At 42.2% G+C, this 60,344-nt stretch overlaps 2 protein-coding genes across 13 annotated transcripts; one reads left to right on the top strand and one right to left on the bottom strand.

Moving 5' to 3' along the window:
- Nucleotides 1-1,244: 1,244 nt before the first annotated feature.
- LOC119566782 (DPY30 domain-containing protein 1) lies at nucleotides 1,245-17,840 on the bottom strand. Of its 9 annotated transcripts, XR_006292185.1 has the most exons (5): nucleotides 17,693-17,805; nucleotides 12,023-12,205; nucleotides 11,787-11,909; nucleotides 6,962-7,070; nucleotides 1,245-2,381 (listed from the first exon to the last, which is right to left on the bottom strand). XR_006292185.1 is itself a non-coding variant. In XM_043551193.1 (4 exons), exons 2-4 carry the CDS (start codon nucleotides 12,167-12,169, stop codon nucleotides 6,963-6,965), a joined length of 378 nt encoding a protein of 125 aa, XP_043407128.1. In that variant the 5' UTR covers nucleotides 12,170-12,205; nucleotides 17,731-17,840; the 3' UTR covers nucleotide 6,962. The 9 variants fall into 9 exon arrangements, 3 of the variants coding, with proteins under 3 accessions (XP_043407128.1, XP_037760084.1, XP_037760085.1); XR_005226117.2 differs by lacking the exon at nucleotides 11,787-11,909; XR_006292187.1 differs by lacking the exon at nucleotides 12,023-12,205 and having other exon boundaries at nucleotides 17,693-17,752.
- Nucleotides 17,832-39,506, top strand: LOC102939158 (DPY30 domain-containing protein 1). 4 transcript variants are annotated; one of them, XM_037904153.2, is made up of 7 exons: nucleotides 17,835-17,972; nucleotides 19,397-19,526; nucleotides 23,044-23,199; nucleotides 23,313-23,435; nucleotides 32,810-32,908; nucleotides 33,976-34,077; nucleotides 38,272-39,506. In XM_037904153.2, the coding sequence occupies exons 3-7, from the start codon at nucleotides 23,053-23,055 to the stop codon at nucleotides 38,335-38,337; spliced, it is 537 nt and encodes a 178-aa protein (XP_037760081.1). In that variant the 5' UTR covers nucleotides 17,835-17,972; nucleotides 19,397-19,526; nucleotides 23,044-23,052; the 3' UTR covers nucleotides 38,338-39,506. The 4 variants fall into 4 exon arrangements, with proteins under 4 accessions (XP_037760080.1, XP_037760083.1, XP_037760081.1 ...); XM_037904152.2 differs by lacking the exon at nucleotides 19,397-19,526 and having other exon boundaries at nucleotides 17,832-17,972; XM_043551192.1 differs by lacking the exon at nucleotides 33,976-34,077.
- Nucleotides 39,507-60,344: the final 20,838 nt, after the last annotated feature.

The following is a 60,344-nucleotide window of genomic DNA, read 5'->3' as shown; positions in this document are numbered from 1 at the left end:
CCTGAAAGTGAGAACAGGCATTCGCATGGCACTTTTGTAGCTGGCATTGCAAGGTATTTACGTGCCAGATATGCTAAACGTTCATATGCCCCTTCATGCGTTGGCCACCATTCCAGAGGACATGCTTCCATGCTGATGATGCTTGTTAAAAAAACAATGCATTAATTAAATTTGTGACTGAACTCTTTGGGGGAGAATGGTTTATCTCCTCTTCTGTTTTACCCGCATTCTGCCATATATTTCGTGTTATAGCGGTCTCTGATGATGATCAAGCACATGTTCTTTTTAAGAATTCTTTCACAGATTTGACAAAATGCAAAGAAGGTGCCAATGTGAGATTTCAAAGGATAGCTACAGCACTCGACCCAAAGTTTAAGAAATGAAAGTGCCGTCCAAAATCTGAAAGGGATGAGGTGTGGAGCATGCTTTCAGAAGTCTTAAAAGAGCAACACTCTGATGCAGAAACTACAGAACCTGAACCACCAGAAAATAAAATCAACCTTCTGCTGGTGGCATCTGACTCAGATGATGAAAATGAACATGCATCGGTCTGCTCTCCTTTGGATCGTTATTCAGCAGAACCTGTAATCAGTATGGACCAGTGGTGGGCAACCTGCGGCCCGCATGCAGCCCATCAGGGCAAGCCGCTGACAGACCGCCAGACCATTTGTTTACATTTGCATGTCCGCCCGCAGCTCCCAGTGGCTGTGGTTTGCCGTTCCCGGCCAATGGGAGCTGCGGGAAGAGGCGGGAGCTTGGTGACGCTGTCGTGACCCCCATGTAACGACTTTGTGACCCCCTGAGGGGTCATGACCTGCCGTTTGAGAATCCCTGTGCTATCATGTGTTGTAGTTTTATGTAATATGAAGGTGGAAAGGACACAAGTTTTTCCTCTTATTTCCATGATTCTAACATTAGGGGTGGACGGGGTGTGTCCTGCCACTTACTACCTTAACTGTCATTGTATTTAGGTTTTGTTTGCTAATTGTAGATTTAGGGCTTGCTTCACAGAATTCCAGCTGACTTCAGTGGAAGTTACATGCAAATGAGGGCTGTAAAATAGATTAATGGTGAATGCCTTTCTAGAGAAGCACGATCAGCTATAAATTATCCTTTTCTTCCTCTCCTCTCCCTTACCCCATCTGGAATTTCTTACAATGTGAAAAGCCTATTTGGAGACTGTGACTGAGGCTCTTCCATTCCATCTCTCTAGTCTAAAGTCATGTGCATAAGTGTGTTATGAAACTTTTAAATGGTACATTTTTATTGAGGAAAAACTCCAACAACTTTTGATCCGAATTATTTTGATGGCCTCCTGAATACATACAAGAAAACATGATTTTTGACACTTCCCTCATTCAAATTGGATCCAAAGTATGCATAATCATAAAAAACCTATAGACAACTGAACATACAGGATAAAATAGCTTTTAATAACCTAGATTTTAAAATATGATTGGCATAGGAGCTGTGCTAAAACCTTATTAAAAACTTCAAAGCAGTTTAAACAAATTCTAAATTTAGCAGGTGCACAGTAGCAATTATTCAGAAGATATTTTATGCAATTATTTAACTAGAAATCCAGGATACTGTTTCACAGGCAAAATGTAAAGATGCTAGTTTCATTTGCTTTGTGACTGAGATTTAGTAAAGTCTACCACTTTAAGAACTGTTCTAAAGGATGCACTATTTCCAAAATTAGCAATTACAGATACAGTAATCAAATTGGATCCATTAAATATGAGTACAAAATTAGTAGTGTCATTATATTTGCCAGGACATATTTTTAAAAATCAATATAATAGGTGGTGTAGAATGCAAGGATGCAAGAGGTACAGAAAGTTTAAAGAAAAAACTGCTCCAAAGTCTTTTATCGTGCACTGCTTTATTTTACTTTCCCATGCAAATACAGACACCAGTCTGCACACACATATTACATATCAGGATCAGGGCCTTAGTATCTGTGGACCATCATGAACAGAAAGGAAGACTCTTTCCTACTTATTTCCAGAGTACTGTACACAAGAGGAAGATAATTTAGTCAATTCATATACCTTATTTTTTGTCTTTATATTAATTTCAGTTCTTCACTGGATTCATACTTGTCATGTGAAACTACTATGTCTTTGGTTTTCATGTCTTATTCATTCCTAGGTTTGCTGTGTTCTACCAGACATCTCAGAAAGCTTTATGGGATCTTTGCTTGCAGTGTTCTCATTTGAGGCTTCCTCATGAGATGTCCTGTTAGTGATTCATTCAGCTCATTCTCATTCATGTACTGAGTCGTCTTCCCTGTCAGGTTTGTCCCTTGATGGTTCCTGGTTTGTTTCCACAGCTTTACCATCTGCCAAAATGTCCACAACCTTCTCCTTACTTTCTTTCTGTGTATGAAAAGAATGAATTTTTGTGTACAAACAAAAACAAATACACTTTTGGCAAAATAATCAAATCGCATTATTATCTGTTTTGTAATATTTATTTCCACAAATAAAGAATGATGTATAATATCAAAAAGGCAGGATTGCTGTTTATTCATTGATTCTCCTTTTTCAGTGATTTTTAGCAGTCCTATTTAGTTACTTAACTCTTGATAATGCTTATATTTAACTTTGTAACAATTATTTGTTTATTTCCTCAGTCCATTGTGTCTTTATTTTTTCTTTCATATTACATGCATCAAGAAATCTATTACCTACAGCCAGGCGTTCAGATACCTGTGAGGAGTAAGTCCAGAATATATACCTTAACACATTTAAACCTGCCATCACCAAACAAAGATCACATTATGGAACAGGCCACCAAAATACCCCAAGAAAACATGCTTCAATACAGAAATAAAACCCCCTCTGACCACACATCTAGTTGTCACCTGTCAAACCACACTGGAATCCATACTGGGGTAACATCAAACAGCTACAACCCATACTTGATGGGGACCCCATCCTGAAAGAAATCTTTTCTGAGCCTCCACTTCTGGCTTCCAAACAACCGCCAACCTCTTCAAGCTTATCAGGAGCTAGCTCCCCAGAGACAAGAACACACCAACTCAAAGTGGCACCAGACCCTGCCAGCACAACAGATGCAAAACCTGAGGACATATCTCCACTGCTACAATGGTCAACACCCGACACAACACGCCTTTAAAGATCCATGGATTCTACATATGCCTATCACAACATGGAAACCTCATCCAGCGCACAAAATGCCCCAATAGCACTATGTGAGTGAAACCAGAAAAACACTACGCTCTCAAATGAACTCACAAAGGAAAATTATAAGAAAAAACATCCTATCACCTGTGTGTAAACACTTTTCACAAAGCGATCACTCTCTTTCTGACCTATCAGTCCTCATCCTCAAAGGAAACCTGCACAACACTTTCAAAAGATAAGGCAGGAAGCTTAAATTCATAACTCTGCGAGACACTAAAAATCATGGTCTGAATAGAGACACTGGATCTATGGCTTATTACGACAATCTGTAACCCATTAAACCCCTCTTTTTATCCTATGACTGCAGAGGTGTTAATGGGCCACTCTAGAATGATCCCTTACATTGTGTGCTAACTACTTACGATAAACTATCTATTCCACCGTGCAATTGTGCTGTGACTCTGGCCTGGTTTACATTATAGAGTTAGGTCAACCTATCTCTGTAAGCATCTACATTAAAATGTAGCTCCCACCGATGTAACTCACCTACTACACTGACTTAACTCCACCTCCCTAACAGACATAACGCTTAGGTCGACATAGGTCAATCCTGTGTCAGAGTAGACACTGTGTTGCTTACATCAACTGTTGCTGCCTTTCAGAAGCTGTCCCACAGTGCCCCACGCTGACAGTTAAATAGGTACAAGGGCTTCTGGTGAGAATGCGCACCGCTGTAAGAAGGAGTGTAGTGTGGACACGCAAAAGCAATTTAATTATGGCAGTGGCTGTACATCGACCTAACTTAGGTTGACTTAATTTTGTAGTGTAGACTTGCCCACTGAGAGTACCTTTGCCAGGCCATGTCTACACTACACACTTATATTGGTATAACTACGTCGCTCTGGGGGGTGAAAAATCCACATTCCTGAGCAATGTAGTTATACCGACCTGTCCCCTGTTGTACACAGCAGTGTGTCGGCAGGAGGGCTTCTCCCATCAACATAGCCATCTCCTCTTGTGGAAATGGATTAACTATGCTGACTCACTCTCCTGTCAGCATAGGAGCATCTTCATTTAGTAATAAACACTGCAGCTGCGCCAATGCAGTGTTTTAAATGTACACCTGCCCCCAGACCTGAAGAAGACTTCTCTGTGGCTCAAAAGCATGTCTCTCTCACCAACTATTGGTCCAATAAAAGATATTACCTCACACACCTTGTCTTTCTTTCATATTAGGTACGTTGAGTCAGATAAATGATGTTTGGAAATCAATAAACGTAAATCACTCATTTACAGTATTAAATATCAGCTATTCCATTTTCCAGTTAGCAAGAGAAATAATTACCTCATGAATTCAACACTGTGAAGACAAAGAAAGTTGAGATAGCCAGACAGCTTTGTTTAGCCATGTTTTTAAAATGTGGACAGGACATCTGACATTTCTGAATTTTAGCAAATCAAGTCCCCCTCTACCTAATAGTTTATAACTTCACCCACTGATCTCTCTTCAATATCCAATGACAAGTGATTTCACCCACTAGCCATATACCCGTTTCCCAGGGCACCAATATTACCACCCTTTTGCCTTCATCTTCTAGGCTTTTATCTAATACTACAACTTTCTTATTGTTTCATAACAAATATAACAAGAAATTTGTTATTCTCAGCACTTTAAACTTTTTAAAATAAAGTTTTCATTCATGTGCTGAAATTAAAACTTTATGCATTTACGATTTAAACATAACATATATGTTATGCTCCTGTAAATATTTCAGAGTGAGACAGCAAAGAAAAAGAAAAACCCATAGAATAACTAGGTCGCTTTTGTTTTCAGAGAGGAGGAAAAGAATGAATTTTGCACAATTCTCTTTTAAGTCCAAGATTTTCTCCACTTATTTTCATTGTAACTATCCATCTCCCTTTAAAGATGGAAACAGGAAATGCTTCTGATGTCAGCAGGCTAATGGGACTCAAACAGCTTCTCTGACTACATAGGAGTAGGAACTTCTTGTGACAGTGAATTGCAGAGGTTAACATTAAGCTAGAACAGTTTATTGCTTTTTAAAAACACACCAAGCATCTTATTTGCTTCCTTAATTTCTGATACACTCTGGAGAGGTATCTTCATGACCCCAACAGGTAAATTTTGTTGCACAAGGAACTCTAGTTCACAGCCAATCAGTGTACATGAGTTTATTCTGTCAGTATGCAGTATATTTACCCAGTTTCTTTTCTATTCATATAATATTGTCCACTCAATCACAAACCATGACTATTCTTCATTTGGCAATATAGAATTTGATTTTAAACCCATGTTTTCCCACTCTTGTATAGCTGTGTGCTTTTTGAATGCATATTCCCTTTTTTTGGATGAAGGTGTACCGATTCTATTTAAGGTCAGGTTTTCCCTCCCCTAACTTCTTCCCACCACCAACTAGAGACATGTATCTGTGAGTGTAGATACCACCCATGGCAGTGACTTAAGAGATTAGTCCACGGTCCCAGGTGTTGATGATTTTTGCCATATGTTTCATGCTAGGGTGTCTGCTTCAAACTACAATTTTGTTACGCTCATAAGGTATCGCTCCTGTTTAAAAAGGCATATCATCAGCCCTCCACCTGCAACAGAACTATTGATGTTCACAAAGAGCCTGCACTGCAGTGACAAGGTTCAGGTGTGTGTATGAATGTGAGCTAGGAAATTAATAGATAAGGACAGGGGTGGTCAATTTGAGCCTGAGAAGGAGCTAGAATTTACCAATGTACATTGCCAAAGAGCCACAGTAATAAGTCAGCAGCCCCAATTCCGCTCCCAGCCCCCCGCTCCCAGTGCCTCCCACCCACTGGCAGCCCCACCAATCAGCACCGCCTCCTCCCTCCCCGCACCTCCTGATCAGCTGTTTCGTGGCATGCAGGAGGCTCTTTGGCAGGGAGGAGCGAGAGCACGGCTGGCTCAGGGGAGGGGACGGGAAGGGGTGGAGTGGGCGCAGGGCCTGTGGCAGAGCCAGGGGTTGAGCAGTGAGCACCCCCTGGCACATTGGAAAGTTGGCGCCTGTAGCTCCAGCCCCAGAGTCAGTGCCTAGACAAGGAGCCGCATATTAACTTCTGAAGAGCCGCATGTGGCTCCGGAGCCACAGGTTGGCCACCCCAGATAAGGAAATAGACTACCTTACTTTGGAAATTTCTAGCTTTAATCAGGCTACAGCACAACATTACTTAAAAAGACACTCAGACATTTGGCTGCAAAACTTAAATTACCTTTGTGATTTTTTTTGTTAAATACATGGCTTTTACTCAAGTTTAGCTGGGTTTTCTTACATTAAAATTCTTCCAGGAACATTTTCATTCTTTAAACTGGCTCATAATGTAAGTCCCATAAATAACAAAACTATGATACATTCTATTCCTTAACTAAACTGAAAAAAGCAGCACATTTCCAGCATGTTGTTTCCCAGGCAGATTAAAAGTTGACTGTCTTTTTACTTGTTTGTAGCCATACATTTTCTTGTTTTATAGAAAAACATTTTTATGGACAAATCATGTTATATCTAAAACACAAAATTATCTACATAAAAAAGAGGTTGCTGAAGTCATTCTTATATTTGATTAAAGATTGGTGCTTGTCTAGTGGTGTATGGTGTATGTCAACCCACTTTTTCAAAGTGTGTTATGTAATCATGGACTACAGCAGGCAGAGTACTAAGGAACATTAACTGTAGTACCTATGAATGGAGTCAGTAAGACTGTTGAGAACATGTGGTGAGAAAAACTGTTTAGACATTATTTGTATTGTTAGGTGTAATACTTACTCTAAATAACAGTCTCATCAACCTCTACAACCGTTGCCAAATTAGGGGTTCCAGACTTGTTGATCAGTTCTGCTGTCATCTTTCTTGGATACTGTTCAATAATGATCTTCTATGATAAAAGTTACATTTGATTCAAACAAACAAAAAGAGAAACAGACAGACTACATGCCTCATCTCTTTCCCAATAAGCCAATGAGGTTTTGCCATTGACTGCAGTGGGAGCAGGATTAGCCCTATACAGAATATTTTTCTAAATTCTTTAACAGTAAGGATATGTCTCCATTACAAACCTAAGTCAACCTATATTAGGTTGACTTACAGCCACCACAGTAATTACTGTGGTGATGCATGTCCACACCACTCTCCTTGGGTCAGTGGTGCATATCCTCACCAGGGGGAGGCTGGGTGGGCCGGGGAAGAGGAGCTCAGTCTTCTCACCTTGGCTCACAGATGGGAGTGGAGTCTGAAGCTGGCTTCCCTTCTCGCCCCGGCTCCCAGCAGGGAGCAGGAGGGGGTAGCTGGGATCTAGCTGCCTGGCTTTCTTGTCAATTTCATGGCAGGAGCCGCAAAATTGACAAGACAGCTGATGTGAGGGACACTGTCTACACAGATGCTGTGTCACTCTAACTACACCACCATAAGCCTTACGCCTCTCGTGGAGGTGGAGTTATTATGTCGGTGTAGTAGGACACTTACACTGGAGGAAGGCTGTAGTGTAGACACTGACATAATTAGGTCGACATAAGGCTCCCTTCTGTCGACCTAACTGTGTAGTGTAGACCAGCCCTTAGTGCTGAGAACTTCAAACTAGCAGGCTAAGTATGACATTCAGCACATTATCTCCCAGTAGCTCACACTTCTTTTCTTCATTTCTGCAATGTCCAACTTCACTTATGTTGCTGGTTGTGAGATGCCACGCAAGTCATGGAGAGCCAGCCCCTGGAGTCTCATCTGCATTGGGGAATTTCCTGCCATTGCTAACTCTGGTTCAACTCCACCAATGGTCATGACTTTGGAAGCCTCTGATGGGATGCACAAACCCCACACTGGGCTCAAAGGGGGTTAAAGGACAATATTGGGCCCAGGTAGCCCCATTCCTCCAGACCAGCATGTCCTGGCTGGGGAGGAAGCTTAAAAGGGAGCAACCCAACTTAGATTGGGGAGGAAGTCAGACTTTTCCTGGGGGCTCCTGAACAAGGGTGTTGAAGTCTCCCGGGGAGGAAGGGGACGGAGCCTCGTTGGGGTTGAAGGTCTTTTTTTCCCTTTTGTTATCTTATATTGTACTTGGAACGATGGGGAGAGACAGATGGTAGGAAGTGACCCAGCTGGTAACTCCGAGGGCCAGACACTGACTGGCTCTCATAGGGCCCTGAGTCAGAGCCTGGTGGAATTGGAGGACCTGGGCTCCCTTATCAAGTGCCCCTGCTGCAGGAGTGTATAAGCCTCATTCCCCACCGCCTTCACTCCCTGTAAAAAGAGGGCAAGGACACTGAAACCCTGAGGCAAAGCTAAGCCCATACACACAGGTAAGGAACTGGACTGACACCCCAAGGCTCCCTTTCTCCTCCTTCTCTCTCTCTCTTGGTCCCTCTCCCCAGTCGATTCACAGGATGAGTAGGAACAATGGAAGCAGTCGTTACATGGAACAAGGGATCCTGGTCTAAGGAGTTTGGCCAGTAAGACTTTTGAGAACATGTGGTGAGAAAAACTTTGCTTTGAATTTAACGTGGCTTGTAAGTTAGGCAATAGTTGTGTTTTATCTGTATTTTTCTTGTAACTCCATTTGAGATAACAAGATTAGTGCATATCAGTTCTATTAATAAAATGACAGACTTTATATAGGAGCTTGTTTTGTCCAGGATAGGGCTGGGCAGTACAAGACCCTACCTTTCTGGGGAAAAATCTGGGAGTGGGAGTATACTGGGGTCACCCTGCAGTATAATTCAGGTTGGTAAGAACCTGAGTGTGACTGGCATGCTGCAAGTGCACACAAAGATAGCTCAGGTTTCAGAGTAGCAGTGAGCTGTAGCTCACGGAAGCTTATGCTCAAATAAATTTGTTAGTCTCTAAGGTGCCACAAGTCCTCCTTTTCTTTTTTAGAGATAGCTCAGAGTAACTTACATGCTAGAGGGTGTTCGTGAGCAGTCTTGATTGGAAGCCATAGCAGCAATGCACTGTAAAGGGCACCCCAGGTTAGAGGGCAGGGGTGACACATCTACTCATTAGTTTAGATTGTATCCCAGTTATCTCACACCCACTAGACCACCTGGCCCTCAGCAGACCCTATCACACTGCCCTAAAGCAGGGTTTCTCAACCCGTGGATCAGGACCTAAAATTGGGTCACCAGAATGTTTCAAAGGGTAGTGTGGCAGTTCCTGTGGCTCCTGTCCCATGAGGCTGGCTGGGCTTGTCTCTCTGCTGCAGGCACTGCAACCTCTGGGGTCCCAGTGCAACTCAGGCTTGGCCCAGCTGTCATGATGACGGGAGTCTGGGTAGGTCAAATTTGAGTGAGTGGCACTGCAAACCCATGGGCCAGTTCACAACTCACACAAATTTGGTCTAGTCAGGTGGGCGAAGCCAAACCAGAGCAGTGCTACAATCCTGGACGTTGCAATGGCCAGAGCCAAAAGTCAAGCCTAGCCAGCCCCACAGCACAGGAGCTGCAGGAGCTGCCACTGTGGGGTGAGTGCCGGCAGGACCACTCTACCCCGCCTCAAGGGGGCAGAACCCAACCAAAACTACCCCAGAGCCTCCACCCCCAGACTATTTCCTAGGTTGTGACAGGCCATAAACCAGGGGTCTCAAACACGCAGCGGCCGCGGAGTTATTTCCTGCGGCCCACTATAGGTGCGAACTCCCTGGGTGCTCCAGGGCTGGAGCACCCAGGGGGAAAAATTAGTGGATGCTCTGCACCCACCGGCAGCCAAGCTCCCCCCCCACCTCCTCCCTCCCCCCAGTGCACTGCATCCCTGCTCCTCTGCCTACCTCCCAGCACTTCCTGCTGCCAAACAACTGTTTGGCGGCACTTAGAACTTTCCAGGAGGGATGAGGGAGGAGTGGGGATGCCGCGCTCAGGGGAGGAGGCGGAGAAGAGGCGGGGCTGGGGCAGGGATTTGGGGAAAAGGTTGGAATAGGGGCAGGGAGGGGACGGAGTAGGGGTAGGAACTTTGGGGAAGGGGTTGGAATAGGGGTGGGGAAGGGTGGGAAGAGGTGGGTCAGGGGCGAGGCCTCATGGAAGGGGTGGAGTGGGGGCGGGGCCAGGGTAGAGGGGGCGACATTTATGCTATCATTATAACAGGAGAAGGTGCTTGTTTGACAGCAGAGTTGGGTGAACTATTCAGTCATTATAGCCTTCTTCCTCTTCGTGAATTGTCTGCAAACATACTAAGATTTTTATTAATTGAACTTAAATTTATTCATTGGCTTAACTTCAGCATGTTAAATAAGATACGTTCAAATTCAGGTACTTTATTGTACATACTTAAATAGAAATCCTATAGGCTATAAAGGTCTTCCAGTTGTTGCTTTATGATGTGTTTTTTTTTAAATACTGACCATATATAAAATCCTGAGATTCAGGATTTTAAAAAAAGATTCAGGAGTTTAAAAAAAGTTAATACATTGACTTTTAATAGCATGCTATATTACTCTTCATTTTTTCATTTTTGACTATACTTTTGTATTGTTGTATGAAAAGGTTTCAGTGATGTGGCCGTCTGGCCAATGTACTAGTCCTCACGTGGCCCTCATGGTTATCTGAGTTTGAGATCCCAGCCATAAACAGTTACAAACGGGTCCTTAGCCCAAAAAAGGTTGAGAAGCACTGCCCTAGAGAAGACTAACCAAAGGCTGCTGCCAGCAATTAAAGCAGTTTTGGTTAGACCTCTTAAGTCATATTTGTAACATTTGGAGGCCAGAAGGGACCATTAGATCGTCTAGTCTGACCTCCTGTGTATCACTGGCCATTAAATTTCACCCAGTTGTTCCTGTATTGAACCCAGTAACTTGTGTTTGACTACAGCATACCTTCCAGAAAGGCATCCAATCTTGATCTGAAGACATCAAGAAATGGAAAATCCATTATCTCCCTGTAGTTTGTTGCAGTGGTTAATCATCTTCATTGTTAAAAATGTGTGCCTAATTTTTCATTTGGGTTCAGTTTCCAGCCACTGGTTCTTGTTACGCCTGTCTCCACTAGATCAAAGAGCCCTTTAGTACCCTTCTCCCTGCGAAGGTGCTTACATACTGTAATCAAGAGACCTGAAGAAGAGCTCTGTGTAAGCTCGAAAGCTTGTCTCTCTCACCAACAGAAGATGGTCTAATAATAGATATTACTTCACTCACTTTGTCTCTCTAATACCGTCACCAAGTCACCGCTCAGGCTATGTCTACACTACAGACCTTACAGCGGTACAGCTGTACTGCTGTGGCTGTGCCGCTATAAGGCCTCTCATGTAGCCCCTCTATGCTGTTCACATCAGTGCTTTTGTTGGTGAAATTTATGTTGGTCAGGGGTGTGTTTTTTTCATAAATTGTTGGATTATAATCTAAATTTCCCTTTTAGCCAGGTAATTGGAGACACTGTGAGAATTCCTTTTCTTTTATCTGTAATATGGGGATACAAATGATTTACCTATCTATTCTAATTACAGGCATATTGTGAGGATTAATTTTTTAATGTAAAAAACCCATTTTAGATTAAAACTATTGCATTATTAGATTAAAATATAAAATAGTTTTATTAAGATTCAATTTTCAAAAGCATGTAAAGATAATAAGATTTCAGTTTTAAAATGTAGTACACAAGATTAAATTCTGCCAGACCTGATAATGTGCTTCAGTTTTCTGCTTGATCAGGAGCTCTTCTGCTTTCAGTTTTTGTACCACTTCCAGTTCTATCAGGGCCTTTGCGTGATCTTTTATCAGCTGGGCCCTCTCTACCTTCCTCTAGCATTGCAGAAAAATTATGACATTGACCAATGACAAAATATGGAAACTAAAATCAGCCATGTTGGGATTAAATGTCAAAAAAGATTTTTTTAAAATGGAAGGAAATTCACCTCTTCTTCTTTATTTAAATTTTTCTTGTATTTGTAAAGCCAGTATGCCAGATAATTAATTGGGTCTGCTGGCCGATGCTCTGCCACCTCTGCAAGTCCTTCAGTTAAGCATTTTCCTATGCATTTCTTGAGGTACTCTGTATCCATTCTTATCTTCTACCAAGCGCTGCACCAGTATATTAACTGAAATGTTTCAGACATTATTGAGTGAGAACATGTGCACTAACAAAAGGTTTCATAAAAAGAAAAGGAGGACTTGTGGCACCTTAGAGATATTGGTGGTCATGCAAATCTCTTTACATTGCCTTGGTGATACAGCTCAACCTTGACATGGGGAACGATTTCTGGTAGTAAAGGAGTAATTCAGCCTTAATGGCCAATACATTCTTGGATGTCACAGCTAAGAAAGGTGGCAACTGAGCTGTTGGTTTTGTGAGATGAACACCACTATACTGATACCAGCAACTCATTTCACATAACCTGCTGAAAAGACATCTGCTGGTAACCACTTTTGGTTACTACCAGCTTGGTTCTCTAGAAGTGAAAGTCCCTGTATTGCACTTCTAATTAAATTCCGTATCAATCTTGGTAAAATATTACTCCTTAAATATTGTTTTATTCCCACTGGATCTGCAGTATAGCCCTAACTAGCACAATCTGCATGGCACTGAACCAAACGCAACAGTCTTAGTTTTCGTTTTTCACAAACAGTACAAAATGTCAGATTTATAAAGAAGCTTCCAGGCTAATCTAGACAGCCTAAGTGGCTTTTACAGAAGAAAGTATAAATGATAAGAAACTGACAGTGCAGTGAAAATTATGGGAGTAAGTACTAAGGCTATGTCTACACTATGGACCTTACAGCAGCACAGCTGTACCACTGCAGCTGCGCCACCATAAGGTCTCCCGGATAGCCGCTCTATGCCAGCGGAAGAGAGCTCTCCCGCCAGCATAATTAAAGCACTCCCAACAAGCCTTGGCAGTGGTGCTGTCCACACCAGCTCTTTTGCTGGTGAAACTTATGTGTTTTTTCACACCCTTGACCAACAAAAGTTTTGCTGATAAAAGTGCTAATGTAGGCAAAGTCTAACAGTATGTCTATGTTTAAACGCTACAGCGGCACATCTCTGTGATGCTTCAGTGTAAACCCTACCTCCACCAATGGGGAGGAGTTTTTCCATTGGTGTAGATAATCCACATCCATGAGAGGTTGTAGCTAGGTTGATGGAATGAGTCTTCCATTGACCTAATGCTGTCTACATCAGGCATTAGGTTGGCATAGCTACGTTTCTCAGGGGTGTGGACTTTTCACACCGTTGAGAGACTTAGCTATAGTGATGTAAATTCCTAGCGTAGACTGAGCTTCAGACTGAGTCTTTACTCCAGGGGAATTCTGCGCTACTGTGTGTGCGAATAATTAATGAGCTGTGCATATTTTTATTTTTTTTGCGCAGAAAAAAGCTTCCACCGAATGTTGCTGCAGTTCCAGCTTTTGCCCACTAGAGGGTGCTGTGCAAGAACAGTAGCAGCAGCTCCCAGCTAGCTAGGGAAGAGAAACAGCCTCGCCTTCTTTGCAGTGCCTGTCAGGCCAGGTCAGGACACAGGAGACAGACAGAATGGGGGGGGGGGGGGGCAGACAAGTTTTCATAAGGGCTAGTGGGGGAGGACAGACTGGGGCATTGTGCTGAATGGGAGCGGAGGCATAGGGCCACAGGGGGGAGGAAGGTGCAGGGCCATATTGTGATGGGGAAGGGGGTGTAGAGCTACAAGAGGCAGGGGAGTGGCTGGGTGGGGGCCCAGCAGGGGTGAAATTAAGCTGGTACGGGCCAGTACGGCGTACTGGTAAAAAGTAGCCGCCGGTACTGGCCCGTACCCAGCTGACTTTAAAGCGCTGCCGCGGCAGTGCTTTAACATTGGCACCCCTGCCGAGTCCCTGCTGGCAGGGCCGCCGACGGGGGGAGCGCAAAAGGGGCAGCGATGTTAAAGCGCTGCTGCGGCAAAGGACCCTGCTTAAAGCGCTGCCATGGCAGCGCTTTAACGTCGTTGCCATGGCAGCGCTTTAACGTCGTTGCCCTTCCCCCCTCCCCCCCACTCCAGCCGGAGCCCTGGGACCTTAAAACCACGGCAGGAGCCCTGGGCGGCACAGGCCAGGCAGCGTGGATGGGCTGGCTGGGGGACTTTGACCCCCCAGCCCTGCCCCTTCTGTCTGAAGTGCTGGCTCCCATACCGGTAAGTCCTGTCTTTTACTTTCACCCCTGGGGCACAGAGACACATGGGGAAAGAGGGAGAGGGTACAGAGCCACATAGGGACGGGGGTGGGATGGTGCAGGGCCACATTGGAATGGGGGGAGAGGGTGTCTGAGTGCGGGTGGAGGGACTCATGTGGACTGGGAGTGCAGGAACACATTGGGACAAGGGCAGAAGTGCCTGACTGAATGGGAGATGCTAGGGGTCAACCAGGGTCTGGAGGGGGGTAGCTCCCTAACAATCCGTCCCGTCCCACAAAAAACCTATTCCATACTTTTCCTACCCATACCCTCATTTCCCACCCATTCCCACAACCCTCCAAGTTCACACCCAGGCTCCTTCCCAGCAATTCACTTCCCTCTCCCTCAGCTCCTCCATTACCCCTGACTCCCCCCAAGCTTTTGCTTTTGAAGGGTGCAGGAAATATTGTTCTGTATTGTAGTTTAAATGAATTATTACTCAGAGATCTGTATTAGTACACCTAGTAAGGAATCTATTTGTCAAAAAACATTTCCTGAATCTTTTTTCATGTCTGTATTGTTACAGACATACCTGCTGACAGATATTTTGAAATAAATAACCTAAAATAATTGAAACTGGTGTGATTATATGGTGTTATTTTGACAAATAAAATATGCAGAATTTTAAAACACTGTGCACAGACTTTTTAATTTTTTGTTGTAGAATTCCACCAGGAGTAAGTCTTGTACACCGGAGTCTGCTTGAGTGGGAGCACCCTCCTGTCCAGGTTATTGGGGTTATTCTATCCTCTCCAGGAACAGACGACAGCTCTCCAACACCACTTTCTACAAGCCATTACCCTCTGATCCCACTGAGAGTTACCAAAAGAAACTACAGCATTTGCTCAAGAAACTCCCTGAAAAAGCACAAGATCAAATCCGCACAGACACACCCCTGGAACCCCGACCTGGGATATTCTATCTACTCATCTCAGGCATTGGCACCCTGACAGCAGGATTGTCTGGCTATGTAGACTCCCTCCTCAGGCCCTACGCTACCAGCACTCCCAGCTACCTTCGAGACACCACTGACTTCCCGAGGAAACTACAATCCATCGGTGATCTTCCTGATAACACCATCCTGGCCACTATGGATGTAGAAGCCCTCTACACCAACATTCCACACAAAGATGGACTACAAGCCGTCAAGAACACTATCCCCGATAATGTCACGGCTAACCTGGTGGCTGAACTTTGTGACTTTGTCCTTACCCATAACTATTTTACATTTGGGGACAATGTATACCTTCAGATCAGCGGCACTGCTATGGGTACCTGCATGGCCCCACAGTATGCCAACATTTTTATGGCTGACTTAGAACAACGCTTCCTCAGCTCCCGTCCACTAACGCCCCTACTCTACTTGCGCTATATTGATGACATCTTCATCATCTGGACCCATGGAAAGAAGCCCTTGAGGAATTCCACCACGATTTCAACAATTTCCATCCCACCATCAACCTCAGCCTGGTCCAGTCCACACAAGAGATCCACTTCCTGGACACTACAGTGCTAATAAACGATGGTCACATAAACACCACCTTATACCGGAAACCTACTGACCGCTATTCCTACCTACATGCCTCCAGCTTTCACCGTGACCACACCACACGATCCATCGTCTACAGCCAAGCTCTGTGATACAACCGCATTTGCTCCAACCCCTCAGACAGAGACAAACACCTACAAGATCTCTATCAAGCATTCTTACAACTACAATACCCACCTGCGGAAGTGAAGAAACAGATTGATAGAACCAGAAGAGTCCCCAGAAGTCACCTACTACAGGACAGGCCTAATAAAGAAAATAACAGAACGCCACTAGCCGTCACCTTCAGCCCCCAACTAAAACTCCTCCAACGCATTATTAAGGATCTACAACCTATCCTGAAGGATGACCCAACACTCTCACAAATCTTGGGAGACAGGCCAGTCCTTGCCTACAGACAGCCTCCCAACCTGAAGCAAATACTCACCAGCAACCACATACCACACAACAGAACCACTAACCCAGGAACCTATCCTTGCAACAAAGCCCGTTGCCAACTGTGCCCACATATTTATTCAGGGGACACCATCACAGGGCCTAATAACATCAGCCACACTATCAGAGGCTCGTTCACCTGCACATCCACCGATGTGATATATGCCATCATGTGCCAGCAATGCCCCTCTGCCATGTACATTGGTCAAACTGGACAGTCTCTACGTAAAAGAATAAATGGACACAAATCAGATGTCAAGAATTATAACATTCATAAACCAGTCGGAGAACACTTCAATCTCTCTGGTCACGTGATTACAGACATGAAAGTTGCGATATTACAACAAAAAAACTTCAAATCCAGACTCCAGTGAGAAACTGTTGAATTGGAATTCATTTGCAAATTGGATACAATTAACTTAGGCTTGAATAGAGACTGGGAGTGGCTAAGTCATTATGCAAGGTAACCTATTTCCCCTTGTTCCCCCCCTCTCCCCCGACGTTCTTGTTAAACCCTGGATTTGTGCTGGAAATGGCCCACTTTGATTATCATACACATTGTAAGGAGAGTGGTCACTTTAGATAAGCTATTACCAGCAGGAGAGTGGGTTTGTGTGTGTGTGTTGGGGGGAGGGGGGGTGTGAGAAAACCTGGATTTGTGCTGGAAATGGCCCAACTTGATTATCATACACATTGTAAGGAGAGTGATCACTTTAGATAAGCTATTACCAGCAGGAGAGTGGGGTGGGAGGTGGTATTTTTTCATGGGTTGTGTGTGTATAAAAAGATCTTCTACACTTTCCACAGTATGCATCTGATAAAGTGAGCTGTAGCTCACAAAAGCTTATGCTCAAATAAATTGGTTAGTCTCTAAGGTGCCACAAGAACTCCTTTTCTTTTTAGGAACAGACCAGGGGCTCTTTACCTTCCCCATGGGTAGCTACCGCAATGAGCAGCCAGGGAGGTGGCACACTGCTGGTATTACACGAGTGAGAGTAGCAGAGGTTTCTCTTGTGTAAAGATCAGTCACTCACCCCCAGGTGTAGGGGACGGGACAGTCCTTTGACCGCAGGGTGACAGGCTCCCGAGCCGGGCTGCACGCTGGAGCCCCAATATCACTCCCGCCCCCGGCTGCGTGCCCGGGGCTGACCTCACCAGATGCCCGCTGCGATGCCGCCGCCGCCGCCCAGGGGTGGGCGGAGCGCGGCCGCGTCCCGCAGAGCCGGGCACTACTCCCCGCATCCCCCTGCGCGCCGGGGCCGCAGTCTTCGCCGCGAGGGGCAGGACCCTGCGCCCCCGGTCCGGCCCACACGCCGGGATCCCACCGTGTCCGGCTCTCCAAGGCGAACTGCCCCCAGGCCAAGCCGATGTTCTGCCAATGCCCAGCCCCGAGGGGGTTAACCCCGCCACCGTACTCACGTGACAACCCCCGGCACCAGCCCCACCACCAATCCTACCGCCTGGGTCACCGGGCGGCTGCCTAGCGACGGGACGCTCCCGAGCCCGCCCCTCCCACTCCGCGCGCGCTGGGGGGTGCGCTCTGCGGCTGCGCGCCTCTCGAAGCGTCGGAGTAACGGCCGGCGCCCCTTTCCCACGCTGGACGCTCGTTCGCCCCCCCAGACCCGTATACTCATCACGCGCGCCGCGGTCGTGGAGGTTCGCTGGCGCGCGCTCTATTGCCGGTTGGCGAACGCACCCGGTAGGGCTCCCAGGACGCAGCAGGGGGTCGTGCCCCCCGCCGGGGAAGCAGGGTGGGGACATGGGCTCGGGCCTTGTCTTCCCCGGCGGACAAATCGGCTTCGCCCTCGTGAAGGGGGCCCGGAGGGTCGTGTGCGCGGGGGAGCGGCCAGGGGCCCTGGGCGGGTGGCTCTGCCCTGCCGATGGGCCTCCTGCGCGTCTGCGGGGCCTTCTCAGCAAACTCCTGTTCCCCAAACCGCCTCCAGTCCGGTCATAGCAACAATGCACCAGCCGCAGTCACTGGTCACCTCTCTCACAGCAGCCTCCCCCCACCCTCATGCTGGTTCATAACAAATCAGATCAACCAGCGGTTTCCAACCCTATGTCCTTTGTAGACCCCTAAAACATTTCAAATAGAGGAGTGGACCCCTTTGGAAATTTTAGGCATAGTCTGTGGACACCTCTTTCCTTCCCTGCCCCTCCGTCCCCCGCGGGGTCCACAGATTGAAAACCATTGATCTAAACCCAGGGTGCCCAAGCTGGACAGTTCTACATCTGTTGAAAATCAAAACACAAATACACACAACCATAGTTTTGCTTGCATTTGCATCTTCCTGGAAAGAGTTGTTTTTTGTCTCCATTCACTAGTATTAAAAACTGACAGATGATCATTTTTACCTTCCTTCTTTGTTTATAGGAAGAGAACAATCCTAAATTACCTTTTAACACACCACAGATTGCACTGTGAACACTCTTGGCCTGAATAAAACGTTCACAAGGTCTTTTACGTTGTTATGATGCTTAAGTATTTGTAAGGCAGCTATTATCCTTGTATCTACGTAATAAATATTCTTTACACTTGATATTTTTTTGCTTTCCAATTTGACCCTCAATTTCAACTGGATCTAAAGGGCCAGGGCTTACTAAAAGATTTAGAAAAACCTGATATTTTGCAGATGGTAGCAAAAAGCTAAATGTATTTTGAGTTCTAAAATGAAAGTGTGTTCAAACTATTATTTTTTTCTGCGACCTTTTATTCCTTCCAAAGCGTTGGGAATCATATACTAAACAGATGGTGATTTCAGAACTGTACCTACAATAAGCAATATTTGGTCAATGTTCACACACAAATTCCAAAACAAGGATTATGATCGTTATAGTCATATCATTATTATATTGTATAACAGTATTGTAATAGTAGTAATATATCTTATCCTGATCATACAAAACTTATATACATGCTTAAAACTTAGCTTAGTTAGTTCAAACTAGAATATTTAAATATATAAAAATAAGAAAGCTGACATGAGGCTGTAGGAAAACAAAAACTGTGCATTCTGAGTCAATATATTTTTAATCTCATGAGTGGCATAGATGAGACATATGCCCATAAATGAAGCCCTTTATGCTGTACTTGTCTCATACCTAACTGTTCTTTTGTTGAAGAAATGGTTTAAACAAGAAAATCAAGCATCCTAAAACCAAAGTGTACAAACCATGCCAAGAATTTAAATATATTTGAAGAGTGGGTTGCAGAATCCTTTGAGGTGAGAGGAAAGTATAGAATTTTCAGGAGGTAAGTGTGTTCAGATGTGCATTCTGTGGAGGTACATTGTGACAAAACACTGATATATGCCAGTGTGTCAGAAAGTAAGATCTGAACTTAACAGGGACCATACCTAAGGGGCGTCTGTGCAAGAGACCAGAAGGAAGGAATAGTCTGTGATGTTTCTCATCTCACTTGTGTCAAGAAACAAGTTCTCCTTCCTGCATTTGTGTGACTTGCCTTTAGATAAGGTCCGTTTTCTTCTTCTTAAATGGATCATACACAGAAATTATTTAAATTCTAAGTCGCTTCTAGAATCCACATTGAATTCAGTGAAGTGTGTATTTAGGGACAGAAAATAGCTAATTGGGACTATTTGAGAAGAACTAATAGAATTTAGCACTATAAGGAAAACTGTAGTGATCATGTACTATTGTAACTGGAGATCAGTGAATATTTCCTACAGTTAAACCATGTTAAGCAACTGCTGCTTCATGGAAATTACATTTTGAAACAAATGGAGCAGAATTATACTCTGTGTTTTGGATACATACAGGCAGGTGTAAGAGAGGTGTTTACCTAATAGGAGTGGTCCCTTCTACAGCTTCCCTGTATATATTTTAATAAATTCTCTCTGAACTGGTGAGTTATGTATATCTAATTGTGCATCACCGTCTGAAGTTCTATAAAACTAATCGACAATGAGCCATGTTTAAGAGAGTTTGTTGTTTCCTTAAATGTAATTTAGTTAGAAAGATTGTTAAAAATGTTCAAAACAACTGAAATGATAATAAAAACATAAGAATGGCCATACTGAGTCAGACCAAAGGTCCATCCAGTCCAGTATCCTGTCTGCCGACAGTGGCCAATGCCAGGTGCCCCAGAGGGAGTGAACCTAACAGGTAATGATCAAGTGATCTCTCTCCTGCCATCCATCTCCACCCTCTGACAAACAGAGGCTAGGGACACCATTCCTTACTCATTCTGGCTAATAGCCATTAATGGATTTAACCTCCATGAATTCATCTAGTTCTCTTTTAAACCCTGCTATAGTCCTAGCCTTCACAACCTACTCAGGCAAGGAGTTCCACAGGGTGACAGTGCGCTGTGTGAAGAAGAATTTCCTTTTATTTGTTTTAAACCTGCTGCCCATTAATTTCATTTGGTGGCCCCTAGTTCTTATATTATGGGAACAAGAAAATAACTTTTCCTTATTCACTTTCTCCACACCACTCACGATTTTATATACCTCTACCATATCCTCCCTTAGTCTCCTCTTTTCCAAGCTGAAAAGTCCTAGCCTCTTTAATCTCTCCTCATATGGGACCTGTTCCAAACCCCTAATCATCTTAGTTGCCCTTCTCTGAACCTTTTCTAATGCCAGTATATCGTTTTTGAGATGAAGAGACCACATCTGTACGCAGTATTCAAGATGTGGGCGTACCATAGATTTATATAAGGGCAATAAGATATTTTCCGTCTTATTCTCTATCCCGTTTTTAATGATTCTGAACATCCCGTTTGCTTTTTTGACTGCTGCTGCACACTGGTTGGAGGTGTTCAGAGAACTATCCACAATGACTCCAAGATCTCTTTCCTGATTAGTTGTAGCTAAATTAGCCCCCATCATATTGTATGTATAGTTGGGTTTATTTTTCCCAATGTGCATTACTTTATATTTATCCACATTAAATTTCATTTGCCATTTTGTTGCCCAATCACTTAGTTTTGTGAGATCTTTTTGAAATACTTCACAGTCTGCTTTGGTCTTAACTATCTTGAGCAGTTTAGTATCATCTACAAACTTTGCCACCTCACTGTTTTCCCCTTTCTGGAGATCATTTATGAATAAGTTGAATAGGACTGGTCCTAGGACTGACCCTTGGGGAACACCACTAGGTTCCCCTCTCCATTCTGAAAATTTACCGTTTATTCCTACTCTTTGTTCCGTGTCTTTTAACCAGTTCTCAGTCCATGAAAGGATCTTCCCTTGTATCCAATGACAACTTAATTTACATAAGAGCCTTTTGTGAGGGACCTTGTCAAAGGCTTTCTGGAAATCTAAGTACATTATATCCACTGAATCCCCCTTGTCCACATGTTTGTTGACCCCTTCAAAGAACTCTAATAGATTAGTAAGACATGATTTCCCTTTACAGAAACCATGTTTACTTTTGCCCAACAATTTATGTTTTTCTATGTGTCTGACAATTTTATTCTTTACTATTGTTTCAACTTTAATTTGCCCGGTACTGACGTTAGACTTACTGGTCTGTAATTGACGGGATCACCTCTAGAGCCCTTTTTAAATATTGGCATTACATTAGCTATCTTCCAGTCATTGGGTACAGAAGCTGATTTAAAGGACAGGTTACAAATCATAGCTAATAGTTCTGCAATTTCACATTTGAGTTCTTTCAGAACTCTTGGGTGAATGCCATCTGGTCCCGGTGACTTGTTACTGTTAAGTTTATCAATTCATTCCAAAGCCTCCTCTAATGACACTTCAATCTGTGACAATTCCTCCAATTTCTCTTGCTTTATTCAAATCATACTAATCATACTGGCATATAATATTGATGATTTAGTGCATGAAAGTGCATGCCCACTTCATTTTCTGATTAAAATACATCAGACGTGTGCATGCTCCTTGTCAGTCACGCAGCATTAACGAAGATTTTTATGGATATAACCTACCAATTTGTTTTGATTGTGTTCATGACTTTTATTCACCTAGCCACAGAAGAACAAGCTTTTATTCACAAGAATTCTTGCTGGAAGCAAAATCTCTCAAATCCTAGTGTGAATAAATCTGTTTATGAGAGCATTTCTATTGGGGCTACTCTTGTGGTCATTTTGCAAAGCTGTTTTAATTACTCCCACATTAGTCTGATACTTACAAATATTCACAGATAATTTGTGAACGGAAAAAGGAATTCCAGTTGATAAAGCTTAGGCCATCTGATCAAGGAGCAGACACAACAGCATGTGACTTACGTGACTAGCTCATAAAGTATGAATAGTAAATATTCATTGAAACCAGCTCAAAAACTCTATGATCAATGTTCATGCACAAAGTATTGAACACTTGTAAAAAAAGAGCAAATTCGTATTTATTATTAGTAATACTACAGTGCCTATGGGCCCCAACTCAGATTAGGACCCCTGGTTCTAGGCATTGTTCACACAGTGAGAGAAAGTTTGTGCCTTGAAGAGCTTGCAGTCTAAATAGGCAAGATGGACAAAGGGGTGAGAAGGGAATGGACACAAATGACCTTTTCCAAAGTTATCTAGCAGGTTGTGGCAGAACTGTGAATCCTGACTCCTAGCCTAGTGCCTTGTCAACTAGATAACACTGTCTTTAATACTGTGTACAACCTCTTCACAGAGCAGTCACAAAAAAAAAAAAAGAAAAAAAAGGGCTGAATTTCTTGGCTAAACTATTTGCAACAAACTATTTGATATGGTCTCGTTAGTAATTCTTAAAATATTTTTTAGTTTAAATCGGGAATCACTGTTTAATGTCTCTTTCCTTTACATTTTTCAGGAGGTGTGAATGGACTCTGAATATCTCAAGAGATGCCTAGGAATATGCTTGGCAAAGGGACTTGCAGAAGTGGTAGAGCATCGGCCCATAGACCCAATAGAGTACCTGGCATACTGGATTTACAAATACAGGAGAAATTTAGATGAAGAACAAGAGGTGGATCTCTCTGCATTTAAAATGATTACTGTTACTCTTTCACAAACTTTAATGACAATATAGCCAATATTAGTTAATCTTTTTTCTGATTTGTCAATATTATGCAATGACAGAGGAAGCAGGAGAGGGCTGAACTGGAGCAAGAGCGTGAGGAGGCCCTGAAAGAACTGGAAATGTTAGAAAAAATGAAGGAGGAAGAACTCACGATCCAGCAGAAACTTGCAGAGGAGCAGCAGGTATGGCATAATATAGTCAATAATAAAAGTAATTAAAATTTCTAGCAGATAATACTGTGGCATTGACACCTCATAACTAAGGCTAAGTTTTAATCACTGGTATTTTTAGTAAAAGTCATGGACAGTAAACAAAAATTCATGTCCCGTGACCTGACCATGACTTGTACTATATACCCCTGACTAAATCTTGGGTGCTCGGTGGGTGGGTGGGGGCAGGGGGGAAGAGGGTAGCCCAGCAGTGCCATGGGGCTCTGGGGTGGGGGGCGGCCCAAGGGGCAGCGCAGGTGCTCTGGGGTGGGGTGCAGTCCGGGACCCTCGCTAGTGCTGGATGGGGGAGGAGGTTTGGTGGGGCTGGCAGGCTCCCTACCTGGTTCCGCGTGGCTCCCTGAAAGCAGCGACATGTCCCTTGGCTCCAGGCAGAAGCGTGGCTAGGGGGCTCTACACACTGCCTGCGTCCTGAGTGCTGGCTCTGCAGCGCCCATTGGCTGGGAATTGCGGCCTGTGGGAGCTGCGGGGGTAGTGTCTGCAGGCAGAGGCAGTGCGTAGACCTGCCTGGCTGCGCCTCCGCCAAGGAGCCGAGGGAGGGACATGTTGCAGCTTCCAGGGAGTCCCCCGAGATAAGAGCTGCCCAGAGCCCTCACCCCTTCCTGCACGCCAGCCCTGGAGCCTCGCCCACACCCAAACTCCTGCTGTTTCAGGGGTGGGGGAGTGTAGTGACCCGAGACTGCTCCAGCAGCCGCCGGTGTGGCTGACCCCCAGGCCAGTCGCTCCAGCCGCTGCAGAATTCACAGAGGTCTCTGAAAGCCACACAGTCCGTGACTTCCGTGACCTCCACGACAGACTCGCAGCCTTATTCATAACACTGGAACCAACCTAGGTATGTATTTTATGGTGACGTACTGCATATGTCCATATAATGGTGTTACAATAATGCAGTATAAAAGCACTATAATGTGATTTGCATAGTGTCTATGTGTCAAATAATAAGTGACATGACCATCCAGAACATGGAAGTGGTTAAGTAGGGAAACTGACTTTGCAGTATGATATCCTTAAATAATGCAGAACCCTGAGGCAAAGAATACCCAATTTAACGCTTCTCTGAGCATCAGTAACTTACAAGTAGCCTGTTGGGTGCTGGAGTTCATTATGTATAGTTGCCTGTCAGTTAGGGCTGTCAATTAATCGCAGTTAACTCACACAACTAACTAAAAAATATTAATTGTGATTAAAAAAATTAAACATGATTAATCGCAATTTTAATTGCACTGTTAATAATAGAATACCAATTGAAATTTATTAAATATTTTGGGTGTTTTTCTACATTTTCAAATATATTGATTTCAATTACAACAAAGAATACAAAGTGTACAGTGCTCATTTTATATTATTTTTTATTACAAATATTTGCACTGTAAAAATGATAAAATAAATAGTATTTTTCAGTTCACCTCATACAAGTACTGTAGTGCAATCTCTTTATCATGAACGTGCAACTTACAAATGTAGATTTTTTTTTTCTTACATAACTGCACTCAAAAACAAAACTATGTAAAACTTTAAAGCCTACAAGTCCTCTCAGTCCTACTTCTTCTTCAGCCAACCACTAGGACAAACAAGTTTGTTTACATTTACAGGAGATGCTGCTGCCTGCTTCTTATTTACAGTGTCACCTGAAAGTGAGAACAGGCATTCGCATGGCACTTTTGTAGCTGGCCAGATTTATTTACGTGCCAGATATGCTAAACATTTGTATGCCCCTTCTTGCTTTGGCCACCATTCTAGAGGACATACTTCCATGCTGATGATTCTTGTTAAAAAAAATAGTGAGTTAATTAAATTTGTGACTGAATTCCTTGGGGGAGAATTGTATGTCTCCTGCTCTGTGTTTTACCCACAATCTGCCATATATTTCATAAAAAGAAAAGGAGTACTTGTGGCACCTTAGAGACTAACCAATTTATTTGAGCATAAGCTTTCGTAGCTACAGCTCACTTCGCTTATGCTCAAATAAATTGGTTAGTCTCTAAGGTGCCACAAGTACTCCTTTTCTTTTTGCGAATACAGACTAACACGGCTGTTACTCTGAAACCTACCATATATTTCATGTTATAGCAGTCTCAGATGATGACTCAGCACATGTTCGTTTTAGGAGCACTTACACTGTAGATCTGACAAAGTGCAAAGAAGGTACCAATGTGAGATTTCTAAAGATAGCTACAGCACTTGACCCAAGGTTTAAGAATCTGAAGTGCCTTCCCAGATCTGACAGGGACCAGGTGTGGAAGACGCTTTCAGAAGTCTTAAAAGAGCAGCACTCCAATGCGGAAACTACAGAACCCAAACCACCAAAAAAGAAAATTAACCTTCTGCTGGTGGCATCTGACTCAGATAATGAAAACGAACATGCGTCAGTCCGTATTGCTTTGGATCATTAGTGAGCAGAAGCCGACATCAACATGGATGCATGTCCTTTGGAATGGTGGTCGAAGCATGAAGAGACATATGAATCTTTCCCACATCTGGAACGTAAATATCTTGCGACGCCGGCTACAACAGTGCCATGTGAACGCCTGTTCTCACTTACAGTTGACAGTGTAAATAAGAAGCGGGTGGAATTATCTCCTGCAAATGTAATCGAACTTGTTTGTCTGAGCGATTGGCTGAACAAGAAGTAGGACTGAGTGGACTTTCTAGGCTCTGAAGTTTTACATTGTCTTATTTTTGAGTGCAGTTATTTTTTGTACGTAATTCTACATTGGTAAGTTCAACTTTCGTGATAAAGAGATTGCAGTACAGTACTTGTATGAGGTGAATTGAAAAATAAAATGTTTTTGTTTTTTACAGAGCAAATATTTATAATCAAAAATAAATATAAAATGAGCACTGTACACATTGTATTGTGTGTTGTAATTAAAATCAATATATTTGAAAATGTGGGAAACATCCAAAAATATTTAAATAAATGGTATTTTATTATTAACACCGCGATTAATCGCAATTAATTGTTTTAATCGCTTGACAGCCCTACTGTCCATGCACGTGGTAGGTGTACTCAGTAGATCTGGACTGCTCCCTATGTAGTGGCAGACAATCAACAGATCTGTAGTTTATACACACATACAACTTTATAAGTGGTTGCCATTATATGGTTATGGAGCACATCCACTGTGGTTCCCTGATCCGTGACATAGCCTCGTATCCTATGTGGAGTTTAGAGCTGAGAAATTTTTTTTTTTTTTTGCAAATATTTGTTTGAATTGGACGTTGAATTTTGATTTGATCATGTATGCATTTTTGTCATGTTTGCTTTCAACAAAGATTATGTGAGCATTTGAGCCTTACTGTTATGAGGGTTCATCATGCAAAGTGAATGTTTCAGTATTTGTAAAATGCATGTTTCGGATGTATATTTGAATATAAATTTCATAATTTATACTGTGTTGGTTAGTTACATATAAAGGCAGCTTCAAGCAAATCTAGGGAACCACTGCACAATTATTTGACTGGGCTCCGCTTGCATGTCTGCAATTTAATGTGTAACCTTCTCCATGTTATTTGGCCCAACTGCTCTGCTCTAACACTGCATATGGGAAGGGGAGGTAATAGGGAATGTATCCAGAAATTGTGTGTTTGTGGAAAAAGTCAGGATTAGCGGATGGGGGTTTCCTGTTAAATAAAAGGAGGGAAAATCTGTGGTCTGGGATAGCATGGGCTAAGGAGATGTCCTGATTCTTCATGAGGCTCAATTTATCATCACAGTAGAGTTATTTCAGCATAAAACCATTTGTATGCGACATTATATAGAACTGAAACATGAGAAGTAAAGACTACACCCACATTGCTAGCTGGCCTTGGTAGAGCAGACCCCTGCCCCCCATGACCCCTAAGCCACCTGTGTGAACAAGCAGTGTCTGAAATGGCCCTGTTTGTATATCACATGGTACTGTTGCCATTCCCAGATTGGGATTTCTTACATAATTAACCATAACAGTGTAATCTAAGCATATGACAGTCAAATATACAATTTTAAACTCATGCTGCTCTCATTAGTTTAGCTGTATAAGTTATAGCATGAGTTGCATATTGTATATTCTTTTATACTTTTAAATTCTCAATTTAACAATTTGAAAACTGAATTATTTGCTGAAGAATTTCATGAAGCGTTTCAAATAATTAATACATATGAGAATATGATGTTATACCTGCAGGTGGCTCACAAAGAAAGAAAAGGCTAAATTAATTAAATAAGTTATTTGTTAAGAATTTTCCCCTCAGCTCTGCCACAGTAAATTCACATTTTTCAAGGGACTGGTTGTGAGTGGGTCACAATTTTGAACGACTAGCTCTGGGCACATACATGTGCTTTGTATGAATGCATATGGCCAAAGGGCATTTGAATGCTACTTTTGGACTTAGTGGTCATGTTTGTTAATATATTTTCACAAAATATTACAGCAAATAAGATTTTTGCTGTAGTATTTGATTCTCCATAAGTGTTAATGAATAAGTGTTAATGAATAAAACATTATATATACTTAAATTATGCAATTTCTGATATATGATGGCAGCAAAGACCTTAGGCCCAGATTTTTAAAGGTATGTAGACGTTCATGTGTTCAGCATTGCAACAACTAACTGATTTAGGAGCCTAAATCTCATTTTCAAGACAGATTAGGCATTTAGGAACCTAAACCCCACAGACTGTCAATGAAATTTTGGCTCCTATGTGCTTAAATCCCTTTTGAAATGAGATTTAGCCACCTAAATCAGTTAGACATTGCAACGCTGAATGCAGTAGCACCTAAAACACCTTTAAAATCTGGGTCTTAAATTCTTATGAGTTCTATTTGTCTTCAAATGAACATTAGATTTGACCTTTAATGAGAGTGTGTGAGGGGTGTATGGAAGGTTAAGGTCTTCAGTTGTCTATTCCGTTTTCCCTTTGACAATCAAAAGACCTTGCTCTCCATTCTGGTCCACAACTGATAAGATTGTTGAGTCACCTGATATTTCAGCAAATCTAAACTTTTTATTGTTTCAGTTATTGTAGGTTTATGTTTTCAAGCATAAAATACATTGTAAATGATGAAGAAAAAGTATGCAGTGTTGTTGTAGCCATGTCAGTTGCACACGACGGTGGGTGAGGTAATAAGTTTCACTGAACTGACTTATGGAGGTGAGATAGACACGCTTTTGGGCTTACATAGAGCTCCTCTTCAGGTCTGGGAAACTTACCCAGAATGTCACAGCTAAATGCAAGATGGATAAGTCCCTTCACTTTCAATTTAAACCGATTTTTACTTAAAAAATCTCGGGTTTTACAAAAAGTAGTATTCTTTTTTTCTGTATCATTCAAACATACAAAAAAAACGTGTTTTATTAGGAAAATACAGTACATTGCATGAGATATATGTATTATGATAATACATTAGTTTGTGTGTATACGGAAAGCTGCCTGTTGAAGTAAGGCTATATATTAGTCTAGAAAATACACACAATAAACAAACAGGCACGCACGCAAGCTCTGAAGTGCATGCACATCTGAATGTCCTGATGAATCTCACATCTACCGTGTACACATTTCAAGCTGTTAGCAGATAACGGTTTAAAGATTTGACACACTAAAATGGGAAGAAAATGAAATATGTTTCATAATGTAAGGAAGTATTCAAAAGTTTAAAAAAAACAAAAATGTGAGAAAAGGATGAAGTTGAGTGTATGTGCTGCAAATGGTGTGGCATCGTAGCTGACACTCAGGCCAACCGGACTAAAGAACATTTGGAGAGCAAATGACACTTAAGACTAAAACAAGAAGGTGAAAACAGAAACAAGCAAACATTGGAATCAGCATTCATCTGGGCACGGCAGAAAGAGCGAGATCAAAATGATCTAATAAGTAATTTATACATGCCCTCTGCTTTACAGCGCAGCCGCTAAGCCTTGCTGATCGTCCTTTGGAGGATTTTGTATGAAATTTCTGTCCAACAGCAAAATCTTCGCCAAATTCAATCAATATGACCAAGAAATATTTGGAGGAGAATGATGTTGCTCTGACCAACAAAATTAAAGAGAGGTTGATTGGAAATACAGTTAGTTCTTTGATTTTTGATGACTCGTCAGATGTTCTCGACCGCCCAATCCTGGTGATTTTGTTTTCATTTTTCATTTTGTTTTGGAGAAGCCTACACTCATTTTGGCAGATATGGAGTTTGTAAAGTCAGCAGTCAAACAGTCGCAGCTTGTGTCAGTAAAACTTTAAATGAATATGCACTTTTATGGAAGGATTTGAGCTACAGTGAATTCTGACTCGGCTTCTTACTGTGCGAAGTTCACATAAGATGTAAAGCTGAATGAAAAACCTAAATTGCTTTGTCTTACCCAGCTCACCTGCTGCATGTTACTGTCTCTCTTGCAACAGAGGTTCCCAGAATGGCCGATTTAAAAAATTTCATAATAGATGCTGGTGCAGTTTTCAAGCATTCAAATAAAAATCTTCTATGATGTTTGCAAAGAGATCGCACTTGAATGCAGCATTTCAGTTCAAGTTGTACCAACAAGATGGTTTAGTCTGTATTCGGCTGCACTGAGTGTTCAGAATGCAATAGGTGTATTAATGCAACTTTTACATCACAAAGAGTTCAACAGTGGAAAAGCCATAAAGCTGAAATGTCAAGCAACTATGTAAGAAATTAGGCAAGGCCTTTGTACAAAACTCAAATTCCTGATTGAAACACTTCAGCCACTACATGAAGCACAGAAGAAATTGGAATCGAGTTCTTTAACAGATGTTGCATTTTCTAATACAGAGGTGTCTGGCATTCTGGTTAACAATCTCTCAGCAGAACTTTCTCACAAAAGCACATCTGGGGACATTCCAGAAATTTTTTTTTCATGTCTGTGTTGCCAGTCACTGAGAAGGACCACCTTGCAAAAGCCTTCAAAAGTTTTTATGAAGAGCTGTCAAAGAAGTGGGAAGCTACTGATGCTCGCAATATGTCCCCTACAGCTTTTCAGAGAGACTCATCATTCTGGAAAGTCATTGTGCTGTTTGACCCTCATCGTAAAGGGTGGCCTCAGCTGATAAATTTAAAGAGTATGCTTGTATAATCTCCCCTTTTGTGGCTTCTAATGAAGAAAGTACAAAACTGGAAAGTGAATTCTGTGCCTATATGGCAATGCCTTCCCCAGACAACCATGCCATCATGGTTGAATTCCTCTTGAATACTGGGAAATCCACCACACTGACTGTCCAACTTTGAGCCGTGCTTTCTCTCGCATCCTCAGTGTCCCACCTGGCTCGGTTGATATGGAGAGAGTATTTTTGAAATTCAGCTACATCCAAGACTGTAGGAAAATGGGCCTGGGAAAAGACTGCTTAAAAATATTGCTGTAAGCCTACGCTACGCAGGACTTTTGGAAATTACACTGAAGGACCTCACAATGAGTGTTTATAAATATTTTAAAATATTGGGCCCAATTACTAAATGTAAATATTTATAGACTAATAGTTCTAAGTCTACAACAGTAAGCTGCTTATTCAGATGAAAAGCTTTATTTGGGGATTAGCGATATATTGTTTTCTTGAACTCAGTGTTTTGAGTTCTGTTTTAGTTCTGCAGTAAACCACATTGAATTCCGTTCATGAAAGCATTAATCTATTGAATGCATTTCCTCCCTGTCCGTCCGTCCACCAAAATAAATCCCACAATTTACCCAGAAAAATTAGTAAAAGTTTTTGCATTGATTTTCAGCTGTTTTTGTTGTTACAGTAATAAACACCGATAAATTCCCGGGAAAAAATAAATAAAATAAAAACTGAAAACGAAGGACTGTAAGGACGGGACAGATTGTTTAGCATAAGTAGTTAACACATACTTCAAGGGACCATTCAAGGTAAAGTGGTCCGTTAACACCCCTCCAACCATGGGGAGAAAATGAACATGGGGGGGTTGCTAGTGGGTGATTGTTGTAATAAGCCATAAATCTAGTGTCTCTATTCAGTCCATGATTTTTAGTGTCTAGTAAAGTTATGAATTTAAGCTTCCTTGAAATATGTTAACTACTTATGCTAAACAGTCTGTTCCATCTTGTATTTTGTTGTAACACTATGAGTAATTCCCAGACCTGAAGAAGAGCTGTGTAAGCTCGAAAGCTTGTCTCTTTCACCAACAGAAGTTGGTCCAATAAAATATATTACCTCATCCATCTTGTCCCTCAGAAAAAAAGTACATACAAACTCCTCACTTAAAGTCGTCCTGGTTAAAGTTGTTTCATTGTGTTGCTGATCAATTACGCAATGCTCCCTTATAAAGTTGTTTCGCAGCCGCCTGCTTTGTCCACTGCTTGCAGGAAGAGCAGCTCGTTGCAGCTAGCTGGTGGGGGCTTGGAACTAGGGTTGACCAGCAACCCCCCATCAGCTCCCCGCTCCCCTAAGTTCCCTGTGCCGCAGCCACCCAGCAGGCTATCAATTGCCAGCAGTTCAGCTGTCCCTCCCCCCACTGCCACGTGCTGCTCCTGCCCTCTGCCTTGGAGCTGCTCCCGGGAGCCTCCTGCTTGCTGTGCAGGGAGGGAGGAAGAGGGGGGCTATTGTCAGGATGTCCCTCTCCCTCCTGCTCCTGCCCCCCCGCTTACCCCTTCTCCATATAGAGCAGGGTGGGGACAGGACAGGACTCAGGAGGAAGAGAGCTTGATGGCCGCAGCTGCTGTCTCAACTTCCTGATATACTTAAATAGGCAGTGTACTTAGAGTGGCATCAGCATACTTAAAGGGGCAATGTGCATCTCTCTCTCTCTCTCTCCCACACACAGGGTGTGTGTCTCTGTCTGCCATGCTGTCTTTCCTCCCTCCATTCGTGCTGCCTTGTTGAGTGTGAGGCTACATTAACAACAATGTGTTAACCTTTGAGGGCTCAGCCAAGTGCTAGTTCATCATTTAGCGGTAAGGGATTCCCTGGGAAATATCACACCCTCTTCCACCTTCTGACTCCACCACCTCAATCAAGCTTCACAATCATCATTGCTGTGTACAGTATTAAATTGTTTGTTTAAAACTCATACTCTCTGTGCGTGTGCGTGTGTGTGTGTGTGTATATATATATATGCACATAATATAGTTTTTTGTCTGGTGAAAAAAATTTCCCTGGAACCTAACCCCCCCATTTACATTTATTCTTATGGAGAAATTGGATTCGTTTAACATCGTTTTGCTTAAAGTCTCATTTTTCAGGAACATAACTACAACGTTAAGCGAGGAGTTACTGTATATAAAACCTCTGCTTTGTAAACTTTAACACCAACATAGGTCATCCTACTGTAGTTTGACTTTTTTTCTCAATTTGTCCATGTTATATTGCTTCCATAAAATGACTGCAGGCTCAGCTGGAACGAGAACGTGAGGAGGCTCAGCTGGAAGTAGAAAGGGTAGAGAAAGAGAAAGCAGAAGAGCTGTCCTTGCAGCAAAAAGCTGAAGAGGTCTGACAAAGTTCCGTTAATAATAATAGTAATAATAATAATAATTAGATAATGTCACAGATCACCAACTAGCTTTTCCAAGATCCATGCTTAGATATCAAACATCCTCCCTGATCAGTGCAGGAATTGTGTATGTATACTTTTAGCCTATGGACATTTGACCAACCTGTCAAAGTCTGTGAAAGAACATTTCTGGGATGCGTGTCTAGCCCTCCAGCTTCATTTCAAACTTCCCGAGTTAGACACTGGGCTGGACTATCAGTCTCTTCGGTATATTTTTCGTAACCAAGTATAAATGGTTTCAGAGTGCAGCTTAGTATACATTTGTTTGCTTAGTGGTGCTGCAGTCTTCCTTAGTTATGGTTATGAGAGTGTTTTTGTTTAAATGGGAACACAAGTGAATCTTATTTGTAAATGCAAACACACCTAAGATTTGTCTACACTAACAGTTTTGTTGCTTTAGCTTTGGTGTACCTAACGCAGTAAACCTTCCTACTCTGAATACACTTATGCTAGTATAAAAGTGTTTATATCAATATAGCTTATTCTGGTTTGTGAAGCAAAATAAGTTATACCGTCATAAGGGATCTTTCTGTTGGTATACCTTTGTCTACATACGGCTTTTACAGGTATGTCATAAAAAAAAATCACACCCCAACTGGCATGACTATACTGGTAAAACTTTTAAGTATAGACCAGCCTCTAGTGTATGGGGTTCATCACAATCTAAAGGAGAACATTTTTCTCAGATCATTTTGTCAAAATATTGACAATGTATCACTATCTAAATATCAAACTTTATACTACATGAAAACCTAAAATTGTTCAAACTCCTCTAATAATAACTAATATTAGCCCTAACAGTAATACATAGACCTTTTTCACACTTAATTTATTTATGCCAGGGCTTTGTTTCCATAAATCTCTAGTCTATGGCATCTGTTTATTTTCATTAGTTTAGTGCATACTAAGGTTCTTTGACATATATTCAGAGTTCTTAAATACATTTGTGACAAAATTAACAGAATTACTAATGACTCACAGTAAGCTTTATAATTCAATTGTAGGAACTGGAGGATAAATCAAGGACATTAGCTGAGCTTACAGATAAATATGGAGCCCCTAATTTGACCCGAGTTGAGGAGATAGATGAGAGCGGGCAATCTGATGTAAGTACCAGGGGAAAAAAAGTCTAAGTAATCCCTGCATAGAGATTTTTCTGTCCCCACTGATGCCTATACAGTTAAGGCTGTGTCAGCACTTCCATTATGGCCTAAAAGAGAGTATTTGGGCCGTATTTTCCAGATCTCCTGAAGAGAGCTTGATCCCCAGTGCATGTTAGAGCAGCCTTTGGAATGCGCTCTCTGGTTGTTGGCTGCCACTGTCCCCCACAGGCCATTCCCACAGCCAAGGATGAGTTGATTATAGGAACTCTCTTGCCCTGCTTCATTTTTCCCCAGCTGTGCCCCTGTTTCAGCACTTGAGGAAACGGTGATGGAGCCAGTGTGGTAAAGGAAATCCTTAAATTTCAAACTTTGTACATTCAACGTTTTTTTCCAAATGAAAGTTTCAATATTCCCAGGGGAGCAGCTGCCTCCCCTTGCCTCTCTGATCATATGGCTATGATAAGTGCTAATTTAATCAGCTGGAGGTGAATCTTGAGAGTAATTAGAGGCTCTTTCTTTTCCTGGTATGCTAAAGCACACGGTTCTCACAATACTCCTTGCATCTGTCACTACAGGGAAGTGAGAGAACATGAATCAAATTTTGACTTGTGCGAGTCATTGCAGCGTGTATAACAATATCTCTTGGGCCAGCCACTAGTAGTCAAATGTATCCAGTTACATATGTCTTTTGATGGTCAAAAGAATGTGTTAGATCCCACCTTTCAATTCAACATTTTTGAAATAAGAAGTCTTTAAGTAACCGAATATATTTTGTTTTAATTGATTGTTTAAGTCAAGATACTGGGAAAGACTGTTTGTAGTTCCCGTATGCTGTTGCCAGATTTTTTTTTCTTTGAATTACATTAAGTTGTCTTGCCCATCTTATTTTATTGTCAGTAATGTAATTTCAGCTTTGACTTTACATTGTATGAGGAATTTTTGTTAACATGTTTTTCATGTAATAACAGCCTGTTATTTTACAAATGTTTTACAGGTGGCTCTTATTTTTAATGTAGCTAAGAATACATTTGAAGTCAGGTTTTCACAGTTAAGCTCATGTAATCATATGCATGCAACTGCAGGCATATTTGGTGTGTAGTTATTACTGCATTTGCACATGCACACTGGGTAATCAGATATACAAATGAGTAATAATTATATGTGTAGCCATATACCTATGTCATTACCCAGTGTTAGGCATATAAATTAGGTTCACAGTTGTGTAAGCATTAGTCTGGTGATAACACATTCTTTTTGCATTCTGGAAAGATATTGTCAGTGAGTTTACATAAAAATTGTGGGACCAGATCAATATTCTTACAGTATTGTACACACTTACACCCTGCAGTGCCCTTTGTTAGCTTGGGATAATTGTCTCTATACAGTCTGTCTTGTTGATGGTAGAGGTGAATAAAAACTAAAGTAAAAAGAAAAGGAGGACTTGTGGCACCTTAGAGACTAACCAATTTATTTGAGCATGAGCTTTCGTGAGCTACAGCTCACTTCATCGGATGCATACTGTGGAAATTGCAGAAGACATTATATACACAGACACCATGAAACAATACCTCCTCCCACCCCACTCTCCTGCTGGTAATAGCTTATCTAAAGTGATCATCAAGTTGGGCCATTTCCAGCACAAATCCAGGTTTTCTCACCCTCCGCCCCCCCACAGACAAACTCACTCTCTTGTTGGTAATAGCCCATCCAAAGTGACCACTGTCTTCACAATGTGTATGATAATCAAGGTGGGCCATTTCCTGCAGAAATCCAGGTTCTCTCACCCCCTCACCCCCCTCCAAAAACCACACACACAAACTCACTCTCCTGCTGGTAATAGCCTATCCAAAGTGACCACTCTCCTTACAACCTGCATGAAAATCAAAGTGGGCCATTTCCAGCACAAATCCAGGTTTTCTCACTCACCCACCCCCATACACACACAAACTCACTCTCCTGCTGGTAATAGCTCATCCGAAGTGACCACTCTCCCTACAATGAGCATGATAATCAAGGTGGGCCATTTCCAGCACAAATCCAGGTTTTCTCACCCCCCCCCCCCACACAAACTCACTCTCCTGCTGGCCATAGCTCATCCAAACTGACCACTCTCCCCACACTGTGCATGACAATCAAGGTGGGCCACTTCCAGCATAAATCCAAGTTTAACCAGAACGTCTGGGGGGGGTGGGGGGGAACAAGGGGAAATAGGCTACCTTGCATAATGACTTAGCCACTCCCAGTCTCTATTTAAGCCTAAATTAATAGTATCCAATTTGCAAATGAATTCCAATTCAGCAGTTTCTCGCTGGACTCTGGATTTGAAGTTTTTTTGTTGTAAGATAGCGACCTTCATGTCTCTGATTGCGTGACCAGAGAGTTTGAAGTGTTCTCCGACTGGTTTATGAATGTTATAATTCTTGACATCTGATTTGTGTCCATTTATTCTTTTATGTAGAGACTGTCCAGTTTGACCAATGTACATGGCAGAGGGGCATTGCTGGCACATGATGGCATATATCACATTGGTGGATGTGCAGGTGAACGAGCCTCTGATAGTGTGGCTGATGTTATTAGGCCCTGTGATGGTGTCCCCTGAATAAATATGTGGGCACAGTTGGCAACGGGCTTTGTTGCAAGGATAGGTTCCTGGGTTAGTGGTTCTGTTGTGTGGTATGTGGTTGCTGGTGAGTATTTGCTTCAGGTTGGGGGGCTGTCTGTAGGCAAGGACTGGCCTGTCTCCCAAGATTTGTGAGAGTGTTGGGTCATCCTTCAGGATAGGTTGTAGATCCTTAATAATGCGTTGGAGGAGTTTTAGTTGGGGGCTGAAGGTGACGGCTAGTGGCGTTCTGTTATTTTCTTTGTTAGGCCTGTCCTGTAGTAGGTGACTTCTGGGAACTCTTCTGGCTCTATCAATCTGTTTCTTCACTTCCGCAGGTAGGTATTGTAGTTGTAAGAATGCTTGATAGAGATCTTGTAGGTGTTTGTCTCTGTCTGAGGGGTTGGAGCAAATGCGGTTGTATCGCAGAGCTTGGCTGTAGACGATGGATCGTGTGATGTGGTCAGGGTGAAAGCTGGAGGCATGTAGGTAGGAATAGCGGTCAGTAGGTTTCCGGTATAGGGTGGTGTTTATGGATACTATTAATTTAGGCTTAAATAGAGACTGGGAGTGGCTAAGTCATTATGCAAGGTAGCCTATTTCCCCTTGTTTTTCCCCTTGTTTTTTCCTCCCCCCCGCCCGCCCCCCAGACGTTCTGGTTAAACTTGGATTTATGCTGGAAGTGGCCCACCTTGATTGTCATGCACAGTGTGGGGAGAGTGGTCAGTTTGGATGAGCTATTGCCAGCAGGAGAGTGAGTTTGTGTGTGTATGGGGGTGGGGGGTGAGAAAACCTGGATTTGTGCTGGAAATAGCCCACCTTGATTATCATGCTCATTGTAGGGAGAGTGGTCACTTCGGATGAGCTATTACCAGCAGGAGAGTGAGTTTGTGTGTGTATGGGGGTGGGTGAGTGAGAAAACCTGGATTTGTGCTGGAAATGGCCCACTTTGATTTTCATGCAGGTTGTAAGGAGAGTGGTCACTTTGGATAGGCTATTACCAGCAGGAGAGTGAGTTTGTGTGTGTGGTTTTTGGAGGGGGGTGAGGGGGTGAGAGAACCTGGATTTCTGCAGGAAATGGCCCACCTTGATTATCATACACATTGTGAAGACAGTGGTCACTTTGGATGGGCTATTACCAACAAGAGAGTGAGTTTGTCTGTGGGGGGGCGGAGGGTGAGAAAACCTGGATTTGTGCTGGAAATGGCCCAACTTGATGATCACTTTAGATAAGCTATTACCAGCAGGAGAGTGGGGTGGGAGGAGGTATTGTTTCATGGTGTCTGTGTATAAATTGCAGAAGACATTATCCACAGTATGCATCCGATGAAGTGAGCTGTAGCTCATGAAAGCTCATGCTCAAATAAATTGGTTAGTCTCTAAGGTGCCACAAGTCCTCCTTTTCTTTTTGCGAATACAGACTAACATGGCCGTTACCCAAAAACTAAAGTGTTATTTCACTGAATAGGAGAATGCATAGTCATGCTGAAGGTTATCTAAACACTGTTTCTGTTTGCTTTGGTTTGTAGCACTTTTTATCAATTTCTGTTAATACTGGTGAGTAATTCTTCTTTTTTCTTTCTTTTTTTTGCTATTAGGCTGCAATGAATCTCACGGCTGAATCAGAGGAAGAAAACTCAACTGATACGAAAGTCGATTCCTGAAGTTTAGTGACTTACTGTAATTGTGTATTTAATATATGGAATGAATTTATCAATGATACCTGGGGGTTTGAGAGTTAGATAAAATGTTTTAAGGCAGCTAATTTAAGGCAAATATCATAAAAATAAAAATAATTCAAATTCTGGGAAAAACTGATTTGACTTGCTACTGATTACTAATTCATTAGTGTTCTATGCTAGGTTGTAAATACTGTACCTGGATTCAGTGGAACCAGGAGAGACAATTAATCTCTTCTAAAGATGATACACTGAATTCCATGTAGTTCACTAAATAAGATACTTTCAGAGAAGTATCCCAAATCCTAATATCCTGACTGGCCTTCATGAATATTAAATATTAAAGCTCTAGAAGTAACCTTAGGGATTCATCCTGATGTCATTGTCCAAAAATTCTCCTCTTCTCATTTATTAGATTGGTTACCGCTTCCATCCAGAACTAGTTGCACTTCATTAGTGGAAGAAGTGATTCCTGTACGTACACTGTTTATAATAAAGGTCTTGATCTGAGTTCTCTAGGATCAATAGGATTACTCATGTATTGAAAATTTTACACATGCTTAAGTGCTTTGTTGTATGTGGGCTACAGTGCTCAGTACCTTGCAGGATAGAGTCCAAAATGCTTTCAAATGAAAGGTGTTATCTGATGAATTCTTGTTAGTAATGGGCAAACCTCAAAAAGTTTTGAAGTTCACTTCAAATAGGCATCAGATAATCATCATATCTGAATTTAGCCTGAGTTCCTGACTAAAGAGATTTCCCTTTTTCTTATGAAATTTCCAAAATTCTCTGGTTTTCTCCTGGGCAAAAATTCCACAATTATGGTATTTTTTTCTTTATTTCATTACATATGTTCCCAGTTGAACCCAGGAAGAGCAGATATGTCTATTTATAAAAAACACAAACTATAAAACCTTTAAAAAATCCAAATTTGTTTTGAGTTTGAGCTGGATATTGATTGTTCAAGTTTTATTCAAATGGCTTCTTCTGTTCTTAATCAGATTACTTTTAACAAGGAAATGATGGTGCTTTGTTGCTGATTGTCAAGAGTGTTAACTTGCCTGCTCTAAATAGACACTTGTCTGGAAAAGACATCAGAATTCAGAAACTGGATGCCTCTTGGTTATAAAATAAAAAGGTTTCTTTCCACCTCAGTGTCTTGTAGCAGTACAGATTAGTTGGGCAATCAACATTCAGTTAAGATCAATAATATATAATAAAATATTACTCCATTACAAATTCAGTATATGTTTTTTTTAATTGATATTTTTGTGTTTTGGGATGAAAGAGAGATTTTGGGATATCTTAGCAGTTTGATAATTAATCTGTGCTAAAGCTGGTTCTAGGATTTCTTCTACTCTTTATAAGTTAGAAAATATGTAGACTCTACAGGCAAAGGTCAGTCATGCAATAAATACTTTCCTGTCCTAGTTTAACTTGCTCTGTTCATGTGGCAAAGCTGCCACTGAGCAGAAACGTGTCAAAATGTTGTGCGTTTAACACCATCGATTCATAATGAAATTCTCCAAGAAAATCTTTTCTCCTTCTGCACTCTCTACTATTGATTCCTCACTTCAGTGCATTAGTGTCTTTGGGGCAATCCCTTAAAGTCAACAGAAAGATTCTCAGTGACTTTGAATCATGCTTCAATTTCATGCTGGAAAGTGGCATAGGGCTGATAGGTTAAATGCATCTTTGCAAAGTGCTAAAAATGCTGCATTGTAGCAACAAGTAAAAAATATGTAAAATAGCCTTGGATTTCTGTTGGCAAATAAATATTGAAAACCCAAAACTATACTATTGCCCATGCATGTTGATAGTTTTATGCTGTTTATTGGCATCTGCATGTTTTAGAGAGAACTTTTCTATAAAAACACAACAGTGGAGCATCAATAGTCTGGGACGCATTCCTAGAAACTTTGATTCATGCAGCTATCCTTAATTATGTAAATAGTCTCATAAAAGTAAATGGAACTATTTGTGTGAATAAGTATTTAGAGGTTTGGATTCCTGTGTTGCAGTGTATAAATTTATTCTGAATTGATGCATATTTGTGTAATTTTAATGGCAGCTGTGTCTCCATGTCCTATCCCTTATTCAGCTTTGAAAATCTCAGCCTTGATATGTAATTGGGAAATACAGCTAAAAACACAAGACTGTGGCCCCTAACATGCTGGTTAATAATTTGAGCCATTAATTCCCTATCACACCAATAGAAACACAGTACCTACTTGCTATTTCATTCACTCCCATTCTGATCACTTGGTTTGAAATGAACTGTTGATCTTGTTATACATATGTCCACCAGGGTGCATATTATATCTTGGCATCACATGGCAGTATTTGTAATGTCCGTAACAATCCGTGAATACAACTTTTTTTTGCAGTTTTTTTGTTTTGTTTAATAATTGTGGGTTTTGTTTGGATTCTTTCTGCTTAGACCAAATTCTGAATGAGCCCTCTTATTAAGTAGCATCTTTCTATAGGCAGTGATTTATTTTCCAGCACTACCTGCTTAGAAGTAATTAAAGTGGATCAAATAGAGGGCCAGATTCTGACACCTTTACACCCTGCAGTTCCTGAATACTGCTGCAATAGCCTAGAGGGCTCATAAAGGGTCTCAAATGGCTCGTGGGGGAATTCCGCCCCACCCTTCAGGACTAGACCAGAGCTGACGTTTGTGGCCCTTCACAGAGACATTCCTGTGTGAGGACAGGGGAGAGAGAGGGAGCGGCCATAGCTCAACACTACTCTGGGGTGCAGAGTAGTACACAGGTGGTCTGGGCAGGGCTTTTGCAAATTACAGAAGGGACCACTCCTGTCCCCAGCAAGTCCTGGAATCCAGGGGTGTAAAGGTGGCTTAAAATTACCTTTGCCCTCCCCTCTTCCTGGCTGTGCGCCTTTGAAGCCCAAGGAGTGGCATTTGTGTTGTTCTTAATACACACTATTTGATTTGAGAAATTTTAATCCAATTAAATAGAGGATGAAATCTGACCATTGATTGAATAAAATGGAAGGCACTGTATTGAGAACTGCAATCAATAAGTGAAACTTAAGCTGCAGTATGATTTAGCATTAAAATATATTTGCGGGGAAAGGTAGAATTTGGGAGCAGGTGTTAGAAAATGTTGAGGAAAATATACTGCCAAAATATCAACAGAAGAATCATTATCGTGTTCTCTCTTCCTTTCCTCAGAGTGCCTGCAGGTTTATTTAGGTTAAAATGAAACCCCATATAGAGACCATCCAAAGAATGTGCTGATAGTAGTGTGCCCCTCACAGCTGTTGCCATTCCTCCAGAGCTGAAGCAAGTGTAAGGAGGAAACCAGATATGAAGACCAGAATAAGGTCTAAATGAATCAGTTTAACTACCCAGACCTCCAAAAAAAAGAGGGAAGCTCAGTCGCACACAGTGTGAAATGCTTACCTTTCAGGAGAAAAGGAATATACAGATAAATAAGGGGAGACGGCTCATTGTTACTTCTTGTTAAAGGGCGGGAATACAAAGCTCACCTCTCCTCTCTACACAGAGGATATATTAACTTCTGAGGACCCTGACCTTGCTCACACTGATGTCAAAGACAAAACCCCCATAGTCAAAAAGGGGAGCACCACTGGGCTCTGCCCATATGGCAAGCAGGTCTTCTGTCCCTCAAGAATAGTCCCTGTGTGCCTTTATAAATGTAGGTGCCTTGATTGACTCAGGCTACATGTGGGAAGAAACTCTGCAGAAGAAAAATGAGATTAGTTGTTGCAAGGGGATGGGGAGAGAAAGAGAGTTCAGCTAATAAATTACACTTTTTTCAGCACCTAGCCTTTGAGTAGCATGCCAGTCTCAAGTAGCATTTCTGGGAAAGTACTGAGGGACTGTCCAATCATTCTCCTTCATTTCCACCCCACCTCCTGTGCAGACCTTCTTGCACAAGCTACTGGCTGCATTCAAACACACCTATGTTTGATTCACTGTTGCCTCAAACATTTTTGTTTTTGCCAATGGTGTGTTCAGTAGATAATTAAAAAAAAAACCCAGTATTTATTTAGCTGATAATTGTAACCCTGGAAAAAATGGCCGTCAGTTGTTTGTTTCATTTTAACCCCTAACTGCGCTGTAAAATTACTGTGGGCACTGAGAGACAGCTGAAAATTTCCATGGCTGAGGCTTTTTGCACTGAAGTTTTGTTGCAGCTGTTTTTTGGTGAGGGGAGAAGGGAAGGGAGTAGCTTATGGAAATAGGCACTATTCCTGCTCATTTTCTTTCCTGGTGTAGAGCAAGGCATCCATGTATTTTTGTTTTATTTTTTAAGACATTTAAAACAGGTTCCTTAATAAAAAGCATACTCAAATCACACCTCACTGCTCTGTCCTCACCATAGACACACACTCAGTGCTTTTATAGACATTGACCAGTCTACATGGGATTTTTGGCAAAAGTTTCCCACTGCTGCTAACACCAGGGCAGCTCCACAAGTGGTAGCAATCATGAGAACACTAGCATAATCAAGGTGCCTGTGTCTGCCAGCATTTTTACCATCATGTCACTTAGATCTGCTCTGAGCAGGGTTAGATGATGTGGGGCCTGATACTGCACCCCACCCAAGCTGTGCTTGGCACAAAAATAGAGTAGGGTCAAAGCTGGAATTAAGCCACCTTTACGTCTCCCTGTATTTTAGCCAGATTTTTGGCATAAATTAGAATGGCTCTATTTTACATATAGTAATGACCTCAAATGGCAATTTCAACAGCTACAGCTGTTGCCTCAGTACATTCTGACCACACCTCCAAGGTGCTCCCTATGTCTGGAGAACCCCTTTATATTGGAGGTATTTCTTGGGAGCCATTTCCACTGACTTTACAGACCTTCTGTGCTATCAGAGTGGCACAGAGGCATCAAATGTAATGGCTAATAGCTCATGCTGCTGAAAACCCTGGCAGCCATGTCACCATATTCAAATTTGTGTTCCCACCATCGCTAACAATTGTGTTGCTTCAGCAGTGGGATCAATGGTGGGAAATGTTTGCCAACAAATCCTGGTGTAGACACGGCCTTAGTTCTGATTCTGCTTCAGGAATGCAAACGCACGGACAGCTAGGATGTGCCAGAGGGCTAGAGCCGCAGGCCTGCTGATATTATGGCCCAGTGCTAATGTCAACATTCCTTTTTAGAAATAGTAAGTTTCAAGCCTTTTCCATTGCTGAGCTATACTTAGAAATGGAAACCTGCTGCTGGGGCTGAAAGTTCGTCATGGCTCATTTGTCCTGAGCCAGCTTGGAGGCAGAGTTGTGGGCCCCATGTACTGCTTTTTGGGAGGTCCAAGGATCAATCTGCAGCTGTGGCAGTGCTCAAGCTGCTGAGTGCTCTCTCCTATCTGACTTTTGCTCCCCTGCTGAGCTTCCAGTGAGGCCTCTGGCCACTTGGGGTGGGGGCATTACAATGAAGTAGATACTTCATTTGCAGGCAACATGCATGTTAGGCAGTGGGAAGAAGAAGGAGTGTGAACCTAGCTCACCATCCTCAGAAACCCTGGTAGGGAGAAAAAGAGGAGGTTATATGGGGGCAAACTGAGGCACATTCTCAGCAACAACATACTAGTGGGGAGGGCTGAGAAAGCAAAAACATCAAACAACGAAAGAGGGAGGAAGCCTGGGGGTGGGAATACATCAGCGTGAGGAAGGGAAGGGGCTAGAGCTAAGTTCAGGGAGAGACAGGAAGACAGAGCTGCCAGCTGAGATGGGAAGTTCCCCTTTAAAGGCTATGGGAGCGAGTATGCTTCCTGGTGCACTAATTGTCCTGGGAGGCATTGATCCTTCTTGAAGCACTGATTTCTGGAACTCCCCTGGGGCAGTGCAGCTCTGCAGAGCCCCCAACAAGGGCCAATGTGTTAAAGGCACAATCAAAGCCTATATGCAGAGTTGCCAACTCACAGTTTTATTGTGGGTCTCATGATTGTTGGTAGGCCTCTTAAAACCCAGGTCCTGGAGTGATGTCATTGCACAAGAAGCTATTACTCTGCGTTTGCACTTCACTCTAGTGCCCCTTGGCACTACTCTAATAAACATCATCAATTATAACGGTGATAGCAATACTTAAGTGCAAATATCAGCTTTAACGTTTAAATAAACATGTATGTTTCTAGCCCTCACAACTGCACAGAAAAACTTGAAAACATGAACCCTGAAGGCTCAAAAACTAGAAGACCCCCAACACTTTTAAAAAAAATCTCATGATTTGTAAGCCAATTCCATAATTTTTGGAGCCTCCCTCATGATTTTTGAACATTGGAGTTGGCATTACTGCAGATCTCTTCATCTGTAGGAAAATATCAACCTTTTCGCAGAGTGTTGAGAAAATGATCCCTTTCTGAAAATGCTGCTGCACTGAAATGTGACATGCCCTCTGCTCATCTGTTCTCTTCTGTTTAATCACACATGGGTTAGTTAAATACACTTTGGCTTTCCATGTTGCTACATGCAGATGGCCCTACTCTAAAATTTTAATCTAAAACAAATTTAATAATGAATTATACTGTTATTTTTTTAAAATGAATAGAAAGGAGTAAGCATTTTTATTTCCCTTAATTACTATAACTTCTGTGTCAGTTTGCCTCTTCTCATTGCATTTAACTTACTGTCAGTGGAACTAGAGGAGCGCATATTACAGCCTCTCTGAAAACACCTCAAACACTTAACACACTGGGACAAATGCAGCCCACTGTTCAACTCCTGCAATCCCATTGATATGATGTTTTTTGGATGTTTTCTACATTTTCAAATATATTGATTTCAATTTCAACACAGAATACAAAGTGTACAGTGCTCACTTTATATTTATTTTTGATTACAAATAACAAAAAACAAACCCAAAAGAAATAGTATATTTCAATTCACCCAATACAAGTACTGTAGTTCAATCTCTTTATAATGAAAGTTGAACTGACAAATGTAGAATTATGGACAAAAAATCGCTGCATACAAGTCCACTCAGTCGTACTTCAGCCAATCGCTCAGACAAACAAGTTTGGTTACAATTTGCAGGAGATAATGCTGCCCACATCTTCTTTACAATGTCACCTGAAAGTGAGAACAGGCGTTCGCATGGCACTGTTGTAGTTGGCATCGCAAGATATTTACGTACCGGATGCACTAAGAATTCATATGCCCCTTTATGCTTCAACCACCATTCCAGAGGATGTGCATCCATGCTGATGACAGGTTCTGCTCAATAACAATCCAAAGCAGAGCGGACCGATGAATGTTCATTTTCATCATCCTAGTCAGATGCCACCAGCAGAAGGTTGATTTTCTTTTTTGGTGGTTCGGGTTCTGTAGTTTCTGCATTGGAGTGTTACTCTTTTAAGACATCTGAAAGCATTTTCCACCCCTCGTCCCTCGGATTTTGGAAGGCACTTCAGATTCTTAAACCTTGGGTCGAATGCTATATCTATCCTTAGAAATCTCACCTTGGTACCTTCTTTGCGTTTTGCCAAATCTGCTGTGAAAGTGTTCTTAAAACGAACATGTCATCATCCGAGACTTCTATAACATTAAATATATGGCAGAATGCAGGTAAAACAGAACAGGAGACATACAATTCTCCCCCAAGGAGTTCAGTCACAAATTTAATTAATGCATTCTTTTTTAATGAGCAGCATCAGCATGGAAGCATTTCCTCTGGAATGGTGACGGAAGCATGAAGGGGCATACGAATGTTTAGCATATCTGGCATGTAAATACCTTGCAGTGCTAGCTACAAAAGTGCCATGTGAATGCCTGTTCTCACTTTCAGGTGACATGGTAAATAAACTCATAGACTTTAAGGTCGGAAGGGACCATTATGATCATCTAGTCTGACCTCCTGCACAATGTAGGCCACAGAATCTCACCCACCCACTCCTGCAATAAACCTCTCATCGATGTCTGAGCTATTGAAGTCCTCAAATCATGGTTTAAAGACTTCAAGGTGCAGAGAATCCTCCAGCAAGTGACCCAGGCCCCATGATGCAGAGGAAGGCGAAAAACCCGCAGAGCCTCTTCCAATCTGCCCTGGAGGAAAATTCCTTCCCGACCCCAAATATGGTGATCAGCTGAACCCTGAACATGTGGGCAAGATTCACCAGCCAGAAAACCAGGAAAGAATTCTCTCTAGTAACTCAGATCCTATCCCATCTAACATCCCATCACAGGCCATTGGGCCTATTCACCATGAATAGTCAACGATCAACTAATTGCCAAAATCATGTTATCCCATCATACCATGTCCTCCATAAACTGATCGAGCTTAATCTTGAAGCCAGATAGGTCTTTTGCCCCCACTACTTCCCTTGGAAGGCTGTTCCAGAACTTCACTCCTCTGATGGTTAGAAAACTTCGTCTAATTTCAAGTCTAAACTTCCTGATGGCCAGTTATATCCATTTGTTCTTGTGACCACATTGGTACTGAGCTTAAATAATTCCTCTCCCTCCCTGGTATTTATCCCTCTGATATATTTATACAGAGCAATCATATCTCCCTTCAGCCTTCTTTTGGTTAGATTAAACAAGACGAGTCCTTGAGTCACCTTTCATAAGACAGGTTTTCCATTCCTCGGATCATCCTAGTAGCCCTTCTCTGTACCTGTTCCAGTTTGAATTCATCCTTCTTAAACATGGGAGACCAGAACTGCACACAGTATTCCAGATGAGGTCTCACGTGCCTTGTATAATGGTACTAACACCTCCTTATCTCTACTGGAAATATCTCGCCTGATGCATCCCAAGACCGCATTAGCTTTTTTCACGGCGATATCACATTGGCAACTCAACCAATACTCCAAGGTCCTTCTCCTCCTCCATTACTTCAATTGATGTGTCCCCAGTTTATAACTAAAATTCTTGTTATTAATCCCTAAATGCATGACCTTATACTTCTCACTATTAAATTTCATCCTATTACTATTACTCCAGTTTACAAGGTCATCCAGATCTTCCTGTATGATATCCCGGTCCTTCTCTGAATTGGCAATACCTCCCAGCTTCGTGTCATCCACAAACTTTATTAGCACACTCCCACTTTTTGTAAATAAGAAGCAGTCAGCAGTATCTCCTGTAAATATAAACAAATTTGTTTGTCTTAGCAATTGGCTGAACAAGAAGTGGGACCAAGTGGACTTGTAGGCGCTAAAATTTTACATTGTTTTGTTTTTAAGTGCAGTTATGTAACAAAAAAAAATCTACATTTGTAAGTTACACTTTCATGATAAAGAGATTGCACTACAGTACTTGTATGAGGTGAATTGAAAAATACTTTTTCTTTTCTTTATAATTTTTACAGTGCAAATATTTGTAATAAAAATAACAATATAAAGCGAGCACTGTACACTTTGTATTCTGTGTTGTAATAGAAATAAATCTATTTGAAAATGTAGAAAAACATCCAAAATATTTAATAACTTTCAATTGGTATTCTACTATTTAATGGTGCTATTAATTTTTTAATCACAGTTAATTTTTTTGAGTTAATCGTGTGAGTTAACTGCAATTAATCGACAGCCCTAGTTTTTACTAATCTTTTCATACATTTCCCTCAGCACTGAGTCAGCAGGGGTATCCTCCATACTTGGCTCTCCTTTGGGTGAAATTGCCCCCTGTGGTGAAGGCCCGAATGAGATGAGTGCACCGCTTACGACCCACTTAAATTCTCAAAATAGGCTTAGTGCATACTTGCCTAGGACTGACTTTTATTTACAAAGACTAGACCAAGTTGTGATATGCTATTTCTAGTGGAAGCATGTAGGTCAATCTAGGGTTGTGTGGTAGTTCTCATTTACTTTCCAATATTAAAATCACATACTCTTGATGTGTAAACCACTAAGTACTCACTCCAGGAGAGCAACAAACAACATGGAAAATGAGAAATAGTTCTATTCTAGAAGCTTGAACCAGTTATTTTTATTACTAATAATTTTGAAGGGACATTGGGAAGGTTGATTAGAACAAAGAGTTGATCTGCTTTTGTTTCTTTTTTATTTTTGTATTTGTTTGTGAAATTTCAGTGACTCTGCATCCAGTGATTTTTTCTTTTACCAAAGCAAGAGATTTTATTTTTTAAAATGGGTAATGGGCACTGTGCCTTTAAGGGTGGAGCTTCTCAGACAGAGCGTCTAAGCAAGATGATGTGAAGGTCTTGTTCTTATTGTGATGTTCTGCTCAGAACACCCAGAACCATAAGCCACCGTGTTACCCCTCTACTTCAGGAGGTGAGAGCTTTGCTGGAGATTAGACCGTGTGTCAGCTCCCTGACACACCCCTCTTGTCTACTTCACCAGCAAATATCTTGAGACCTTGCCAGTCTAAACCTTGCCTTGCAGGTAACAATCAGTGAACCCCAGTTCCTAGTTTTCCCAGAGATGCCTCTCTGCAGTGTTCAGTCCCTCTCCCTGTGACACTCACAGGAATTATTAAGTTTGCTGCTTCCAAAGAGCCTATTAGATTAGCAGAAGACGCACACTTCACTTGAATACATAGCCCTGAGATGATTTTGTAATAAAATTAGATTAAGTCTATTAACAAAGAACAAAGATTTAAGTGATAAATAAGAAAGAGAAAAAGAGACAGGTATGGTTACAAACAAAACAAAACAAAAACATGCTTTCTAGAGACTAAAATTAATTTTACCGAGTAATCTTTGCCAAAGTAGTTTCCTTATTTTCTTCAAGTTACCAGCATCCCTAGCCCTCCAAGCCAGGGGATCCAATTATCACAGGTTCAGAGGGTGTTGTATCCTACGTCCCCTAAGTGATGGATTTGCTCTACTTAAATTACCCGAAATCAATGGATTTGACAGCCAGAAAGTCTTCCTGGTGTGCAGACTCCAACCTTCAGTGAGTTCACTAAGCTTCTTCCTCTGTTGCTTGTTAGCTTAATGGCTTTGTTTGCCTTATATGTAAATACTTTCTTTGCCCTCTACCGGTAATCAAGCTGGTCAGACAGGTTAATGCACATTTCTTTGTCTAGGGCAAGCTGGGTTTGTGCCTCCCAAACACGTTTTATGCACCTATTCCAGCAGACATATATAACCCTTGGTACACAATCTGTATATACATGCTCCAATGATTTTCAGGACCAGCATTGTACCAGTTTACATATAATACCTGACATGACACCTTTCAAATACACATTTGGACAACAGTGTGTTGGGGATAATGAATGTGTCAGGCCTGGTATTACAGTATTATGGGCCCTCTGCCAGTTGGCATTAAGGGGCTCCCAGGTCACAGTTATGCACAGACCATTGGAAATGGACACAGAATAAATCAGCTCTTAAAGCACCCTAAGCACCGAGCGATGACTGAACTCCACAGACATTACTTTCAGGTCGTCTTTATGATGAGCAACCCCTGCAATAACAAAACAAGAGTTCACAGCCCAGCCAATCTTATCAATTCTAGCTCTCATCCCCTTCCCCACCCCCACTTTTCTTTTTCAAGGTACAGTCACAATTTTGATGGAGCTATCCCACAATTCACAGGGCATTGAAACAGTCTCGACATATCTCCAAGGCAGATGCAATATGGTGATGAAACATCCCAACATAACTGCCGCAAAACTGTATTACAACAGCTGTGTGATAGAGGACACAGTGTAGGGCCCTGCCCCTGCAATGTACAATGCACAGGCAGACTGCTGCACCTGGTTAAATGGGGCTCCATGTGGGCACAGCAGACCACCAAAGGATCAAGGTACAAAATATGGAACCCAGCAAAAAAATCAATTGTGTGCTGGCCAACTCTTCCAAGCAGCCCTATGATAATGAAACAACATTTGTATTTGATGGAAGTTGAACAAAAAGTAATGGAAAAGATTTGTTTCACACTTCTGAAAGTAGTTTATGTATAAAAAGACCAAATATCATGAGACATGATAAAACTGTAAGAGCTGGCAAAACTGAACATGGACCTGGCCAGAAGCCATGGAAAGCTCTCAGTGATTAATGAAACGCAGTGAAAACTATACCCATTTGAAACCATGATCCCTAATCATCCTAAGAATGAGGTTCCTTAGCCTGTGTAACCCTTCTGCCAATGAATGCACTGGCAGTAACAAGGGCCATGTCCTTATTTTAGAGGATTCTCTTTAATTTTGGCTTGAGCCCACATCCACTAATCTGGGAACCTATAATTCCTCTGGGACCTTTGCTAGGCAAATCTGTAACCACTTGCAAGCACAGAGGTTTAAACGAACAAACTGTATTGGGCAGGAGCATGGATAAGAGGGAAAGGCCAGGTTGAATGGGGACAAATATTAACACCTTCCACCACATTTACCTCAAGGTGCATAAATTTCAAACACACAGACACTGAATGGCTGATACAGTTTGTTCTGCCTCCTTCTTCACTCACAATTTGTGGTTCCAGGAGTCCAGGGAATTAGGGTCTGGGACTCTACCGTCTGTCCTGCTATGGTGATTTCAGCCACTAGGACAGGGAGGCCTCACCAGAGTAGCTAGACTGACGTAGATGGCTGCTCCCATTGTAGGACACACAACTGTGCTCACCCTGCAGCTCTCCTGCTAGAAGACTCCAGCTGCTGCTTTGCTCCACCTGCTGTGTGTTGTGGCTGGTCCCAACTGCTGCCTTATTCTGCTCACTGCTCAGGTGACTGGAATTGTGGCTGGCCTTTGTTCTCTGCTCACCACCGGCTATACAACTGGGATCTCTGCTGAGCTCTGCTCACAAAAGGCAATTATAGCTTTTAGCCCTACTCTTGCAGATGCAAGGTGAGCAGTGGCCTTTGGAACCCATCAAAGCCCCTACCACCCAGAGAGCTATTTCCAGCAGCAAGCCTGGAAAGTCCAGTCTCTCTCCCCCACACTCTTTAGCTCTGTCCATGGCATCTTGCCCCACCTAGGCAAACATCAGTTTTCATCAGGGTGACCCCAGACCTAGTCATTGTTCAGACTTTGCCCCAGTGGGCTCCCAACAGGCTATTCTCAAAAATATGGGCCTCAAGTACAAAACTTAATCGAGTTATACTCCAATGTCCCCAAACTACCCTTAGTTAAGATGCACCCGAGGAACTGCCCTTTTAGTTGACTCCCCTTGCTCTCCAGCAGATGACAGCAGAGAACACAGTTGATATTTAAATGAGATTCTGCCTCACTCAGTCAACTCCTCTGGCTCTCCAGCAGATAGCTCACTCAATTACCTTCCTTTTCTCCTAGGCTTCGGGCCATAGGGCTTACACCTGGGAGTGCCCAGTGATCTTGCCAGTTTACGGCAGCCTTACATTGTCAAGGTTCTGGATAAGCCCCGCAGCAAGATGGAAGGAGCATGCAGCCATGGACTGGGAATAATGGTTGCTATGGATGCAAGGTATGTATTTCATATGCCATGCAGGATAGCAGAATAATTCAGATATATTAAATGCTACATTCTTTGCCATTTCATCTAGTCAAAATGAAATCTCTTCTGCACTGAGCAAGAGAGTTGTTGCACAACCTGGGACTTACACATGTGCAAAGTGAGTATAAAATGCTACTAAATACAGTCTACCAAACTAGCACAGTAGCTCTGTCAGCTTTCCCACACTGCTCCACCAATGTGCTGCATCCTTGCTCAGAAGGGTCTGCCTCTAGGAATACAAAGATAGTTTAAATCTCTGTTCTTTCAGGCCTTAGCCTTTCTGTTCAGTCTGCCAATAAGGATGTTAGTAACAACTATAGTGTTTTTGTGGTGTGGTCACCTGTCCACTGGAAAGTGGACCTAGACCACCAAACTCATTTCATATAGGTCTCTGAAGTGAAGTCTGAAGAGAATTTTCATTCACTAGTACCGTGGTCTGCATTGGAACTAGCAACTGTTGCAATAATTTCCCTAAGAACTTGCCACTATTGCTCACAGAGTATAATATTCCCTATATTTACCACAGGGAATACCTCAGCAATGCTGCAAACTTGGGGGATGTGGGAAAGAGGGAATTCATTAGTTATTTAAAGCAGTGGGGAAGTTGAAAGGCTCTGGAGCTTTTTACCAATGTGCCCCAAGCCATCAAGTCTATCTAAAAAAATAAGTGAATTATTAAATGTCTTGTTGAAAAACCCCACAATAATCCTTCATCATGAATATGAAGGACTCTGCTGTAAAAATGGCCTTTAAATTTGTCCTGAATGTCTGAGACTCACTCCAATCAAGTGAGAATTGGCAAGTCCACTTCAGAGGGTTGAATTCTCCTGCCAGAACATGAACAGAAGGAAAGGATTAACAATTCATATAAAAAGGCATCAAGAATTCATTAGCTTCTCCCAGGATTCCATGTATGTGACATTTTAGAGATTTTCCTTAATCAGTTTAAGTGGATCCAGGCTACCCAATACAAAAATATCCATGTTTCCTCTTTTTGCTAAACAGGTGAATCTTGCAAGCCCACAATAAACTTTCCTGCTATTTTTTTCAATCTAAAATGTTCTCTGGGCCATTTTACACCACAATGCATGTGATCTGAAATCCTATGGCCATGTCTACACTACAAAATTATGTAAACCTAACTTACATCATCATAAAACCACCGCAGTTATGAAATCGCTTGTGTGTGAGTTTGCACACTTGGCTCCCTGTGTTGGTGGTGTGCATCCTCATCAGGAACTTTTGTATTGATTGTATTGCCAGTGTGGGGCATTGTGGGATGGCTTCTGAAAGCTAGTAGCAATCTACATAAGCAGCACAGTGTCTACACTGACACTGCGTTGGCCTAATTACATCGACTGTAACTCTATGCCACTCGAAGAGGTGGTGTTATTAAATTGGCATAGAAAGGCACTTACGTTGGCTGGAGCCAAATGTAAGTGAAGACACTTCCACAGCTAGGTTGACACAAGGCAATTTATATTGACCTAACCCTGTAGTGTAGACCAGGCCTGTGTTCTTCTTCATATAATGGAACACATTTTTCAAGCTGCCTCCAAATACTCCTTTATGAGACCTGTCACATGTATATACAAATCCCTACATCTGTGTGTACAAATGGACATTTACATGCTTATATCAGGCAATTGTTAGTATTTATCTGGTGAGCAGAAATGTGAGTTTTTGTGCATGCAAATAGGGTACAACTGCAAATACTGTGGCCACGTTTGCAGAGAAACTCATATATGTTTTTTGACCTGAAGGTGTTTAAGTATGTATCAAGTAATGCAATTACACTTGTGCACCACATGAAAGAAAGAGTCTGCAGGTGTTTCATATCCTGGACAAAGTCCAAAGTATCTGAACTTAACCTAATGTTCCTTGTCAGGAAGCCAGCCTGCCTAGATTCACAGAAGCTGTCTCTCCACAACTCTGTAATGGTGGGTAGGTTTTGGATGTTCACAAAATACTGACTTCATGTGCTAGAGTCAATATTTGTTTCACAGTCCAAGGTCTAATTTACAGTATTATAAACATTACCCCTGATTTTCAAACTTTTTGTATTGGTGACCCCTTTCACATAGCAAGCCAGTGAATGAACCCCCTTATAAATTAAAAATGGGGGGGAGTAATTTAATTTAATGGGGGCTTAGGGCTGTCAGCCCCATGGAGCTGACAGCTCACAACTCCCATGTAACCATCTTGCAACCCCTCGAGGAGTCACGATGCCCAGTTTGAGAACCCCTGATAAAAGGCTCTGTTTTCTGAGGTAGTTAGGAGGTTGGAGCATCTTATTTATTTATGCTAATAATATATCCAGCAATGTGAATGGTTGAGATTATACAGATTCTGAGTTTTTGGAAGAGTGCCAAGGTTCTCAAGACAAAATTCTGTTCTGGATTGAAATCCACTGATCTCATTAGGTATGGGGCAACATAGGCAGGTGACCTAGAGAATTACCATTAAAAATAGATAAGTACCAACAAGGATTCTTAAATTCAAGATTATTCCCTCTGATGCTCAGTGGGAGTTGTGTATGTCTGTGCATTTTAGGTATAATCTGTCCCTATTTTATCGAAATGAAGGGCAATGCTTTAATCAGCATTTCAAAGGACAATTATCCTGTGGGGAAAGCATGCATGACTGTGAGTTTAGAGCCTTGCATAATGACAGGTTTCAGAGTAACAGCCGTGTTAGTCTCTATTCGCAAAAAGAAAAGGAGTACTTGTGGCACCTTAGAGACTAACCAATTTATTTGAGCATAAGCTTTCGTGAGCTTAGCTAATGCTCAAATAAATAAAGCTTATGCTCAAATAAATTGGTTAGTCTCTAAGGTGCCACAAGTACTCCTTTTCTTTTTGCGAGTTTAGAGGAAGCCCACTTCTGATCAAAAAGCTTTTCCATTTTAGTCCAATGAATATCTTTAATAATAAATGAAATAATATATTAATTGTGAATTTAGGCAAATATATCTTCAGCTCAGGCAACACAGTTATATAGTTTCATGTTTATAAAGTCATCCCCTGTTGTGATCAGAGGCAAAGCCTGAATGGGGTCTGGGTTATACTTTATTAATTATTATTATTATTATTATTAATTTTATTACAGTAGCACCTAGAGGACCCATCTAAGAGCATGATCCATTGTGATAAGCACTGTATAAGCACACAATAAGAAGCAGACCCAAAGAGCTTATTTACAGACTCATAGACTTTAAAGTCAGAAGGGACCATTGTGATCATCTAATCTGACCTCCTACAGGCCATAGAACCTCACCCACCCACTCCTGTAATAGGCCAATAACCTCTGTCTGAGTTTCTGAAGTCCTCAAATCATGATTTAAAGCCTTCAAGTTACAGAGAATCTGCCACTTACCCTAACGCAAACCAGCAAGTGATCCATACCCCACGCTGCAGTGGAAGGCAAAAAAACCGCAATTGGTCTCTACCAATCTGACCTGGGGGAAATTCTTTCCTAACCCCAAATATGGCCATTAGTTAGACTCTGAGCATGTCAGAGAGACCCGCAAGCCAGATACCTGGGAAAGAATTCACTGTGTACCTCAAACTCCTCCCCATCTAACGTCCCATCTTCAGCTGTTGGAGATATTTGCTGCTAGCAGTTGCAGATCGGTTACCTGCCATAGTAGGCAGTCTCGTCACTCCATAAACTTATCAGCTCAGTCTTGAAACCAGTTAACATTTTTACCCACGCTGATCCCCTTGGAAGGCTGTTCCAGAACTTCACTCCTCTCATGCTTAGAAACCTTTGTCTAATTTCAAGCCTAAACTTGTTGATGACCATTTATACCCATTTGCTCATGTACCAATATTAGTCCTTAACTTAAATAACTCCTTTCCCTCCCTGGTGTTTATCTCTGATGCATTTATAGACAGCAATCATATCTCCCTTCATCCGTCGTTTTGTTAGGCTGAACAAGCCAAGCTCCTTAAGTCTCCTCTCAGATGGTACGTTCTTCATTCATCTGATCATCCTAGTAGCCCTTCTCTGCACCTTTTCCAGTTTGAATTAATCTTTCTTAAACATGGGAGACCAGAATAGCACACAGGATTCCAGAGGAGGTCTCACCAGTGCCTTGTATAATGGTAACGATATTTCCATGTCTCTACTGGAAATGCCACACCTGATGCAATCCCAGGATGCATTAGCCCTTGTCACATCTGCATCACATTGGCTGCTTATAGTCATCCTGTGATTGATTAATACACCCAGGTCTCCTCTGTCACTTCTGACTGATATGTCCTCAGCTTATAGCAAAAATTCTTGTGGTTAGTCCTTAAGTGCATAACCTTGCAATTTGCACTACTAAATTTCTTCCCAGTTCTATTACTTCAGTTTTCAAAGTCATCCAACTCTTCTTGTATGATATTACAGTCCTCCTCTATATTGACAATACTTCCCAACTTTGTGTCATGTACAAATTTTATTAGCACACTCCCACTTTTTGTGTCAAGATCATTAATGAAAATGTTAAACAAGACTGGTCCCAAGACCGATCCCTGAGAAACTCCACTAGTAACCTCCCTCCAGCCTGACTCCCCAGTCACATAGACCTGCCTCTTCCTGGTGTTGGTGCAATTCCATGGCCTTCCTCCTGTTAGTTCTGACTGTAAGTCCTTTTGTCTTTTGTTCTGACTTGCAGTCTTCTGCGAGTCATCCTCTATCAGCCTGAGTTCAGAGCCCCAGGAGATCTCCATCGACTCTTCCCCTCTTCCTGTAGGACTAGCTACTCATCTCTTCCTCCATGGCCTCCCACCTTCTGTTACTGCCTGCCTTTCCCTCTTCAATTTCCAGCTCAGCAAACTGGTCCCTCAGCTCTATTTCTTCGCTGGTCTTTTCCTCTGCCTTGTTCTCATAGTCACATGCTTCCACTGGCCACTTTCCTCACTCAGCAGCCTACTCTCACAATTCTCCAGTCCAGGTTGCTTCTGCAGATCTTGAGTTTTCCCTTCAGCCTCCTCTCTCCTTCCATCCATTATCTGTTCAAATCCCCTTTGAAACTCAATCATAGTTTCTACCTTCATCTCCAAACCTTGGATCTTCTCTTCGATCAGATCTATCAGGCAGGCATATCATACAAATGGTACCCTCTCCAGGATAATGTACTTCCTGAAACCACCACATCCAATCATTTTCATTGTCTCTTCCATTCCTTGAATCACTACCCCTGCTCTATCATAGGCTTCCCTCCTAAGTGCCTGCCTAGGAAAAAACCAACACATACTCGCACACACAAAAACTGAACACCACGCACTTCCTCCCCCAAATTCTCCTTACAAACTCCATCTCTGTTTGCTGGTTCCTGTGCCGCTGACTGGCTGCTTGGCTGCCTTTATAGGCCTGCTGATTAAGGAAGCCCTTCCCCTAATCATGGAAGTCCTGTCCCCTAATCAGGGCTTGTCTGTGATTAACACAATACCCACACCAGCTCTGCAAACTGAAAACAAACATAAAGAAAACAGTAAGCGGATATACGCTCAAGAATTCGCTCACTGCCTCTAAAGAACAGAGGCTTGCCTCCCTTCTCCTCCAACAGATCTCCACTCAAACTCCCCTGTTTTCAGCTCTGTTTGCTGGTCCTGTACGCTGCTCCTTATAATCCAAATAGACAAGACAGACAAAGGGCAGGCAGCAAACCAGAGGTATGGAGAGACAAAGTCACTTGCTGAAGATCAGACAGCAGAATTGCTTCCCTCCCAACAGTTCAAGTGGTTAAAATGAGATGCAGCTGGTCACTGCCAATCCCTGTTGAGCCAATGCTGCTGCAGCCACTGGCCCTAGTCCCTGATGCACCAAGTCCATGCCATGCTCAGCCCCTGCCTTCCAGCCTGGCCCACCCAGTGCAGTGTCACTCCCCAACCCTGAGGTCCCCTGCAGCCACTGAGGATTCCTGACAGGTCCGAACATGCCAAGGAACAGCTGAAGCTGCTGCCTTCCCTAGCTTTGCCTCGGCCCATGGTAAGCACCATGTGTAATGTGCATATGACTGTGGGTGCCACTGAATGCGGGTTGTGTACAACTTCAACTGTGACAAAGGGATTGGGAGTCAAAACCCAGGACTGTTGGGAGGTATGAAACTGAGAATAGAATCCAGGTTTCCGACACTCACTCTAGTGCCCTATCCACTAGATCATACTTGTCCTTCTATCTCTTCCAGAGAGACACTTGCGTATGTACCCGATTGGCCAAGAGCACCAAAAAGAATGAAAGGAAACAGAGCATTTGGAAATAAACTACTCAAATGTCAAGGGACTATAACCTGGTCTGAGCTGTTTATAGGATTTGGAGACAATATGGATCCCTGCGTAAAAGAAATCTTATAAACTCTGCTTCAGTGACTAATCTTGTTATCGTTCTGTCTCCTCAATCAGCCAGCTCCAATGTATAAAAACTGATTTAGTAAACGGAGACACTTTAATTTGTCATTACTGTTTGTGAACTTAAGGTATCCATCCTTGACGCATGTCACAGTTCATGTCTTTGTAAAGAGGTATTTCATATACAGAGCTGCAAGGAATGAGCTCAGGAATGGTTTGAATATCAGCAGCTAAAAGTTTTATCAAGATAATAAGCAGATAAGGGGCTAGTGTGCAGCTCATGCTAGTGCCCCTGCTCTGTGGGAACCAATCAGTACGCTATCCTGCTCCCAAGAAAGTTAATACCAAGACCGTCATTGGCTTTAATGGAAGCAGGATTTGGCCCCAAATGTGAGCTGACTTATTTACTTCTAGGAACAACCAAAACCGGATATTTCATAGGTCCAGAATATGGATTATGAGGCCAAAACAAAGAGCCACTCACCACCTGTAGAATTCTACCAGTTGGAGTTAAAATCACTCCTTTGGTTAGCCCACTGGAGACTTAGAGTTATGCCACAGATAAATCTCACCCTTATAAAAGGAACTGCCCCATTTATCCTGGGTTAGTTTCACATTCTTTGCATTGATAGTGACAAGTCAGTTCAGTCAATTTTAAATAAAGAGACTCTAATGAAATGAAGATGATTACTGGTAACTAATGCCTTGCCTAGCTCAGTTTTCAGTTTGAAATTTCCTGGTTCTGATTGGATGCTGTTTCTGGTCCACCAATACATGCCATAGTGAATATTCTGCTCACAGATATTCAAGATAAATTCAAACTGGAACAGGTGCAGAAAGACCAATTAGGATGATCAAGGAAATGGAAGGCCTATCTTATGAGAAGAGACTGGAAGAGCTTGATTTGCTTAACCTAGCAAATGAAGGCTGAGAGGGGATACAACAGCTTTCTATGAATACATTGGGGGAAAACACAAGGGAGGGTGAAGAGCTATTTAAGTTAAAGGATAATGTTGGCACAATAACAACGGGATATAAATTGACCATGAACAAATTCAGGCTGTAAATTAGGAGAAAGTGTCTAACCATCAAAGGGATGAGATTCTGGAACAGCCCCCCTCTAGGAGTTGTGGGGGCAAACCACTTAATTAGTTCTAAGAGAGAGCAGGACAAATTTACAAGGGTGATTATATGTTGGTATTGCTTGTGATAGTTGAGTGGTGGGGCTCAGGATCCCAGGGAGTCCCTAGCAGTTTATGTCTTATGTTCCTAAATGCTCATGCTGAATTCAGGTCTTCAGCCAGCCACCTGCATGGGTCAGGAAGGGATTTCCTCCAGCTGTTGCTCCCCCCATGTATTCTGTTGTGTTTTTTTTTTTTTTGTCTTCTTCTTTTGAAGAATCAAGATGGCCATGGCTAGAGATGGGAGACTGGACAGGTTGGGTCAGTGCTCTGAGGTGGCACCGAGCATTCTCTCTCTCAGGTGCTTGGCTGGCTGGTTCTTGCTCACATGTGCAAGGGCTAACTGATCACCATAAGTGGGATCGGGAAGGACTTACCCCCAGGTCAGATTGGCAGTGACCTTGGGAGGTTTTCATCTTCCTCTGTGGCAAAGTTGGTGTGGGTCACTTGCCAGGATTATATGGGTATATCTCACTTAATCATTTCTCTGCCATTGTGGAAGCCTCAGGCACTGGTGCATCTCAGACCCTTCTAGTCTCTGCCTGGGGCACATAAAGATTAGTCTGCTGTGAGCTGTAATATTTTGGTCTAATTTTGGTTGGTGAGTTCAGTGTGTGGGTGCTGGGTGGTATTGGTGGCCTGTGATATACAGGAGGTCAGATGAAATGAGCTGGTGGTCCCTTATGGCCTTAAACTCTATGACTCTGTATTCAGATCTGCCATGATATTCACATAGGCCAAGATTTTCAAAAATAGAAGCCTAGCATTGGGCTCCTGACTCCAAATAAAAGGCCCAATCCAAAGCTCATTGAAGTCAATGGAAGTCTTTCCATGGACTTCAATTGGCTTTGGATCAGGCCCAATGTGACTTGATTTTCAAAAGTGCTGAGCATTCAGTTGCATCTATTCAGGCATCCTCACGCCCATATATTTGTGACCTTACCTGCCAAATTCCCACTTCCCCTATATTGTTCATTTTAGCTTAACACTATATGTAGAAGCTAGTAAGATCCCTTGTTATCAGTGAATGCACAGGTACAGAGTGAGAATTATGGAACATCTGGGTTTTGCCTCTAGCCTGCTCGGTGAGCTTGGCA

Source organism: Chelonia mydas, chromosome 7 (genome assembly GCF_015237465.2).
Source record: "Chelonia mydas isolate rCheMyd1 chromosome 7, rCheMyd1.pri.v2, whole genome shotgun sequence".
Classification (NCBI taxonomy): Eukaryota; Metazoa; Chordata; order Testudines; family Cheloniidae; genus Chelonia; species Chelonia mydas.
The sequence above is the reverse complement of the archived record's forward strand: the minus strand, read 5'-3'. Positions and strand labels throughout refer to the sequence as shown.

Coding starts and splice junctions, on each gene's coding strand:
- LOC119566782 (XM_043551193.1), bottom strand. CDS start 12,169: ATGGATACAGAGTACCTCAAGAAATGCATAGGAAAATGCTTAACTGAA. Junction 11,910..12,022: donor ATTTAAATAAAGAAGAAGAG/GTGAATTTCCTT, acceptor CTGCAATGCTAG/AGGAAGGTAGAGAGGGCCCA. Junction 7,071..11,786: donor AAACTGAAGCACATTATCAG/GTCTGGCAGAAT, acceptor CTTTTATCATAG/AAGATCATTATTGAACAGTA.
- LOC102939158 (XM_037904152.2), top strand. CDS start 23,053: ATGGACTCTGAATATCTCAAGAGATGCCTAGGAATATGCTTGGCAAAG. Junction 23,200..23,312: donor ATTTAGATGAAGAACAAGAG/GTGGATCTCTCT, acceptor ATGCAATGACAG/AGGAAGCAGGAGAGGGCTGA. Junction 32,909..33,975: donor TGCAGCAAAAAGCTGAAGAG/GTCTGACAAAGT, acceptor ATTCAATTGTAG/GAACTGGAGGATAAATCAAG.